General features: G+C 41.7%; 1 protein-coding gene across 1 annotated transcript; it reads left to right on the top strand.

The window, feature by feature from the left end:
* Positions 1–17,989: 17,989 nt before the first annotated feature.
* LOC311131241 (VPS10 domain-containing receptor SorCS3-like) lies at positions 17,990–69,674 on the top strand (the record flags this gene model as incomplete). The annotated part of the gene is made up of 27 exons (XM_084164100.1): positions 17,990–18,700; positions 36,746–36,813; positions 43,918–44,011; positions 44,901–45,059; positions 45,283–45,356; positions 46,659–46,723; positions 47,283–47,401; positions 49,100–49,189; positions 50,271–50,450; positions 50,718–50,864; positions 52,167–52,269; positions 52,592–52,668; positions 52,791–52,885; positions 62,685–62,786; positions 63,127–63,244; positions 63,528–63,661; positions 64,212–64,325; positions 64,553–64,724; positions 65,113–65,296; positions 65,560–65,693; positions 65,904–66,027; positions 66,320–66,432; positions 66,627–66,758; positions 66,984–67,083; positions 68,024–68,129; positions 68,307–68,467; positions 69,610–69,674. 27 exons carry the CDS (start codon positions 17,990–17,992, stop codon positions 69,672–69,674), a joined length of 3,741 nt encoding a protein of 1,246 aa, XP_084020226.1.
* Between the last annotated feature and the right edge of the window lie 2,415 nt (positions 69,675–72,089).

Here is a 72,089-nt window from a genome sequence, read left to right as displayed (position 1 = left end):
GTTAACAAGAAATGTATGGAGTGGTTGAAAAACATGTATGTAAAATTCTGACTTCAACTGTATATAATGAATATGAACTGGGTGGGCTGAGTTTATTAAATATAAAAGCACTAAACCTCTCTCTAAAAGCTTCACTTATACAAAAGTTTTACTTGAACCCAAAATGGTTCTCAAGTAGACTACTAAGAAAAGCTCATCCCTTGCTTAAAAATAGCCTTTTTGTCTTTGTGCAGATTGCCATTTTTCATTTTAAAATTAATTGAATAGTAAACCTTGTTCAATGTATCTCTCTTTTTCAAACAAGCTATGCAGAGCTGGTTGCAATTTCAATTTCATCCCCCAACAAATATTATGGTTGAACTCAAATGTGCTGGTTGATAAAATACCTGTATTCATGGAAAATATGTTTGACATGGGTGTTTTGTTTTTAAATGATATTGTAAATTGGAATGGTAGAGTTATGTCTTTCATGGAGCTATAGGAATTGCATGGGAAGGTCTGCTCAATCCAAGATTACAACCAGTTGATTACAGAACTACCCCAAAAATGGAGGATGCAGGTGGTAGCGGGAGGTCTGTCTGCCCAATATAAAGGATCAAAACTGGTGGAGGAACAAAAACAGCATTAATAGGAAAATATACCAGTTTAATTTGAGGACCAAGATGTTGAAATATGTGCCATACAGATTGCAAAATAGCTGGGAAGAGATTTATGAGGTATTGATTCCATGGCACCGGTGTATGAGTTGATATACTGTATAACACAACGCAAGACTCAAGACTTCGTGCTTTTCAGCTAAATTTATTGTACAGAATTGGATGGGGAGGTTTTTTCGTGGGGGACTGTGGGGAGGTCTTGGATGGTTGAGGGGCAGCTCTTGAGGGGAATTGTGGGGGGGATCTTTGATTGTTGGTGGCCTGGCGGTGGCTGGAGCCTTCGACCATTTTTACGGCCTTCCTCTGACACCGCCTGGTATAGAGGTCCTGGATGGCAGGGAGCTCGGCCCCAGTGATGTACTGGGCCGTACGCAGTACCCTCTGTAGCGCCATGCAGTCGGATGCCAAGCTGTTGCCATACCAAGCGGTGATGCAGCCAGTCAAGATACTCTCAATGGTGCCGCTGTAGAACTTTTAGAGGATCTGAGGGCCCATGCCGTGCCCTCTTCACAACTGTGCCGGTGTGTGTGGATCATGTTAAGTCCTTAGTGAAATGGACGCCAAGAAACTTGAAGCTCTCGACCTGCTCCACAATACCCCTGTTGATGTGGATGGGAGCGTGCTCTCCTCTCTTTCTCCCATAGTCCATGATCAGCTCCTTATTCTTACTGATGTTGAGGGAGAGGTTGTTGTTCTGGCACCACACTGCTAAGTCTCTGACCTCCTCCCTGTAAGCTAACTCATCGCCATCGGTGATCAGGCCTACCACCGTTGTGTCATCAGCAAACTTCATGATGGTGTTGGAGTCGTGCGTGGCCACACAGTCATGGGTGAACAGGGAGTACAGGAGGGGACTGAGCACACACCCCTAAGGGGCCCCAGTGTTGAGGGTCGGTGTGGCGGAGGTGTTGTTGCCTACCCTCACCACCTGCGGCCGGCCCGTCTGGAAGTCCAGGATCTAGTTACAGAGGAATTGGGTTTGTTACTACTCAATTTCACCAGGAATCCACCTCATCTCCCGCATCTACGCCTGCAGCCTTTTGGTAGCCCATGGAACAAAGGAATAAGGTCCGGTATGAACAGTGGAACAGCTGAGTCGGAGTTGAAGTCGTATTTGAAGTCAAAATCGAGGTTAGTAACTGTCTATCTGATGTCCAGAAGTGTGATAAACACGATAAAAGTCACTATATAGCAAAGTTGGGTTGGAACTCGTAAGATGTCGCCCTTCTCCGTCAGTGTTGGAGTCGTGCGCGGCCACACAGTCGTGGTTGAACAGGGAGTACAAGAGCAGATTAAGCAGGCACCCCTGAGGGCCCCCCGTGTTGAGGGTCAGTGTGGCGGATGTGTTGTTGCCAACCCTCACCACCTGGGGGCGGCCCGTCAGGAAGTCCAGGATCCAGTTGCAGAGGGAGGTGTTCAGTCCCAGCGACCTGAGCTTAGTGGGCACTATGGTGTTCAGCTCATAGTGGGTGAGCGATGGACAGATATTGGGCCGATACCACGGTCATTAAATCCAGGTACTGTTATGTTGTGCAGGCAGTCTGGTAGAGATTATGGGCTCCGTACTATTAACATAGGAGGACACCTTTGGTCTGTTGCACTCCTATCTTGTGGATGGGGAGAGTGATGCTATTATGGAACATAGGATAGCTTTCCATTCTCATTATCCTCCCGGCTAATGATTAAATACCCCAACACTATTTATTTCATAATGTGCCACTGCTAGATCTACTGTTCACCCAGAAGGATGTAGTTTACATGACATTACTGTGGGACCTGTCTCATCAACGATTTCATAATCGGTGATCTTTATTGAAGGTTTGAGCACCAATGGTGTGAAATATTTGATCATGTGTAGCCAAAGATTATAATTAATTTGTTTACACGTGTAGCCCCAAATTGGCAATCTCATGGTTTGAAATTAATAGTGAACCTAGCTGCAGCGCAGAATCTTAAACACACAACAAAGTGTTTCTAATGCTGTGATAGATGATGAATAAAGGCCCTGATGTGTTCTGGACACACAATCTGAATAGGACTCGTCAAAAGGAACATAATCTCCCTCTCCATGACGCCCAATATATGTCAATGTCTTGGCTTGTTTGTGTTGTGTTGTGATTGGGTGGACTGCTTTGAAAGGGAAATGATAGTGATATTTTCCTGTCAGGCGTGATGACTTCCCATTAAGCCATCTCCAAAGTGTATAATAGAGAGCCACTGTACATGTAGATTAGCATCCAAGCCAGACAAAAACATACCCATTACTTATATACTGGTTCTTGTAATGACTTAGTAATGACACCTGGCCAGTTCTATGTCAATCTTTCTGTTTAAACGTGTATGGGTCAGAGATATTGAAATCAATGTATATACTGTCAAAATATTCAGGCACACAATAATGACACTTATGAACCCACATAGATCGCGATTTCAATGAAAAACAAAATACAGAACCAAAACTCAACCATAGATTTAACTAACCACCTGTTACAGATAGCTTTGGAAGAAGTTAAAGTTGAACTAAACACATACTTTTTTTTACATCAAGCGATGTCAATCATGACACATAGCCTTTTGTAATATCAAATGTGTAAAATGTTTTCATTTTATCATTTCCTGAACACGTAAGATCCAGACCACTGATAACTTTCTCTACTTGCTCTCTTTACAACATTGTATGCTTACAAGCCAACATTTGATCTTGCACAATGTTGAGACAATGAATGAAGTCTTTGCTGTATCCATTACTCTTCATTACTGTGAGTCGGAGATCAGTGAAAAATCACTAAGCACCTCACCTCTTTGGATTCATGAAAAATAGCAGTTTCTCCTTGTTTGCATAACCATATTGTCCTGTAGATGTCAATGATAAGATGACAGTGTGTAGTGACTTTGGGTTAAAGCAAATAATGAATTGGGAAAAGCAATTATAAAATGGATGTGGTACAAATTACACATTTTAGAGTAAGTGTCAAGTCTTCTCTTTTTTTCTAAATCACCAAAAGTACTAGCAGCACAGAGGGTTTCTGAAATTGTTCTGAAATTTTTTAACTCTTCAGCTTTAGAAGCACGCACACACGCAACCACTCACACTAACACTATGCAGAGTCATTGAAATTGAGTAGTCTGACAGAGCTGGCCTTGTGTGGGGGCTCAGTGGCAAAGTTGATGAAACTTTAAGGCAGGGATATAAAACCATTTCACGAATGTGACTCTTTGTGCTTCTGTTTCATCTTTGCTACTGAATTTAAATACTTTGTTCCATGACAGGATAGAAGGAATATAGGAAAGGAATGATAATGAAATATGCACACATGAGAACTTGCCAAGTGATATTTGTCATTAGATCGAAAGGTAGTGCATTGGGTGTAGCCAATTTGCCTGATCTTTGTCTGTGGGCTTAATACTCACTCCCAGAGTTGTACTTCCATGACTTTGCCATCAGAGAGGCCCTGTGTCTTACAAGAGCCCCTAATGCAGCGTAAACCAGGGCCTGCATTGTCTGGCAAGTCTCTCTCTGTGGCATATAGCTACAGTGATTACCCCATACGTAAGCGTCCCATAGACGGTGTGGATTGCCATGCTGGTCAGACACAGCAGTATAGTGAGTCACTGATTGCTGTTGTTTTTTAAAGGCATTTTGGATCATTGTATTCACACCACATTTGGAAAATAAAATCTGCTGCTTACTTGCATTCAAAGATGTTCATATCAATAATGCATAGAGACTATAGTTGAGATCTACCTGAACAATTGTGAAATTGCAACCTAACATGCTGATATACTCATAGCTTTATTTCCACATAGGTTACATAGATAACATTTTCACCATGATATTGCTGTTCAGTTATATGCAATTTCCTCCTTAGGGCTTGAATTTCCTTTCTATCATGTCATCTTGAGGTCCTTCAGCAGTATGAACCTTGAGCCAAGTGGGAAGGATCTACTGTCACTTACACTCATCTTAATTCTACTGAGTTCTGAACAACGTACGATCAAACTAACATTAAGCAGATGAAATGGGCTTCCCAGGGTTTATCATACTCTTTGAGGGTATTACTTACATTTCCACAAAATGTAGACACAAATTCAAGCAGCATATGGCATTTCCACATTTAATATAAATAAAAGGTTTGGTGGATCATCAATCAATCAAGATGTGATTACTTTGCTTTACTTTAGGCATACTGTAGATACAGTATGTTGTTGCTATTAGATTGAAAGTTAGATGCATCATGCATGAAAGAATGGTGCTTGTCCCGCTGACAATCAGGTTAAAACTTTATATACAGGCCACAAACAAACTGACTGCTAGAGTTCAGGCTAGTTCAGGCTTCTTCACTGCTTACAAGGTGTAATCATATGCATACCCCAGGCATGGCTAGACCAGGTTTACTTTAAAAAACTCCCAAATGATACAAAGAACATTAACTACGCAAAGTAGGTTGAGAAACAGAGTAGGTGGAGAAACAGAGTAGGTTGAGAAACAGTGTAGGTTACAAATTGGAACAGCAGAAAATGCATGATTTATTGTCTCATCATTGTAAGGCGAATAAAGTGTTATTAGCATGTTCCTTCTATTAATTTGTACTTATCCCATTGTAGTATAAGGTGATGAAGGTTTGTAGGCTTTGTATGATGATTACTACCCTGAACGCCCTGTGGGTTTCTGACATCAATAAATCCAGAATTAATTAGTTTGAAAACATTTAATAGAAAAGTAAACAGTTTGCCCCTTTGTAACCTTGGGTGTAATTATTCATATAAGAATAAAACTGCAGTGCATGACAACTCTGCATGCACAGTTAGTTTAATTTAGTGTTGCAAAGGGAGGTCCTCCTGAGAATGCCTCTGTTTGATGAAGGTGCTATCACCCTCAATGAGTGGAATCATTATCATAACAGCACATTCATAAGCTTTCTATTAGATTAAGGCCTATTTTAATAGACTCCCAGCAAGTGGGGGAGTGGTAGCTTAATGTAATTGGTTACAGGGCACCTTGCAGTGAGGCGTCAAGAAAAAATAACAACATTTATAGAGCTTTGTTTTGCTTGCTTTATTTTCCCATGCAGCAAGAAGCTTTATTTGAACATTTTAATCTCTCTGTGATCCTACAGTGTTTCATATAAATGGTTTGTGCCTTCCATTTATTTTTCCCATTGATAATACATGGGAGTATCTAAATCCTGCTGGTGCATGCAGGGAGAGAGAGGCGGGCTCGCTAGTGCTGTGAGGCATGGAGGCACAGAACAAAGTGGTGGAAAACTATAAGCGAGAAAAGAAAGAGAGGAAGCCACTCAGGGCCAACTGTTATTTTGGTGGTTGACAGTTTTTTTTTTTTTTTTCTCACTCATCTGCAATCATATATATGCAACAGCGTATGAATATTTCAACTGAGTTACCCAGAGCTAGACAGTATCAGTGCAACATGAAAGTAATCTGTTTCAAAGAGATAAAAAAAGAATGCAGCTCATCTAATACATTTCTAACAGGAAACACAGAGGGGATTCTTTGCAATTGTTTTCCAGTTTATTAATTTCTAGCAGAATTGGTTAAATGCTGTTATATGAAGATTGTCTCCGAATATAGTCCACTGTGGGGGTTGGAAAACATGTGTCCATTTAAAGAATGAGTCAACCATGACACTCTGAGTTGAAGTTACCCTGATTCTTCCTGAGTTCAGGTAAAGTACTAAAGCTATTTTTCCCCTTTGCTTTTGAAATTAACTAGAGTACTCTGACTAAAGAAAGCAGGAAAACACAGGTCGATAACACTGTCTGCAGCAGTCCTACGTACAGTACATTTTGCTTACATTTTGTTTTTATATGTCTCTATCTGATCCCAGATGTTTCAAGGCACTGCCTTGAATGCTGTCAAAGTTACATGAAAAGACAGTTAAAGATTATGACAGATCAAAGAGCATTTCTCACATATCTAGGTGAAGCTAGTAAGAACGTTCAGGGGCCATGGTTTACGATACCAGTTCTTGAAACATAGTCAACCAAGTGAAAAGCTTTAAAAATAGAAGAAGTAGAAGAAAAATGAAATAGAAGTAGAAAGTTGTAGAAGGAATCCTCTTCCTCTTTGTGGAGAGCTTTCAGGACAGTCAGTCCTCAGCATCTGCTCTGGGAACAGCTAGTAGTCGCTGTGAAATGTGTCAAACCTCCTTCACTCTGTTCAGGGCACAGTCAAGAGTCTGTGCATGTGTGTCACACTGCCGTGGCGTTGTGGTAAGCCACCCTGCAGGGAGGAAGAGGAGTTAAGCCGGGTGCAGAGAAGAGCAGCCTTTAATTTAGTCTCCCAGGAAAGGCCTCCATCTTACAAGTGAAGAATAACAACATGAACCAGTAACCATGTCTCCACCCGTCGCCTGTAAACCATCCACTCAAATCACATCTGTCTATCCTATGACGGGACTGACTGTTGATGGGTGCAAATAAGTCTTCTTTGCTGTTGATATTGTTACACTAGCTGTATAGTGCCGCTTGTTTATTTCCCTCCCTATCTGACAAAGAGGAGTATCTTCACTGCATGAGAGTAACAGACAGTGGTTTAGGGATTCAGAGAGTATAACTCATGTCATTCCGGATAAGACTCAGCCTCACATTCTACCGGAGGCAGTTTAAGTTTTGGTAACTGTAAATTCCAAGACCCTTAAGGCCATGTACATTCCAACTTCCTAAAAGCCCTTTGCTATAAAGTATTCCGTGCTCTGATATCTACTACAGTTATGCTTTTACTTTGTGGGTACTGATTGTGGTAAACAAGTGTTTATTTTTTTTAGATTTTTTTTTAGGAGGTAGATCAGTTTTAATATTGCATATAGATCAATGTAATTGTCTTCATCACTTCCAATCCCCCATATGTTTTTTTTCTTATTTTTCTCGCATATATATACACATATATATATACATATATATATATACACATACATACATACATATATATATACATATCCTTTAAAAATATATATATTTCCCTTTATTTCCAACCCCACCATCCCCTCCCTAATTAGAGTAAACTAGTGAAGAACAATGCTTAGGCCTCTACTTCATGCTTATACATACTATATACAGTGGGGAAAAAAAGTATTTAGTCAGCCACCAATTATGCAAGTTCTCCCACTTAAAAAGATGAGAGAGGCCTGTAATTTTCATCATAGGTACACGTCAACTATGACAGACAAAATGAGAAGAAAAAAAATCCAGAAAATCACATTGTAGGATTTTTAATAAATGTATTTGCAAATTATGGTGGAAAATAAGTATTTGGTCAATAACAAAAGTTTCTCAATACTTTGTTATATACCCTTTGTTGGCAATGACACAGGTCAAACGTTTTCTGTAAGTCTTCACAAGGTTTTCATACACTGTTGCTGGTATTTTGGCCCATTCCTCCATGCAGATGTCCTCTAGAGCAGTGATGTTTTGGGGCTTTCGCTGGGCAACACGGACCTTCAACTCCCTCCAAAGATTTTCTATGGGGTTGAGATCTGGAGACTGGCTAGGCCACTCCAGGACCTTGAAATGCTTCTTACGAAGCCACTCCTTCGTTGCCCGGGCGGTGTGTTTGGGATCATTGTCATGCTGAAAGACCCAGCCACGTTTCATCTTCAATGCCCTTGCTGATGGAAGGAGGTTTTCACTCAAAATCTCACGATACATGGCCCCATTCATTCTTTCCTTTACATGGATCAGTCGTCCTGGTCCCTTCGCAGAAAAACAGCCCCAAAGCATGATGTTTCCACCCCCATGCTTCACAGTAGGTATGGTGTTCTTTGGATGCAACTCAGCATTCTTTGTCCTCCAAACACGACGAGTTTAGTTTTTACCAAAAAGTTCTATTTTGGTTTCATCTGACCATATGACATTCTCCCAATCCTCTTCTGGATCATCCAAATGCACTCTAGCATTCTTCAGACGGGCCTGGACATGTACTGGCTTAAGCAGGGGGACACGTCTCGCACTGCAGGATTTGAGTCCCTAGCGGCGTAGTGTGTTACTGATGGTAGGCTTTGTTACTTTGGTCCCAGCTCTCTGCAGGTCATTCACTAGGTCCCCCCGTGTGGTTCTGGGATTTTTGCTCACCGCTCCATTGATCATTTTGACCCCATGGGGTGAGATCTTGCGTGGAGCCCCAGATCGAGGGAGATTATCAGTGGTCTTGTATGTCTTCCATTTCCTAATAATTGCTCCCACAGTTGATTTCTTCAAACCAAGCTGCTTACCTATTGCAGATTCAGTCTTCCCAGCCTGGTGCAGGTCTACAATTTTGTTTCTGGTGTCCTTTGACATCTCTTTGGTCTTGGCCATAGTGGAGTTTGGAGTGTGACTGTTTGAGGTTGTGGACAGGTGTCTTTTATAGTAATAACAAGTTCAAACAGGTGCCATTAATACAGGTAACGAGTGGAGGACAGAGGAGCCTCTTAAAGAAGAAGTTACAGGTCTGTGAGAGCCAGAAATCTTGCTTGTTTGTAGGAGACCAAATACTTATTTTCCACCATAATTTGCAAATAAATTCATAAAAAATCCTACAATGTGATTTTCTGGAGAAAAACAATCCTTAATTTGTCTGTCATAGTTGACGTGTACCTATGATGAAAATAACAGTCCTCTCTCATCTTTTTAAGTGGGAGAACTTGCACAATTGGTGGCTGACTAAATACTTTTCTTCCCCACTGTACATTTTATGGACACAGTCAATAATTACATTTTGTTTGTTTTTACTCCTGAACATTTTCATGATGTCCATCTGGTATGCTTCTATATGCCATATCTTTCTAACTGTGCTCTTTCACAAAAGCTCACAATGTATAACCTATATACTTATTATGGACAGAGCATGTCTTAAACTAGTTATCTTGTTGTTATTAGTTGTAGTTATTAGTCCCATCCTTCAGCTCCATTCAACACCTCCCATCTATCTCTTAAAACCATCCATATTGGATTTCTATTTGCCAATTTTTTTTATGGACTGGAACTTTATATTTTCCACTTGTAATCTGTTTCAGTAATAATGAAATCAGACCTTCTTCTTGAGTGTCTGATAATCTACCATTTACATAGGAGTGGTTAAAACATGCTAATAACGGTCCTCTGAGTATATCAAAAAAGGTTTGGTATACCCCGACTGGTATGCCATCCAACCCTGGAGTTTTCCCGGACTTAAAGTCTTTAATTGCTTCCAGAAGATCCTCCTAAATAATTTCACCTTCACATGAGTCTTTCTGTATGGCTGTTAATTTTACATTATCAATAGAAAAAAATCTCTACAATTTGCTTCAGTTAGAGGAGATGGAGGCGACTGAAACTAAAACATATGCTTAAAGTACTTTGTTTCCTCCTTCAAAATATAATTTGGTGAATCATGGGTGACTCCGTCATTTGTAACCAGTTTCAATAAATTATTTTTGGTAGCATTCCTATGTGGAAGATTAATAAAGAATTTGGTGCATTTCCCCCCATATTCCATCCAGTTTGCTTTATTTGTATAATATATTACACTTGATCTTTCTTGAATAAATTTCTCAATTTCTTTTAGTTTTTCCTCTAATTTATTCTGAGCCTCTATGTTACAGTTTTTATTGCTATCTATCTGTTCTGTTAGACCTTCTATCTCCTTTGTTAGTGTGGACTCTTTTGACCTAAATTGCTTTTGTTTTCTAAATGAATTGCATGGCCTCTAAAGGCACATTTAAAGGTGTCCCATACAATAAGGGGATTTGCTGTACCTATGTTATGTCGTAAGAAATCAGTTATAAATTCCTCTGTCCTAGTTAAAAACAAGTTATCATCAATAGGCTTTGATTACATTTCCAATATCCTCGCCCATGTGGAAATTCAGTAATAGTAATGTATATGACAATTATATGGTGGTCCGACCGCATTGTGTCCCCTATCAACACTTTTTAAACTTTTGATGCCAACGAGAATGACATAAGAAAGAAGTCAAGATGACTAGCTTGATTGAGTCTCCGCCATGTATATCTCACTAGATCAGGATATATATATATATACAGTGGGGAGAACAAGTATTTGATACACTGCCGATTTTGCAGGTTTTCCTACTTACAAAGCAGGTAGAGGTCTGTAATTTTTATCATAGGTACACTTCAACTGTGAGAGACGGAATCCACAACAAAAATCCAGAAAATCACATTGTATGATTTTTAAGTAATTAATTTGCATTTTATTGCATGACATATGTATTTGATCACCTACCAACCAGTAAGAATTCCGGCTCTCACAGACCTGTTAGTTTTTCTTTAAGAAGCCCTTCTGTTCTCCACTCATTACCTGTATTAACTGCACCTGTTTGAACTCGTTACCTGTCCACACACTCAATCAAACAGACTCCAACCTCTCCACAATGGCCAAGACCAGAGAGCTGTGTAAGGACATCAGGGATAAAATTGTAGACCTGCACAAGGCTGGGATGGGCTACAGGACAATAGGCAAGCAGCTTGGTGAGAAGGCAACAACTGTTGGCGCAATTATTAGAAAATGGAAGAAGTTCAAGATGACGGTCAATCACCCTCGGTCTGGGGCTCCATGCAAGATCTCACCTCGTGGGGCATCAATAATCATGAGGAAGGTGAGGGATCAGCCCAGAACTACACGGCAGGACCTGGTCAATGACCAATAGATTTGAAACTTGTATGTTTGTAAATTTACCAATAGAAAATACCATAGTGATTGAGATATTTGCAATGTTACTAAATAACCCTCCAATTGTTCTCCACTAATTTCCCCGCTAAAACCCCTCCCCAGCCCAAGTTTGGCCGTCATCCCAGTGATCAGCATACTACCCCTGTCCCCCCGGATCCCTATGCCCCTGAGGGGCCAGGACCCATCCATCGAAAACATCACATAGTTCCACCCACAAAACAGAAGCAGGTCAACTGCCAAAAGCATTTCCAATGCTCTCACCTCAATAGAGGTGCTGGACACAAACTCCCACACACACACACATTTTTGAGAGATGCAATTAGTAATAGGCCTACTACGTGTTGATGGTATAAACGTGCCTTTTCAATCAGGTGCCTTTTCAGTCAGTGTTGTTACTATCACTAACTTTACCACACTTGGTACTAATGTGAAATGACATATGGGCTGAGCTGTTTGAAACTCCCACACAATTATCCTTTGTTTCTATTTTAATCATCAATTACATTCAGCATCACACCATTAAAGGAAATATACTATTTTTTCTAACAAAGATATCTACATATATTTCAGGATGTTGTGTATCCCTTGAAATAATCAGAATTCATGTAAACATTACAGTTTTGAAAATAAAAAACATAGCTTGTCCAAAAAAAGTGGTCTCTTGGCACAACTTAACCTGGGTATGGGGTAAGCTGAGCCACAGGACAGGGTAAGTTCAGCCGCCTACATATTTCTGTACTGAATGAAATATTACCACAATTCAACACAATCACAATCACTTTTTTGTCTTTTAATAATTTTAAGCATCTTTTAACACAGGCTTAACACCTAACAAACACGTTGTACTTTTTGAAACACTTTTATCATAGGAAAGGCCCTGTTGTTACCTCAGAGAACCAGCGATAATACCTTGCATTATGCCTGGGAAGAAAACACTTCAATTTGTTGAATTTGACATTAGCTCAACCATTGGCTCAATTTACCCAAAGGCCATTGGCTCAACTTATCCCAAGGCAAACAATTTGACTATATTAGCCCACACAGCTACAAGAATGCACTTTCATGCTAGGTTTAGGACTCATATTGAGCTTATAGACCGCAAATGATTGTAGAACAATCTTACAATTATTTACTTTGGTTTAGATACAAGCAATTCATTAAACTTTTTTTACCTACCTTGCTTACCACTTTTTCCATGTGGTTACTTCCTACACAGACTCCATGAAATGATGACCTCTTCCTAAATATTTGGTCAAATGATTAACTTTGTGTATGGTATCCTAGAAACAAGGGTGGCTCAACTTACCCCTTTGGTTCAACTTATTCACTCTCCCTTACAGTATTTACATTTCTAATCTAGGTATGGAAACCCAACTGAAAAGGTCAACTTCCAGCCTCATGGTGGTACTCTGGATGTTTTTGCATATCCAATTTTGATGCGTCTTTCTCCCACTCGCCATCTCTAATTTATTCATCCAGTCTCTCATACCCTCCTTCACTTTCTCTTGCCACTACCGTGTCCTGCGTTGACCCCAGTTACAGAACTAGCTGCCTGGAGCAAGGTCCATCAGTGGGAAATGCTGTGTCCATTTCGGGAGAGCTGCATTCCAGTCATCAGGGTACCACTAGGCACTATATTATGTTTTATGAACCATATAGAAGAAACATGTAGTGATGAGAGCCATGTCCAGCCCATATTTCTGAGACTGTAGCAAGGAATTGCCCTCTCTTACCTTGAACAAAGTGTGAACAAGACTGAAAAATATTTTTCTCAAAGGAATTGGGTTCGTTACTACAAATAAATTAGCCTGCCCATAAATGTGAAGATATGGGCCTTCTTGCATTGATAACAAGTTTCTCTGATTCCCTGATCAAATTGTTCTGATTCCATGACCAACAATTGATTAGTATAAACATACAATTTTCCCTAAATGCATTTATCAGTTCTGCATAATGCTACTGTTTTACATAACATAATATACAGTAATATGACTAGATGTCTACCCATTTCTATAGTGGCTTCGGTTTTAGGTCAACTAATGCAAAGCTAGTGTTTCCGTGAACTGGGGTTACATTATTGTTTGTTATGCAATCTGTATGTCCTTTGGTGTTTGTTTCCAATTGCCCCTACTGCATATATTCATAGAGAAATGTGGACAGTATATCTTCATATAGAAGTGTGCATATATAACACAGTAGTGACAGATTAATGCAAAGCCATTTTTTACAACATGTCACGCTATGTTGCTTTAGCACAAGATATTTGATTAACAACTAGAATTCAATTCTATGCCATTTCCACTTTGTGCACCCATGGTTGATCAAAAGATGTGATTCTATTTTTAAGTTATGTTTGACTGCAGGGAGAGAAAGGGAGATCGAAAGAAAAGGCACAGCATTTGGCAATTGCTTGCATTCTATTAGACCCGAGAACCAAGAGAGCAGAGAGAACACATCACCTTTTGCCCAGAACTAAAGAACCTGTTAAAAAAATCCACAAAACGTTGCCAGGGGTTTAAAATATATAGATTTTACCTTTCAGTTTGTGTGGCAAGGAAAGTTATATGGAAATGCACTGTATAACTGAGCTACTGTACAGTACAATGGGTAAGTATTCTCAAGCATTACAGGGAATATATATATATATTTTTTAATTGTCAATCCAATATCTAGTTTATGGTTGCTTTGCTTTGCACAGTATACATAAATGTATTGTCTGTGTGTTTAGTCTCATCTTGGAAACTCCCAGCCACAACATTTTTTTGGTTCTGTTTTTTAATCAATAGATACAGACATACTGTATCTAATACATTAAAGAAGAATAAAGCTGAAGTTCTGAGTTGAAGTGTATTTTTCTAAGTGGGTCAAAGAGATTTCCTTTGATAACAGATGGTGTTTGCTTTCCAGTGGCAATAAACACGTGTTCAGTAGAGACACATACTCCTGACTTACAATAGTGTTATTATGCATGGGTGGTCCCCTGCTAATCATGATAATCCTCCCTGATTAGAAATGATAAAACTAATAGAGAAATACTTTGACTTTATTCCAGGGAAATATATACTAATAGATTGAAATTAAGGATGAATCTTCTACTTTTATCTGTCTCAAGTACAGGTATGTTGATCAATCACATGAAGGATTTTGTTGAATGCTGTAACAAATGGGCCTTGTCTGTCTAACATTTTATGATGTATGATAGAACTAAAAACTACACACAATTTTCTAAGAACAAGAAGAAACTACTTGAGTACTCCACATGGAGAGAGGAGTTACATTATAGTGCCCACCCATATAAACTGTGAGGATGACAATAATGATATAGACCAAGGGTAGGCAACCCTGGTCCTGGAGTGCTGCAGGCACTTCATATTTTTGATTTAACCAACCTGGAAAACCAGGTGTGTTAAATTCAGTCAATCACTAAACTGATCAATTAGCTCAGTTGGTCTGGTGTGGTGCCTAGTTGGGACAATATCCTGCAGTAGCTGTGGCACTCCGGGAACAGGATTGCCTACCCCTGATATAGACAGTTAGACTTCAATGACCTTACGGAGGAACTTCTTGTCAATACAGCCGGGTAAAAGTTACACAAACAGAGATTGAAACCGTGTTTTTGATTGCTTAATTGTTTGCCATTCGCAGTAGAAGTGCATTTTTTGTCTTTAATGGGATGGGGAGAGTGCACCTTGCTGTTCATCTTCAGCGCTGGACTGTGAGCTGTCTGTATGATGGCCATTACAGTTCCTTTTATGTTGAGTGCGTCCGCTCCGTCGGGATCACTGAAGTGTTGGATCTAACAAGCTTGGGATGCAGACAGCAGATGCACAAATGGGATTTTGTCCTGATAGCTTCTGGGCTGCTCCTCCTCGTTTAGGCTAGGCTGGCTGGAGGCTGGGAGGCTGGATGCTGGGGACGAGCTGCTGTTTTCAGGGCTCGACTACAAACCTTCTTAAAGTTCTGCCCCCCGTTCGAATGAGAGGATTAGATCTGCTAATCTAATTAATCATCTACTCAGGGGAGCGGAGTGCAAAGCATAGATACACACACACACAGTTGGAGTCTGGGAGACTGCCTTTTTATCCATCTCTCTCTTTGTCATGCACACAGATGCATGCACATGTGCACACACACACACGTGTGGGTCTGCCTTCTGCTCTCCCTCGTTCTTTCTTTCTCTTTAAATCTCTGTAAGATCCCCCCCCACACACACACACACATAGACACAACCACACACGCTTGGAACTGGCTACTTCATTTAAGGTGCATAATAGGTAAACAGAGTCTCATCAGTCCAATTAGCCTTCCATGGCAGAGGGGTTGTGGTGGCAGGATTTGCCCACAGAGAGAGTGTGTGTGTGTGTGTGTGTGTTTGTTTGTGTGTGCAGCGTCTGCGGCATCTGCATTGGGCTGCGTTTGAGAGCCGCAACAGTAGCACCTGCTGCCCCGAGCCTCCAGTTGCATGAATCTCAATTTCTTTGGACAGCCGTGCAGAAAGCAGTGGCCAAATGCGAAACTCCTGAGACATGGTGTCACTGGATTCTCTTTTGTTTTTTGTACATTGCACTTGATAGGGATTTTCTGCGGTAGGTTGCATCAGCCACGAAGTGATTTGCTGTCACTCTTATCCATCATGTCAACAACCCATGTGTCTTGTGATTTTATCACTGAGTAAGTGTTACATGTGAATTAAAACATGCCTTGGGTTGCTTAAACAGACAATATTTCATAACAAGTTGGTCATAAAGAGTAACTACAGAACAATTGTGATATACATGTAAGTGGCAAGAATGTGTTCTTACATGAGTTTCATAACTAGTGTATTACAGTTTATATTACAGGGTTTGCTACATTATTGTAATTCAATAGCTAGAATAGGAAAGAAACATAATTGTAGAAAAAGGTAATGTGATGACTTGAAAATGCAGGAGTAGAGTTTTAAAAGCTATGAAGAGATCCAAATGTGATCAATTAGGGAGTAATTGCATAGCCAAATTATTCTATGTAACGATTGCCCTCTCTTATGACGCAGAAAAATGCTTTATGTCTCTTTCCTTTGATGCAAATACACTATGGCCTTGAAGGAAATGGAAATCTTTGTTAAATATTTTTTTCCATAAGAGCTCGATTCACAGGTGATGTAAATATAACATACATTTAGTTTCTTATCTCCTGCATAATGATATGTTCTTCATAGTCCTACTCCCCACTTTGTTCTCTTGTTTCTCAAATCAACTCTGCCTTCTCCTCAAAGATTGAGATACAATTATAGGGAACTCTGACTGAGACTGACAAATAAAGGAAATAACTGTTGCCTCTGTATAGATGGACACAGAAAGTCTTGAACATTACAGCAACCTACAGACTCAACATGGTTTCAAAGCACATTGTGTTTGGACAATTTTTTATTCATTCTTGTCATCCAAATATGCTCAACTTTGTTGGATAAAGATAAACTGCTGCATTTTCAGTTAGACATCAACTGTTTCCAGCTTTTCTGAAGCACATTGACATACACAGCAATGAGGGTTTTCTGTGGTTCTGACTAGGTGGAATACAGCTATGACCGGACGTGACTTTTTCGTAGCAGGTTAGGAGAATTTACACAGCAGGTTAGGAGAATTAACATAGCAGATTAGGTGAATGAGGTTAAGGTTAGCAAAAGGGTTAGGGTAAGCTATGCTCTCCTAAGCCAAAAAGCTCTCCTAACCTGTGATGGCTGTACATCTAGTCACAACTGTTTTCTGTGACTCCACTCCACCTCTGCAAAAGAGACTGCCATGTTCTGAGCTGGTTTGAACTGATTACAACTCTGTCTTTCTTGAGTCATTCATATTGTTTTATTGGGATAGTTCACCCAAAATACAAATGTACATGATTTTCTACTTACCTTGGCTGTTGTCTATTTATGTTGCAGAGGTTTGGAATTATCCTTTTGAAGGTACTTCCATACTAGGATATATGCCCTGTTGAGTGCCATTCATTAGAGGTCCGAGGAAGTTAATGCCATGCAGCCAGAGGCACATACAATATGTTTTTATTTTGGGTGAACACTTCCAAATGTAGGGCTAAATACACATACAGTATGTCAGAACATTGGCTACATAAACTAGCTTTAAATGTTCCTCCAAATGTCCAAAACATATCCAAAATTATAGCTGTACACACTCACCTGTTCTGCAGAAGAAGGAATTGCAATTGCGAAGAATTACCTATAGGCTACTGAGATTCATTTTTTTGTCAGATGAACCATTTAACGCACTGGAGGAGTCTATTTCGAAACTCTCCAGTTGGCTGGGTAACTAATCCATATGGATTTGTCAAATAATGATACTGCTACTAATTCAAATAGACATTATGTCGATGCAAAATACATCAACAAGTTTAGATATTGCATGCGTTTTTAACGTAATTCCTCTCCTACACACCCTTCAACAAATTCCACAATCACTTTTTGTCGGGTGCATTTGTCCGCTGCGCAGCGCCTGCCCAACTTGTTACTTTGACAAATTCCTGGACCTGAGCAGTTCAGATGAAGCGACTCTTGATCTTTGATTGTCGGACTAACGGTAACACAGCGAGTATTTCACAAGTTGATAGAATCTACTACTGGCGTCGAAACGTATTTTTCTTTTTCAAATATTTGGCCACAGTGAGGTGAAAACCATGGTCGTCTCGGGTTCAGTTTGGTTTTGGGTTATTTTGACTTGCATTTTAAGCTCTTTTCACAATATGTTGACAGCATACGCTGAAATAAGTTGGCCAGCGAGTTCCACAACGAGGAGCGTTTGGCTTAACCGTATGGATAAATTGACTTTGGAGCTGCGCGCAAACCCAAAATCCACAAGGGTCAAAATCCCTAAATATATCGTCAAGGAATCTGCCTTTTCCAGAGCTTTTAAAATGGAACCAATTGATGGAAAAGCAGCGGTTCCAAAAGGTGGAAGGAGAATGGCAAAGGACTTGGACCGAGTTATTGAGAAAGTGCCACCTGATGCTATATCTTCTGGCAGAGATAAAACGGCGCCACACCGTTCCAGATATTTTACTGCTGACAGCAAAACGTCTGACAGTGTTTTTGAAGATAATGACGGCACATTTGCTTTAAGTAACCGTACAAAAACAAAGCGAAGTACAGCATTTGGCGAATATTCGGACAGGAGTCAAATTGGAGGTCCTGGTGACGCATTTTCAGCCGATAAGCTTTTGGAGCCTTTTGGCGTTTATAGTCCGAGGAGAGAATACAGAAGAACTGGGGAAGATGCAAGAACTGGTCCGAGCCAAAGTGAGCCGCTTCTGGTCACCTCCACTTTTCCTCTATTCGGAGACTCTGGGCACAACCAGGCGATGGGGCACTGGGTTGGACACAACAGCAGCGTGAGTTCAAATTTACGTTTATATTATACAAAAACACTGTATTTCAAATGGTGTGCATTTCTAAAGTCAATTTTAAACACAACCTTTTAGTATTTTACTCGATGGATCAGCCGCGGTATATTTCCAAAGTCTATCATTCAGTTGCGCATCATTACAGATAGCGTTCTCATGGTGCGCAACAAAATGCATGGGTTTCTTGTCACTTCAACTCTGAGGGAGCGTGTCTCTGAATGATTTACAGACAATATATTATTAATTTAAAAAATGTCTGTTACAGAATTTAGGTTACTTTGCTTCATGGCTATTTCATTATTAATGCATAATTATAGGAGCGGGATTAGAATCAACAAATGTGAGCGCGCCTGCTCGAGTGGACTGCATGGTTAGGCTATTTGTAGGCGTTGTCTATGAAATATTGGTATTTCCATGAAAATGCAATTAAGAAAAGGTGTTGCAATCATACAGTGAAATATTACTCCATCTGTGTTTGACTACTTCCACAACTACAGCTCCGAATGTGCACTGTGCCTCCTCCATACAATAGACTAGAAATCTGTTTTTGGCGCTGACATGACTATTTTATCTACACTCATTCCATTATAGCCCAGGAAAATATATTTTCATAATAGATTAAATAATCACATTCTTAATCACAACAATCTGCACAGACAAAAACAAACAAAGGAGAGCTCACCCAGGCTGGAGGCTACCCAGCGTTTACTCTGAAGAGGAGCATTTTCACCTTATTACAACGAAGACTTCCTTTGTCCATGGCATTTGCCCCACTGTTTCAGGTAAATAATCTGTCCAACTGCCAACATCAATAAGGTATGTTGGTCTAATCTAAAATAGGTTACCGCAGTTTAAGTGTAGTAGTCATTGATACTGTGGTTCAAACTGATCAGGGGTCTATTGGAAACAAGTTGTTGCTGAATGTTTCGCTTTCTGTATGGTCATGCTCCTACGAGATCCACTGATGCTGATGCGAACTATGTGTAGCACAGATAGCTCAGAGAACAACACCTTGCCTGAGTAACTTTGCCAGAGAGCTGAAGACTCATTTTAGCTCTCAGGGATATTGCCTAGGCTTTAGCTCAGTGGGCTAACGTGGTCTTGAGGCACAAAGACAACCCAGATTGGATACCTGATCGATTACATTATACACCACTGTGGAAGGCTATAATGAAGATCATGTTACTGTGTGAATGTACCCCAAAAATGGATATAGTCTTATATGTGGGTTTGGCAACATAATACTTTGTGGTAATTGAAATCATATACTTATTATTGTGTAATTATTCCTGTAAGTACAGTGCAACAAATATTGTAATTACTAATTGTTATGCTGTACTTGCTCTGTGGTTAGGGTTAGAGGTTGGGTAAGCGTAAAGGTTAGGACTAAGGTTAGGGTTACTGTTGTAAGTAAAATGTAAGTACAGTGTAACAACTAGTAATTACAATACTTGTTATGCTGTACTTACAGGAATACTTGTACTCATACAGTATTAAGGGAACTGTAAAGTGTTAGCCTACCATTCCTATACCTATATTTTTACTACTCCAAACTACACTCGTATCTGCCTTTATCGTGAATGATTTGTGTGAAGGGACCTTTATGCAGCACATCACCATGGGGTCTCAGCACTTCCTCAGCACTGAGATTCATTTGGCTTCACAAAGTGCATTTTAAATTAACTGTCCAGTGAAAATCGCACTTTGAACTCATACCCAAATAATGTTGTTGACTTCTCCTATAATCGTATTTGTGGCCAAAACATAAATTGGAGAAAAAACACTTAAAAAACCCCACCTCAAACTTGTATCACAAACAGACCATTCATCCATGTTTCTCAAACGTCAAATTTCTAAGTTGTTCCAAAATTCAAATGTCTAAGTGTTTAAGGTTAAGTTTAGACATTAACGCCACATTTTTAAGGTTAGGGTTAAGATCAGGCATTAACTCCAGATTCTTAAGGTTAGGCATTAACTCTGAATGGTTAAGGTAAGGGTTAAGGTTTGGGATAGGATGAAACAAAAATATAAAAAACATATTTATTTTGCTTGATTTGAACTTGCAACCTTTGAAATCAGAGGCAAATGCTTACGTCCATATGCCATCCCTGTCCACAATGCCTTAGCAAAACTGAAACCTACTTGAAGGTAATAGCGCTCACTGTTGCCCCTAGTGGCCAGTTTCCATGTCATCTCCCGACGTCCTCAGACATGGACGGACGTCAAATACTGACTTGTATCATGGGTGACCTGGCTGATTTCCTCATAGAGATAGAGTATGATGTCATACTCCTGAGGAGAATGAGCTGGCCAATCAGCGGTCTAGAGGAGGAAGAGCTGGCTAATCAGATGTCTATTTACGTTAATATCTTTAATAACCAGTAAACGCCCACACCATTCTGTTGTTGGGGTACATCCATACCATTCCAACACAGAAAATATGATTTTTAACATGCTTAACTAAGAAATGTTGGAAGGAAAACTATTTCACTCATATTGTATGTAATTATAGGCAATATTTAATAGAAATCTGGAAATACTGGACAGTTACTTTAAGTCAATGCTGCACTTATTCTGTTGCCTTGATACTTGATTCCCCTACTTACACCTGCACACACATGCATGCATGCACAGACACACACACGCACATATGTACATAAGCAGACACACACAGTCACACACACACACACACACACACACACACACACACACACGCACACACACAAACACACACACACACACACACACACACACACACACACACACACACACACACACACACACACACACACACACACACACACACACACACACACACACACACTACTCAGCACATGCAGTGGTTTGACATCTTGTAGTGCCATTCATACATTCATTATTTATCAGGTGCTTGGAATGCAGAGGACTTATCATGGAGTAAGGAATCCCCATACACTATGGTGTTTTAAACATAGCAAGCATGGCTGTGAGGATTTGTGATAATGGAGTGTTGGCATACAGCAAGCATTAAAAGACTAATGCTGTTGCCAAGCTTAATTGAGACATGTTCAGAGGTCATTAGAGTTGGAATTGATTGTTGAAACCTCTCAAACTGGACATTCAAGGTTTATTTGCTCAATGTGGATAGGTAAACAAATAGTTGAGGAGACTAATGCACAAGGGCTTTCACCAGATTTCTGTTTGGATGAAATAGGGGACTTCACAGAATAACTTTTCCTTACTCATAAAGACATAAACAATCAATTAAATCCATATGTGATTAGGAAAGACCAAGGTCTTTCTATAGCTAAGCCATAACTTTTTTGTTTGTTGTTTGCTACTAAGTGTTTATAAAAATAAATAAAAATGTCCTCTCAGAATTACAATCAAGACATTGGGCGCAGGAGGGTAAATCACAGAATACAGAGTTTATTCCGTCGTACACAAATGGGCTGGATAGCGACACACGAAAACAGGCACAGGGGAAACTATCTACCCTGGCAATACAAAGGGAGAGTAGCTCCACCGAGCTACACTACTCTCACAAATAACAATCACCCACAAGGACATGGGGGGCAGAGGGAACACTTACAGTGAGGGAAAAATGTATTTGATCCCCTGCTGATTTTGTATGTTTGCCCACTGACAAAGACATGATCAGTCTATAATTTTAATGGTAGGTTTATTTGAACAGTGAGATACAGAATAACAACAACAAAATCCTGAAAAACGCATGTCAAAAATGTTATAAATTGATTTGCATTTTAATGAGGGAAATAAGTATTTGACCCCTCTGCAAAATATGACTTAGTACTTGGTGGCAAAACACTTGTTGGCAATCACAGAGGTCAGACGTTTCTTGTAGTTGGCCACCAGGTTTGCACACATCTCAGGAGGGATTTTGTCCGACTCCTCTTTGCAGATCTTCTCCAAGTCATTAAGGTTTCGAGGCTGACGTTTGGCAACTCGAACATTCAGCTCCCTCCACAGATTTTCTATGGGATTAAGGTCTGGAGACTGGCTAGGCCACTCCAGGACCTTAATGTGCTTCTTCTTGAGCCACCCCTTTGTTGCCTTGGCCGTGTGTTTTGGGTCATTGTCATGCTGGAACACCCATCCATGACCCAATTTCAATGCCCTGGCTGAGGGAAGGAGGTTCTCACCCAAGATTTGACAGTACATGGCCCAGTCCATCGTCTCTTTGATGCGGTGAAGTTGTCCTGTCCCCTTAGCAGAAAAACACCCCCAAAGCATAATGTTTCCACCTCCATGTTTGACGGTGGGGATGGTGTTCTTGGGGTCATAGGCAGCATTCCTCCTCCTCCGATTTTGCAGGTTTTCCTACTTACAAAGCATGTAGAGGTCTGTAATTTTTATCATAGGTACAATTCAACTGTGAGAGACGGAATCTAAAACAAAAATCCATAAAATCACGTTGTATGATTTTTAAGTAATTAATTTGCATTTTATTGCATGACATAAGTATTTGATCACCTACCAACCAGTAAGAATTCCGGCTCTCACAGACCTGTTAGTTTTTCTTTAAGAAGCCCTCCTGTTCTCCACTCATTACCTGTATTAACTGCACCTGTTTGAACTCGTTACCTGTATAAAAGACACCTGTCCACGCACTCAATCAAACAGACTCCAACCTCTCCACAATGGCCAAGACCAGAGAGCTGTGTAAGGACATCAGGGATAAAATTGTAGACCTGCACAAGGCTGGGATGGGCTACAGGACAATAGGCAAGCAGCTTGGTGAGAAGGCAACAACTGTTGGCACAATCATTAGAAAATGGAAGAAGTTCAAGATGACGGTCAATCCCCCTCGGTCTGGGGCTCCATTCAAGATCTCACCTCGTGGGGCATCAATGATCATGAGGAAGGTGAGGGATCAGCCCAGAACTACATGGAGGACCTGGTCAATGACCTGAAGAGAGATGGGACCACAGTCTCAAAGAAAACCATTAGTAACACACTACGCCGTCATGGATTAAAATCCTGCAGCGCACCGCAAGGTCCCCCTGCTCAAGCCAGCGCATGTCCAGGCCGTCTGAAGTTTGCCAATGACGATCTGGATGATCCAGAGGAGGAATGGGAGAAGGTCATGTGGTCTGATGAGACAAAAATAGAGCTTTTTGGACTAAACTCCACTCGACGTGTTTGGAGGAAGAAGAAGGATGAGTACAACCCCAAGAACACCATCCCAACCATGAAGCATGGAGGTGGAAACATCATTCTTTGGGGATGCTTTTCTGCAAAGGGGACAGGACGACTGCTCCGTATTGAGGGGAGGATGGATGGGGCCATGTATCGCGAGATCTTGGCCAAAAATCTCCTTCCCTCAGTAAGAGCATTGAAGATGGGTCGTGGCTGGGTCTTCCAGCATGACAACGACCCGAAACACACAGCCAGGGCAACTAAGGAGTGGCTCCGTAAGAAGCATCTCAAGGTCCTGGAGTGGCCTAGCCAGTCTCCAGACCTGAACCCAATAGAACATCTTTGGAGAGAGCTGAAAGTCTGTATTGCCCAGCGACAGCCCCGAAACCTGAAGGATCTGGAGAAGGTCTGTATGGAGGAGTGGGCCAAAATCCCTCCTGCAGTGTGTGCAAACCTGGTCAAGACCTACAGGAAACGTATGATCTCTGTAATTGCAAACAAAGGTTTCTGTACCAAATATTAAGTTCTGCTTTTCTGATGTATCAAATACTTATGTCATGCAATAAAATGCAAATTAATTACTTAAAAATCATTCAATGTGATTTTATGGATTTTTGTGATTCTCTACATGCTTTGTAAGTAGGAAAACCTGCAAAATCGGCAGTGTATCAAATACTTGTACTCCCCACTGTATATAGCTATAGATAGGCTAGTAGGATACTAGGCTAGACTGTATTATCTGCATAATGAAACAATCCCTAGTAAGCTATTGTTTTGACGGTGGACTGATTGTTTTATTTGACATGAATAGACTGGTTTTACGCAGCACAAACTTTCTATCCTAGCTGCGAGAGAGCGTGCTTGCGGCTAAGGTAGGCTATGGGCCTAGGCCTACAGGACAGTTGTATATACTTTATATAAAAATATACATTGGTTACTGATTAGTATGCTGTTTCATCGAAAATTCATTTTACAATCTGCAATGTTTGAATTTCCCACTTTAATTACTAAACAAGAAAATACATTATTGCTTCCAGCCAGCATTCTAAATAGCAGCATTGTGACACCATAGGCCTATAGCTTCGTGAAACATAAATGTTAGGCTCAACATGAGAAAATGACGACCAAATAAAATAAACATGTATCCATTTAATTAAAGTTATAGGCTACAATAAGCAGTAGCGCCACATAATCTGATAGCCTATCGATAGGCAGCCACGTAGATGTTGCTATTTCAGAACCATGGACAGCGATTGGTAGTCTGGGGGGGGGGGGGTTTCCAAGTTTTCTGTTCTCGGCTGGAAACCTAGTGAACTGGTAGCACGGAGAAGTGATTTTGTCAGAAGTGCGTGAGAGAGAGAAAGAGAGAGAGAGTTGTCCAGCTGGTATCAAAATGTATTTCAAAATGAAATTATATGGCTAGAACACTGTTGCCTTGGAGTCTGTCCATTCAAGCATCTCCAAAGAATCAAAATATCTGCTTTGGCAAACAACGCTTTTGTGTAATATAACTTTAATGAATCTATCTGCTCTGTGTGCCATGGTGTTTTTCAAAAGATACAGGATTGGAATTCATGGTTCCATAACAAAATCAGGCACTCAGAGAGTCAATTAAAACAAAAAAACATGAATAAAATGTTAAGATAAAGGGATGACTGATCTCCACAGAGAGTGGGAGCGATTCTGAAAATGATTGGTTGACTTTCCTGGGGCAAGGCTCTCCCCACATCAATAAAACATAAACAGGAATAAATTCACCCTTCCAGGGTCCTTACTTAATTTCATGTATGCAAGTGAGTGATGATATGCATTGAACATTGTATTTACCTAGAAGGCGCAAAATAATTTTTGCTGCGGTTCTTGTTTGTTTGTTTTGGGAATTTACATAAATGCAATACTGCATCATAGAAATGATTGAATTTGCAATGTGCCGTCTGCAACATCAATAGCCAAGCATTGCAGATACACTATGTAAGAGAGGTTAATTGCTGCTTGGTCCCCGGTGGCTGCAGTATTTACATGTATAGAAGTATTGAAGTGGCGCCGGAGAAGATGGCTGCCGTTTTACAGCCCTCTAACCAATTGTACTATTATGTGTGTTTTTTCACGTTATTTGTAATTTATTCTGTACATATTGTTTCTGCCATAGTCTCTTAAAACCAAAAAGAGCTTCTGGATATCAGGACAGCGATTACTCAACTCGTATTGGATGAATATTTTTTCTTCAAAGTGTCGGACGCGTAGGATATCCTACAGACACCCGACAAGGCCCAAATCCCTGTCATTCGCATGAGAAAGAGACTGAGATATCGTGAGCGTAGGTCGGGGTGCCTTGTAAGGATCCGATGGCGAGCGAGTAAACTGCCTCTTCCATCAATCCTATTAGCCAATGTTCAATCATTTGAAAATAAATTAGATGACCTAAGATTACGGTTATCCTACCAACGGGACATTAAAAACTGTAATATCTTATGTTTCACCGAGTCGTGGCTGAACGACGACATGGACAACATACAGCTGACGGGATATACACAACCTCTCCCTCAACGTGACCAAGACAAAGGAGAAGATTGTGGACTACAAGGAAAAAAAAGAGGACTTAGCACGCCCCCATTCTCATCAACGGGGCTGTAGTGGAACAGGTTGAGAGCTTCAAGTTCCTTGGTGTCCACATCACCAACAAACTATCATGGTCCAAACACACCAAGACAGTCGTGAAGAGGGCACGACAAAGCCTATTCCCCCTCAGGAGACTGAAAAGATTTGGCATGGGTCCTCAGATCCTCAAAAAGTTATACAGCTGCACCATCGAGAGCATCCTGACTGGTTGCATCATCGCCTGGTATGGCAACTGCTCGGCCTTGGACCGCAAGGCACTACAGAGGGTAGTGCGTATTGCCCAGTATATCACTAGGGCCAAGCTTCCTGCCATCCAGGACCTCTATACCAGGCGGTGTCAGAGAAAGGCCCTCAAAATTGTCAAAGACTCCAGCCACCCTAGTCATAGACTGTTCTCTCTGCTACCGCACGGCAAGCGGTACCGGAGCTCCAAGTCTAGGTCCAAAAGGCTTCTCAAAAGCCTCTATCCCCAAGCCATAAGACTCCTGAACAGCTAATCATGGCTACCCGGACTATTTGCATTGCCCGTGCATTGTCGGTTAAGGGCTGTAAGTAAGCATTTCACGGTAATGTTGTATTCGACGCATGTGGCAAATAAAATTTGATTTGATTTGATTTGGTATAGTAGTTGTTCTCGATTGACATGAGCTGCAGTTGCTCTGCCTAACAATAATGAGAGAGATGTTTGAACATTTTGTGTCCAATTATGTACCCGTGATAAATCCAATTATGTACCCGTGGATTGCCGTTGACCTAATTCAATGGGTCAATATTTGTTAATAGTCATGAAGCCAATGGGGAGAAACAACAGATGTGGGAGATGCTCTCACAATTTAGACAACATTGTCTTGGTTGTCTACGCTTAGCCTAAACCCAAATATTAGCCTGACACTTGTGTTAGGGTCAATTACAGTCAAGTCAACAGATCATCTATGGAATTGTATGATTTGTTCTTTATAAGGCTAATGATGGGTGAAATCATGAAATTAATGACAATGACATTACAATGCCTTTGGCATCACTTAAGTTGTGTAAATGAAGGACAACCAAGGCCTTTTGGTGTAATATGATATGGCTTCATTATATAGCATTCCCTACAGGAAAGAGGTTTATTACAGACATATGTTATCTAAGTATCAAGCCACTTTGCCATCATAACCAGCAAAACATAAAGAAACTAATACTAGCCTACACTGTTTGGTGGGACTTTTTTCCTCCTCTAATTTTTTCAGAGGCAATTAGTTCAAACATCGGAGCCATTTAACTAAATTTTATTCCAAATTGATTCTGACTCTGGTGTTGGTCCTTGCAGACATGGCACATTTAGTTATGCAAATGTATATCTTTGATTGGTTAATTAACCTGGAATGGAGATAGTCCAAGCCTAGAAGAGCCATCGTTTGATGGGTATATTGGGTTCTGGCATTGTTATCTTACTCCTTTGTGGCTTTTTTGGTTGAATGACTCGTTCTATGGGGCCCACAAGGTTAATGTGTTCAAACTCAATGTAATTGAGCTTTCGACCCGTCTTTCAGTCTTAATGTTTTATTTATGATGTAACAGCACATTGTTGCTCCTCTCTTGATCTTTATCTTCTTCTCTCTCTCCGTCTCTCCCTCCCTCTCTTTCTACAAGCCCCCTCTCTTTCTTTTACTCTTTCTCGTTCATGGGCATAAATATGGAGTTGGTCCCCCCATTGCTGCTATAACAGCTTCCACTCTTCTGGGAAGGCTTTCCACTAGATGTTGGAACATTGCTGCGGGGACTTGCTTCCATTCAGCCACAAGAGCATCAGTGAGGTCGGGCACTGAAGTTGGGCAATTAGGCCTGGCTCGCAGTCTGCATTCCAATTCATCCCAAAGGTGTTCGATGGGGTTGAGGTCAGGGCTCTGTGCAGGCCAGTCAAGTTCTTCCACACAGATCTTGACAAACCATTTCTGTATGGACCTCGCTTTGTGCATTGGGGCATTGTCATGCTGAAACAGGAAAGGGCCTTCCCCAAACTGTTGCCACAAAGTTGGAAGCACAGAATAGTCTAAAATGTATGGTCTAGCGTTTAGATTTTCCTTCACTGGAACTAAGGGGCCTAGCCCGAACCATGAAAAACAGCCCAAGACCATTATTCCTCCCCTACAAAACTTTACAGTTTGCACTATGCATTCGGGCAGGTAGCGTTCTCCTGGCATCCGCCAAACCCAGATTTATCCGTCGGACTGCCAGGTGGCGGCGAGCTTTACACCACTCCAGCAGACGATTGGCATTGTGCATGTTGATCTTAGGCTTGTGTGCGGCTGCTTGGCCATGAAAACCCATTTCATGAAGCTACCGACTAAGAGTTTTTGTGCTACGTTGCTTCCAGAGGAAGTTAGGAACTCGGTAGTGAGTGTTGCAACTCGGTGGTCCCGTTCTGTGAGCTTGTGTGGCATGGATGACTGATGAAGACCTAAGGGTCGAAACATTGTTATAAATAAATATCACCTGGGAGCATGAGCAGCAGTGTGCAGCATTTTCCTTTCTGTTTTTCATGAATTTGCCTACAACTCCAGCACCTGCGGAAAGTACCTGGATGTGCGTATGTTCTTCAGCTTTTGAGCTTGTGTGGCCTACCACTTCACGGCTGAGACGTGGTTGCTCCTAGATGTTTCCACTTCACAATAACAGCACTTACAGTTGACCGGGGCAGATCATAATTATTGGCACCCTTGATAAAGATTAGCAAAATAAACTGTATAAAATAAAAAATACAAATATGTGAGCTATATGGTATGCTGAAAAAAGTTTACAATTATGTTATTTTATACTAATACAATTGCTCAAAGAAAGAGAATTTGGTTAAAACAAGTAATTAAAAAATCAAAAAAAGATAGGGGTAAAAATTGTTGGCACCCCTGTTTTCAATACTCCAGCACCCTCCCCTTGCGAGGATAACGACACTATGCCTTTTTCTAAAATGTTTTATGAGATTGGAGAACACATTGGGAGGGATCTTAGACCATTCCTCCATTCAGAATCTTTCCAGATCCTTGATATCCTTCTTCTGTGCTTATGGACTGCCCTCTTCAATTCAAACCACAGGTTTTCATTGGGATTCAAGTCTGGAGACTGAGATGGCCATTGCAAAATGTTGGCTTTGTGGTCAATTAACAATTTCTTTGTAGAATTTTATGTGTGCTCGGGGTTATTGTCTTGCTGGAAGATCAACTTCTAACAATCCTTCTTTCGAAACCAAACCCACCACTGGTGTGAGTGGCCAAAGAGCTCTATTTTCAAGTCATCCAACAAATGTAAATGCCTTGAGTTTGTTAAACTGCATTGGCCCTTGGATTGGAACTGGTGCTATAGTCAGATGACATGAAAATACAGGTCTTGGCCATGCACACCAGTGGTGGGTTTGGCGTCAGAATAAGGATGAATAAGCAGAAAAGAACCCCATACCTACTGTAAAATATGGTGGTGGATCTTTGATGTTATGGAGCTATTTTGATTCCACTGGTCCTGGAGCCCTTTTTAAGGTCAGCGGCATCATGAACTTTACCCAGTACCAGGACATTTTAGCAAAACACCTGGTTGCCTCTTCCAGGAAGCTGACATTTGGCCGCAAGTGGATCTTCCAGCAAAGAAATGGTTAATTGACCACAAAATCAAGATTTTGCAATGCTATCTCCGTCTCCAGCCCATTATCAGCCTCAAAACATCATCCTGTCACACTTATGTCAACTGGCCATGCTCCCAGTAGGCTTTGCGGTGGCAATGGGAAAAGATGAGCATCAACCAATTGACACTTACGTCAATACATTGCATTCCATGGTAGAAGATGAATGTCACAGGGTTGACTAGTACTACAGCAATGAAATGCTTGTAGAACTGGCAAACCTAAATCAACATATTATTGGTTGAATATTGATTGTTGAAATTTTTATGTTGCATACTGCACTATGAATTTTGATAATCTGGTTTAATCTATTTGAAGGAGAGAGGTAAAAGGAAAATAATATAAATGTTATTTGTCATATGCGTCGTAAACAACAGATTCCCACGGGGGGCCAGTATGAAAAATACAAATAATGTATGCACTAACTGTAAGTCGCTCTGGATAAGAGCGTCTGCTAAAATGACTAAAATGTAAATGTAAAAATGTGTAGACTAACAGTGAAATGGTTACTTACAGGCCCTTCCCAACAATGCAGAGAGAAAGAAAATAGATAAACAATAGAAAAGTTAAACACGTAATAATAAAAGTCATAATAAATACACAAGTAATGATAACATCGCTATATACACGGGGTACCAGTACTGAGTCGATATGCAGGGCTACGAGGTAATTGAGGTACATATGTACATATAACTAGGAATAAAGTGACAGATAATAAACAGTAGCAGCAGCGAATGTGATGAGTAAAAAAAGTTTATTCAAAAAGGGTCAATGTAGATAGTCCGGGTAGCTATATTATTTAAATAACTATTTAGCAGCATTATGGCATGGGAGTAGAAGCTGTTCAGGGTCCTGTTGGATCGAGACTTGGTACTCAGTACTGCTTGCCATGTGGTAGCAGAGAGAAAAGTCTATGATTTGGGTGGTTGGAGTCTTTGACGATTTTTAGGGCCCTCTGACACCGCCTGGTATAGAGGTCCTGGATGGCAGGGAGCTCGGCCCGTGATGTACCCTCTGTAGTGCCTTGCGGTCGTGTGCCAAGCAGTTGCCATACCAAGCAGTAATGCAGCCAGTCAAGATGCTCTCAATGTTGCAGATGCATAACTTCTTGAGGATCTCAGGGCCCATGCCAAATCTTTTCAGCCTCATGAGGGGGAAGAGGCATTGTTGTGCCCTCCTCACGACTGTGTTGATGTGTGTGGACTTTCATAGATCCTTAGTGATGTGGACACCGATAAACTTTGAAGCTCTCGACCCACTCCGCTACAGCCCCGTCGATGTGAATGGGGGCATGCTTGGTCCTCTGTTTCCTGTAGTCCACGATCAGCTCCTTTGTCTTTCTGACATTGAGGGAGAGGTTGTTGTCCTGGCACCACACTGCCAGGCCTCAGACCTCCTCCCTATAGGCTGTCTCATAGTCTTTTGTTATCAGGCCTACCACAGTCGCATCGTCGGCAAACTTAATAATGGTGTTGGAGGCGTGCGCAGCCATGCAGTCATGGGTGAATAGGGAGTAAAAGAGGGGACTAAGCATGCACCCTTGAGGGGCCAACGTGGCAGATGTGTTGTTGCCTACCCTCACCACCTGGAGGCGGCCCATCAGGAATTCCAGGATCCAGTTGCAGAGGGAGGTGTTCAGTCCCAGGGTCCTTAGCTTAGTGATGAGCTTGGAGGGCATATGGTGTTGAACGCTATGCTGTAGTCCATGAACAGTATTCTCACATAGGTGTTCCTCTTGTCCAGGTGGGAAAGGGCAGTGTGGAGTGCAATAGAGATTGCATCATGTGTGGATCTTTTGGAGAGGTTTGTGAATTGGAGTGGGTCCAGGGTGTCTGGGATGATGGTGTTGGCTACAGATGTGAGTGCTACGGGGCGACAGTCATTTAGACCGGTTACCTTGGCGTTATTGGGCACAGGGACTATGGTAGTCTGCTTGAAACATGTAGGTATTACAGACTGGGTCAGGGAGAGGTTTAAATGTCAATGAAGACACTTGCCAGCTGTTTAGCGCATGCTCTGAGTACATGTCCTGGTAATACATCTGGCCTTTCGCCTTGTAAATGTTAAATTGTTTAAAGGTCTTACTCACACCGGCTAGGAAAAGCGTAATCACACAGTCGTGCGGAACAGCTGGTCCTCTCATGCATGGTTCAGTGTTGCTTGCCACAAAGCGAGCATAGAAGGCATTTAGCTTGTCTGGTAGGCTTGCGTCACAAAGCAGCTCGCGGCTGGGTTTCCCTTAGTAATACGTGATAGTTTGCAAGCCCTGCCACATCTGCGCATCAGAGCCGGTGTAGTAAGATTGACGCTTTGCCTGTTTTATGGTTCGTCGGAGGGTGTAGCGGGATTTCTTATAACCGTCCAAATTAGTCTCCCACTCCTTGAAAGCGGCATTATCTCAGTGCGGATGTTACCTGTAATCCATGGCTTCTGGTTGGGATATGTACTGTACAACGTCGATGCACTTATTAATGAAGCCGGTGACTAATGTGGTTAACTCCTCAATGCCATCGGATGAATCCTGGAACATATTCCAGTCTGTGCTAGTAAAACAGTCCTTTAGATTAGCATCCGCTTCACCGGGCCACTTCCATATTGAGCTAGTCTCTGGTGCTTCCTGTTTCTGTTTTTGCTTGTAAGCAGGAATCAGGGGGATAGAGTTATGGTCAGATTTGCCAAATATATGTGTTTCTGTGTGTGGAGTAAAGGTGATCTAGAGTTTTTTGGCCTCTAGTTGCACAGGTGACATGCTGGTATATATTAGGTAAGACGGATTTCAGTTTCTCTGCATTATAATCACCGGCCACTAGGAGCACCGCCTCTGGATGAGCATTTTCTTGTTTGCTTATGGCCCTATACAGCTCGTTGAGTGCAGTCTTAGTGCCAGCATCGGTTTGTGGTGGTAAATAGATAGCTACGAAAAATATAGATGAATTCTCTCTTGGTTAATATTATGGTCTACAGTAGGGTTTAATATTTTCCTGGTATTTTACACATTTTCCATCCCAAGAATAAATCACTTTTCTCGTGGTAAACCCGGTATTTCCCACCAAAAGCAGAAGTGTCATTCTAAAGCATATAAAGCATACTGTCTTGCGAAAGTATTCACCCCCCTTGGCATTTTTCCTATTTTGTTGCCTTACAACCTAGAATTTTTGGGGGGGTTGTATCATTTGATTTACACAACATGCCTACCACTTTGAAGATGTAAACTTGAGCGTGCATAACTATTCACTCCCCCAAAGTCAATACTTTGTAGAGCCACCTTTTGCAGCAATTACAGCTGCAAGTCTCTTTGGGTATGTCTCTGTAAGCTTGGCACATCTAGCCAGTGGGATTGTTGCCCATTCTTCAAGGCAAAACTACTCCAGCTCCTTCAAGTTGGATGGGTTCCACTGGTGTACAGCAATCTTTAAGTCATACCACAGATTCTCAATTGGATTGAGGTCTGAGCTTTGACTAGGCCATTCCAAGACATTTAAATGTTTCCCCTTAAACCACTCGAGTGTTGCTTTAGCAGTATGCTTAGGGTCATTGTCCTGCTGGAAGGTGACCCTCCGTCCCCGCCTCAAATCTCTGGAAGACTGAAACAAGTTTCCCTCAAGAATTTCCCTGTATTTAGCGCCATCCATCATTCCTTCAATTCTGACCAGTTTCCCAGTCCCTGCCGATGAAAAACATCCCCACAGCATGCTGCCACCACCATGCTTTGCAGCTCTTTCAGGGTTATCTTTGGTCTCTTTGTTGCCTCTCTGATTAATGCCCTCCTTGCCTGATCCGTGGGTTTTAGTGGGCGGCCCTCTCTTGGCCGGATTGTTGTGGTGCCATATTCTTTCCATTTTTTTAATAATGGATTTAATGGTGCTCTGTGGGATGTTCAAAGTTTCTGATATTTTTTTATAACCCAACCCTGATCTGCACGTCTCCACAACTTTGTCCCTGACCTGTTTGGAGAGCTCCTTGGTCTTCATGGTGCCGCTTGCTTGGTGGTGCCCCTTGCTTAGTGATGTTGGAGACTCTGGGGCCTTTCAGAACAGGTGTATATATACTGAGATCATATGACAGATCATGTGACACTTAGATTGCACACAGGTGGACTTTATTTAACTAATTATGTTACTTCTGAAGGTAATTGGTTGCACCAGATCTTATTTAGGGGCTTCATAGCAATGGAAGTGAATACATATGCACACACCACTTTTCCATTATTTATTTTTTTGAATTTTTCACTTCACCAATTTTGACTATTTTGTGTATGTCCATTACATGAAATGTAAATAAAAATCAATTTAAATTACAGGTTGTAATGCAACAAAATAGGAAAAACGCCAAGGCACTGTACATTACTTTTGCAAGGCACTGTACATTATGTCTGGATTTGAATAGAGCTTTAATGGGCAGGAGAATTCAATGACGATGCTACCTGATCCTGATGAGCCATACATTAAATACATTCTATGAACCCTACATTAAATACATTTTATGATACCAAGCCCAGAAAAGCCCAAATGATTGTGCCATTATCCAATATATAGCCTATGATATATAGGCTACCACACATTACACACGACAGAAAAATGTAAAAGCCCATAGATGTAGCTATGCTCTCTTGGGTAAATAAATTAAACAAGCTCCAGTAGCCTAATATTTTTGAGTGTGCACTGTAGCCTATTACTTTACTGTATTGTATTATACTGTATTACAGTATATGGACTGGAATTATGGACCTCGTTCAAACCATGAAGCTGGGAGAGAACATGCGATGCTGGTGCAGGACATATGGCCTTCAAAGTTACAATTATAGGCTAGCAAATTTTATTTTAATTTTGAAAAATAATACGGTTTATTTTACATTTTTATAATTAGTAAGCTGACACATTCATATAGGCCACCTTGCACAGTATGTCCCCTAATGCTGTGCGTCGTAAATATTAGTCTACTGTACCTTCTCTTTCTGTCTCTGTTGTTGCTTCATTCCTTCCAAGCTTTCAAAAGTTAAATGAAATGAGTTTCATTGTCCTTATCTGAATCATTGTAATGACATACTTGAATAATATAGGACTAGAATAAGATGCAGACGGCTATCACTTCTCTTCAAGAAGATTGAATGGTTGTGGTTCTGAACAAATAACTGCTAGAGCCTACCGCCGTCCCGCGTTCTCTCTTCTTTCAAACTCTCTGTGAATTCAATTGGCTGCTGTATTTAACATTCAGCAAACAAGAGCTTGCATCCCTCTTCAATTAGTCTATTAGTATAAGAAATGCTTTAAAAAATGTCCAACAAGCTTTTCTAGTCCAGCTTTTCCTGGGACAGCAAGAGCTAAGGGTAGAGAGGCCAACTGAGCTAAGTATTGCGCAAGAGACAGAGGCTATAAGTTAGAAGCTTATGCATAACCCATCATTCATTAGCTAAATATAAGGCTAATACTGCATTGAATGTATTACCTGAGGTAGGCTCAGTATATATACTGTACCAGAGTAGGCTGCAACATGTAGAAAAGCCAGATTTAGACATTGCATATAGACATGCTGTTCAAATAAATAATTGTATATCATTTAACAGTTTCTCGCAGTTATTTATCCAGGGAAAAGAGAGTGGGTTTGGGCAGGAAATCTTGGTAACCCTAGCCTACAGCTTATCATGAGGTATTCTAATTCAGGTGAGCTGAACCTCGAGACTTCCTTAATATTATAGATTGCGCACCAGCTGTTGTTAATAAAGAGACACACATCTCCCCCTTTGAGCTTACCCGACGCTGCCGTTCTGTCCTGCTGATGCATAGTAAAACCAGCTAGATGTATATTATCATGTCCTTGTTCAGGCACGACTCCTAGAAACATAGGATATTACAGTTCTTCTGGTCCTGTTGATAGGATAGTCTCGAACGGAGCTCGTCCAGTTTGTTCTCCAGTGATTGTACGTTCGCCAATAGAAAAGAGGGTAAAGGCGTTTTATGTACTCGCCGACGTAGTTTCGTCATGGTGCCCACGCGTGGGCCTCTCTTACGCCTTTTTCTTTTCAGAGTCTCTGGGATTAGGGGCTGGTCCGGGTGAGCAGTATGTCCTGCGCCTCCGATTTGTTGAAGTAGAAATCTTCATCCAAATCGAAGTTAGTGATCGCTGTTCTGATGTCCAGAAGCTTTTTTCAGTCATAGGAAACGATGGCGGAAACATTATGTATAAAAAAAAGTTAAGTTCAGTGCAAATAAACACACAAAATAAAATGGCTGTTATCCATTGCAGCGCCATTCTTGACAAGAGAGAAGGAGGGGGGAGTGAGCGATAGGGAAGACTGGCCGTACTTCATTACGTTGTTCACTGAACGATTTTCTGAATCCACTGTCATGTAGGTATCATTCCACATGAGCTACTGACAAGACACTTGACAGCTTGCATGGCCTTTCAGATCATTGCAACCAACAGACTGGCTGATCTAGACAACCTGAGGATCAATCATCATTATGCTGTCATACAAAGATTATATTTTATGGTAATGTAGCAATAATAGTGTATATTCCATGCTGTTAGACACAGCTAATGCATGTTGTAAGTGCACTTGATTGTAGATATAGATGTACTTGCAATTGCGTATAATTAAAATGCATTTTGTTTTCTATTTTTAGGTGATCCTGACCTTGACGAAGCAGTATGACTTTAACTTGGGTGCTTTCACTGAGAGTTCTCTCTGGAGGTAAGACTTCATGAACATTTTATGCATTCAAAAGTGCTGAACTAGCAGGGCTCTGTTTTTTAATTAATTATTTTAAACATTAATAAATACTTTTTTGGGGGGGGCGATACAGGTACATTATCCATTTAAATGTACGTTTATAAAACATAAAACGTAGGCTGCCACTCAAAAGAAAACAACATTAAGAAATACATACAGAGTTAAAGTAATAATACATTCAGCATGCTGTGGGGTTAAGGGCCTTGCTCAAGGGCCCAACTGTAGAGGGAATGTTTTGAGGATGTGAACCCAGCAGCCTTCCAGTTGTCAGATCAATTCTGCCAATTTTTTACAGCGCCCGGCCTGAGATTCAAACCAGCCACCTATCTTTCGCCCACAGGTCCAACTCCTAGCCACAAGTCCAACTCCTTAGCCGCTGGGCTACCTTCGCCAGTACTTTATAGGTTGTTGTCTATTAAAAAAAAGGTGCAAAAACATTATTTAGACATAAGCATGAGTTCATCTGCCAAAATGAAGACAAAATGCTATGCAGACATATTATTATTATGATGTAGAAGAACAACTTACATGCAGTTGTTGTCACCAGCAGCCAAAAGAGAGATCCTCTGCCTCTGATAGTTCTGGGTTACTGCCAGACTGAGCAAAACATAGAGATAGTGTATTAAAAGTAATGTAATGATTAACTAAGCTAATGAATCACCAATACTTACTATACATAATTTATTATAAATAATGTATACACTACCAGTCAAAGGTTTTAGAACACCTACTCATTCAAGGGTTTTTCTTTATTTTTACTGTTTTCTACATTGTAGAATAATAGTGAAGCCATCAAAACTATGACATAACTCATATGGAATCATGTAATAACCAAAAAAGTGTTAAACAAATCAAAATATATTTTATATTTGAGATTCTTCAAATAGCCAGCCATCATGTTTTAAAGTAATTACGGGCTGTCGTTTCTCTTTGCTTATTTGAGCTGTTCTTGCCATAATAGGACTGTATACCCCCCCCCCCCTACCTTGTCACAACACAACTGATTTGCTTAAACGCATTAAGATGGAAGGAAATTCCACAAATTCACTTTTACAAAGGCACACCTGTTAATTGAAATGCATTTCAGGTGACTACCTTATGAAGCTGATTGAGAGAATGCCAAGAGTGTGCAAAGCTGTCATCAAGGCAAGGGGTGGCTATTTGAAGAATCTCAAATATAAAATATATTTTGATTTGTTTAACACTTTTTTGGTTATTTCATAGTTTTGATGTCTTCACTATTATTCTACAGTGTAGAAAATAGTAAACATAAAGAAAAATCCTTGAATGAGTAGGTGTTCTAAAACTTTTGACCCGTAGTGTACATACCTCCTCTCAGTCAGCAACAGTCTTCTAACAATTAGCTAATTGCCAAGATAAAATATGGAATTGTTTTAAGATGGTCATACCAAGGATTATTTGGCTATATGATTTTGAATTTTAGTATCACTTTAGGTATAAAAAAATATTGAATTTGGCTTTACTGCTATTAACCCGATGGTGGGGTCATATTAGTTTGTATGTATCCCAATCTGTTCGGACGCTATATACAGAAGTTGGCAGATTGGCTGTACCTTTGGGGGTCGGAGAGCAAAACGGAGAAGACCATCATGTTTGTCAGAGTCTCATCTTTCCATAGAGTGGTCATACCGTTGACCAAACCATTCAGACGCTACAGACGTTTTCGTGAGAAGACCGATTTTCGGGATGTCTCATGGTCTGTAGCTCGGTCACCTTCCACCGCAGATGCGGAAGGTCGCCATACGCAAACAAACATATCTCTAGCTTAATCAGATGAATTGTGATGGGTATTTGTTGTATTTTGCTAATTATATTTCCACGGGTGTGGACATTGACTCCAGAGGGTTAATATGGATATAAATGTCACTGCAAAAAACAGCTGAAACAAATTAAAAGGGAACGTTAGTGTCACACCCTGATCTGATTCACCTGTCTTGTGCTTGTCTCCACCCCCCACCAGGTGTCTCCCGTTTGTTCCCATTATTCCCTGTCTATTTATACCAGTGTTTTCTGTTTGTCTGTTGCCATTTCGTCTTGTCTCGTCAAGCTTACCAGCGTGTTTTTCCGTGCTCCTGTTTTCCCTAGTCTCTGTTTTCTAGCCCTCCCGGTTCCGACCTTTTCTGCCTGCCCTGACACTAAGCCCGCCTGCCATGCTATTCAGCCTGCCCTGACCTCGAGCCTGCTTGCCGCCCTCTACCTTTCAGACTCTGACCTGGTTAATTAACTTCTGCCTGTCCTCAACCTGCCTCTTGCCTGCTCCTTGTATTTTAGCTGTGATTTCAGAGTTTGTAGTGACTGGGGTTATTTTTTTTTTATTTTTTTTATTTTTTTTACACTCTAGGGTAGGGTTATATATATATCCTTTTTTGTAAAGGGTTCTTTAATCTCGTCCAAAGAACCAAAAGTACCTTTTGTCTAAGAGTGAAGCTGCTGGAGTGAAATAGACCCGCTAGTTGTTTCTTGTAATACAGTGAATGTCCCACATCTTAATATAGTGTTATATGTTGACACTTATTTGATAATAGGTAGGGATCTGTTCTAACACAATTGACACCCTTTTAAGAATGCATTTGTGGATCAATTCACTGAATGATGTACAGTATTTAACTACCTTGCTATTGGGTCAATGTTGATTTCCCTCATCCAGGAAACTCTCTGATCTTGGTTTTGATATACAGTGAGGGAAAAAAGTATTTGATCCCCTGCTGATTTTGTACGTTTGCCCACTGACAAAGAAATGATCAGTCTATAATTTTAATGGTAGGTTTATTTGAACAGTGAGAGACAGAATAACAACAACAAAATCCAGAAAAACGCATGTCAAAAATGTTATAAATTGATTTGCATTTTAATGAGGGAAATAAGTATTTGACCTCCTCTCAATCAGAAAGATTTCTGGCTCCCAGATGTCTTTTATACAGGTAACGAGCTGAGATTAGGAGCACACTCTTAAAGGGAGTGCTCCTAATCTCAGCTTGTTACCTGTATAAAAGACACCTGTCCACAGAAGCAATCAATCAATCAGATTCCAAACTCTCCACCATGGCCAAGACCAAAGAGCTCTCCAAGGATGTCAGGGGCAAGATTGTAGACCTACACAAGGCTGGAATGGGCTACAAAACCATCGCCAAGAAGCTTGGTGAGAAGGTGACAACAATTGGTGCGATTATTTGCAAATGGAAGAAACACAAAATAACTGTCCATCTCCCTCAGCCAGGGCATTGAAAATGGGTCGTGGATGGGTATTCCAGCTTGACAATGACCCAAAACACACGGCCAAGGCAACAAAGGAGTGGCTCAAGAAGAAGCACATTAAGGTTCTGGAGTGGCCTAGCCAGTCTCCAGACCTTAATCCCATAGAAAATCTTTGGAGGGAGCTGAAGGTTCGAGTTGCCAAACATCAGCCTCGAAACCTTAATGACTTGGAGAAGATCTGCAAAGAGGAGTGGGACAAAATCCCTCCTGAGATTTGTGCAAACCTGGTGGCCAACTACAAGAAACGTCTGACCTCTGTGATTGCCCACAAGGGTTTTGCCACCAAGTATTGAGTCATGTTTTGCAGAGGGGTCAAATACTTATTTCCCTCATTAAAATGCAAATCAATTTATAACTTTTTTGACATGCGTTTTTCTGGATTTTTTTGTTGTTCTTCGGTCTCTCACTGTTCAAATAAACCTACCATTAAAATTATAGACTGATAATTTCTTTGTCAGTGGGCAAACGTACAAAATCAGCAGGGGATCAAATACTTTTTTTCCCTCACTGTATAGCAGAATGCAATTACATGCAGAGCCAATTGACACAGTACATGCCACAACCGTAGGCCTACCAATCCCATTCATATGGTATGGTGAGTTACTGTACAGTATGCTGTCACATCATAGATAAGAATAGAATTCATTAAGGATTATACAGAGACTGATAAAGTCTCTTGTGTTTTTTCAGCTCACCTTTTCCCAAGCCCACAGGAAACTCATTTAATTTTGAAATACACCTGACAAAAAGACCATCAGTTCACCAAGCAGAGAGACTCAAATTAATTTCTGTTTCACTAGAGGCGCCGCTAAGATTTACACCTGACTTGACACATTTTGAAATCCCATATTGTGTACAGAAGGTCTTCCATCATCAAGGTGTCTGGTTAACAATAGCACCGCCAGTAAATTAGACTGTACCTCAGGGTGTGTGGCAAGGCTCTTAGTATGATATTGAAAAAGGAAAGCAGTTGAATGTTATGAAAAGAAACAGAGTAAATTATCTCTGCAATAATAAGATACATCATTTATTTATATAGCCCCGTGGCACTCTTGATGGCAAAATGCAATAAGAAGATCAATTCACAAAAAGCATCTCCTGTGTGTTACAAAGTAATGACTGCTTCCCTTAGTGAAGGAACGTGTCACTGTAATAACTTCATTTTTTGATGTTGTCTTTCCAGCTACAGTTGAGGGGATTTGTCAACCGAAATGAGGAGCTAAAAAAAGTTGAGGAGGAAACCTTTGCAAACAATGTCAACAGCAAATGAAATGATGCAGCTTAATGCACAAGCAGTGATAGCAGACTCTGGGTATCTATCCAATTATGCAATTTAATTTAATTTGGAAGCGCCCAGGTAGAACTGAGAGAGGCGAGTGGGTTATGTGTTTGGTGAGTAGTAATAGAACCATAAAGAATAGAGAGGGAGGAAGATACTGTATATTCACCCTTGTCATCGAACAACGTTCAGAGAAGCAAATGTCTTTTGTCTTTCATTTGTTTGTTTCTGGAGGGCAATTCAGCATAGCCTACTGTGTGGACATAGAAGCTTAAATAAAGTGCTCCAGGGATTTAGGTCAATTTTACACTTATTCAATTTAATAAATTACCCGACAAAACACAATTCATTCACCAAGTTGAGGTAAAACAGACTTGAACTAAATTCTGAAAGGTACGTCATTATATGAAAGAATGTAATGTAATCAAATGTAAAGAGACTCTCGTTCAGGGGCGGTGTGTTCATTAGGGCGATATGGGCGACGCACTGCCAAACGGGAAAAGGAAGGGATTTTTTTCTAATCAATTATATCACGGCAACAGTAGTTATCAGTGTTCTAATCTAGACGTCTGATCTGCCACTAAATGTCCAATCAGGCTAAAGTCGTGCTTCAAATGCCCCCCCCCCCCCCCCTTTCAAATATCAGAGCTTTCAATACAATCTCTATGGGTTTCTGAGGGCTTGCACTTACGCGCTTTCGTCATACGTAACATAACCATGAACGTAACTAAGAAAAGAGCGGGTAGCAGCGTCAATCAATTCACGTACTACTATCAAGATGGCTAACGTTCAGTGCAACTCGATTGTCTCTTTGAAAGAAGTTCACATCAAAGACCATTCAAAACGAGCTACTGGAGTGTATGCTAGCGGTCATGAGGGAACATATTGTGGAGCAGGTGAAGTCGGCGAACTTCGTAGCTATCCAAGCTGACGAGACCACGGACGTTTCTACACAGACACAGCTGGTGCTTGTGCTGAGGTACATAGATAGCAACCACAAAGTGCAGGAGCGCTTTTTTGAGTTCCTTCCCATCTCGGAATCAACCTCAGTCTCAATCGCCAGTGTGCTTTTGGAGAGACTGAACTGTATTTTTGCCGACGACGAGAAAGTCAAACTGTGGTGCACTGGCACTGTACCGGGTTCTCATGAGCTACAACCTCCAGGAGACGTTCTCTGAGACTGTGACTCTGTTGAACATCCTCATAACTACTCCAATGACAACAGCTGAAGCTGAGAGATGTTTCTCAACTTTGACACGAGTTAAGACATTCCTGCGAAATTCAATGGGCCAGGAGCGTCTGAATGCACTGGCCATGCTTTCCATGGAGAGGGAACTAGTCCTCAGCATGCCTGATTTAAATGAGAAAGTCATTGACCGCTTTTCTGCATTGAAAGAGAGAAGAGAACAGTTTCAGTACAAGTAATGTAGCCTCTCTCTCTCTTTGTCCCTCCCTGTCTGTCTCTTTAACACACACACGCCCAGATCAGTTCACAGTTGATGTTGTTTAAAATAGTTATTTTTCATTATAAAAAAGTAAAAAAATAAAATAATCTGTTCATGTTCATTTTTACAAATCTATACAATTGGCCAGAATATGGTTGTTCATATTTACAAATCTATACAATTGGCCAGAATATGGTTGTTCATTTTTACAAAGCCATACAGATAGCTGTGTTTACCTTTTCTAGAAATTATTTTCAAATTCTGTTTTCAGGCAAAATGTCTATCACTGTTCATTTTCACAAATATATACAAGAGGGCAGAATATGGAAGTCTATAAAAAATTCTTATTACCAATAACTTGCATCAATGTTTTCAGTAGCCTCTATCAAAAGCTCCTGCTTGCTTGTTGTGAATTATGCTCAGGTGCACATATTTCCAATTCAACCATGAGGCAAAAAATGTGGTAAAAGCTCTTGTTGATCCTGCAATCTGAACAAATACCAAGATGCTGTATTTTCAGCTGATATTTCATTTGTTTATGGAAATGCATATTGTTTATGCAGTGTTGAGGAATGTGAAAGAACACCCTTGATTATTTTTACTGTGATAACTTATTTTGCTTTTGTAAGCCAACACTTTTGAGATCAGTCAATAAATGATTCTGGCATTGACTTATATGCTGCCCCTGTCTTCATGTTGTTGCTGGACATATCTTTTTGAAAATGTGTGTAGGTCACCTAAATCATCAGAAAAATTGCCCCCCCTGAGAATTTTTTCAGGAGCCGCCACTGCTCTCGTTACATATTGTTTTGCACTTTATTTAGACAGCAATGAAACAGAGGGAGAGACAGGTAAGTTGGAGAGACAGTCAGAAGGAAGAACAAAGGGATTGAACCCTGGTATCTAATGGGGGGAAGTATATGTGGTTAGAGCAGCCGAGTGTGTTACAGCTAAATGACAGGCTCGGCACGTAAAGAGATGTCTGAGTATTATACCTACTCCGGCCACATCAATAGAGAAAAACTCATAAAGTGGTCCTTTCATGGTCTTCTTTACTGTTCACAGATCAGTGGACTATGGGAGCACTTATATAAAACTGAATAATAAGGTTGGGTCAACCTTGGCTTGCCTCTACGTCTGCCCAACCAACAAGAGAAAGGTGTGTATAACATCTCCATGGTAAATGACTCCAGTGATAAGCAGAGTATTATGTGTTTATCCAGGAAGTGTATTGTTTAGTTTAGTGTGTGTAGTGTATTGTTGAGTTAAGACTAGTTTCTGGAATGATGTTAACTCCAGTTAGAGGGAGCAGGACTCCAAATAATGTTTCAATGTTTATTATCAGCACCAAACCATTCCATCTTGGTTCTGAACATTGTCATTCTTGGTATATTCACATTGATGTATTCAGAACACCCAAGCTATTTCTTACAAAAAGGTGCTATCTAGAACCTAAAAGAGTTATTTGGCTGTCCCCATAGGAGAACACTTTGAATAACCCTTTTTTGTTCCAGGTAGAACCCTTTTGGGTTCCATATACTGTAGAACCCTTTCCACAGAGGGTTCTACCTGGAACTAAAAGGGTTCTCCTATGGGGACAGCTGAAGAGCCCTTTTGGAACCCTTTTTTCTTGGAGTTTAGTGTCATTCGACAATCCTACCCAGACACCAGTTCATAGAGATTTCTGCTATATTTCTGCTACACCTCACTAACTTCCCCACACTCACTGACTACTCCACTATACCCCACACTCACTTACTACAGTACCCCACTCACTTCAACCACACAATGACTAACTACCTCACTATAACTACCGTACTAAAAATCACTAAGATATTTTACCACAAGCTGTTCTGTTGGTCAGTTTATTATTGACTAATGATTTTGGTACATCATGTCGCTTTTGCTTTCATCAACAATGCATTTATACAGCTGTTTATTCCTAATGTTGTACAATGACATGCAATCATATCCTCCATTGAGCACAATGATCCATACTCTCTTTCTCTCCCTCCCCCCCCTAATTTCTCGCCCCTTCTGTACTTTAGATAATGATGCTTAGCGACCCAGAGCTGGAACACAGTGTACTCATCAGCTCGGATGAAGGTGCCAGCTTCGAGAAGCATCCCATTAACTTCTACATGGACGGACTGCTGTTTCATCCAACACAGGAAAACTGGCTGCTGGCTAGCAGTCCTGACAACAAGGTAAGCAGCAGCACTTTTATTTCAATGTTGAATGGAAAATAAATATTTCAAGTTGAAAGAAGTCCAAAGTTGAAAGATACTGCTAAAGTATTGAACAATTCTGTTTTGTATTTTGTTCTTTTATCAACTGTTCTGCATTACAATTTATAAAGGTTGACGTTACAAACTTGATGTGAAATGTTGCATATTCCACTAATGTTTGATCACATTCATGTATTATCAGGTGTACAGCACAATGGACTTTGGTAGAAAATGGCAGTTGGTTAGTGAGAACGTGACTCCTGGACGGTTCTTCTGGTATGATTTCATTCCTGCCCATGTTTGTCATTATTAATTTAGAAAAACTCCTTTCTATAATCTCTTTATCATAAATCTAGGAAATATGAGAGATAAAATTAGCATTTGTGTCTTTTATTGAATTTCATATGCAAATTGGAAATGCTATCTTTCAGCTACCTTGAAACATATTATGTATGTAAAGCCCATTGTCTTATAGTCTTACACATACCAAATGACCAAGTTCAGTGTGAGGTCAAATCTAATTTTTTTATTACTAAAATGAAGGTTATGTATGGATCCCTACCCAACTCTGTCAGACTAGTGTATATCAAAACAGGTCTTGACAGATTATGACAACCAACCATAAAGTGTTGGCCTACAGTACTTGAACCCATATCACGTAGCCAGGAATATTGGGCTACTCTTTCTAAAGCCTAAGTCTGACATGTTGTTTTTGCTCGTTGTCATTCTATAATCTCAAGTGCACGGACACAAGGCAGTGAATATTGATGTGATGCTGTTTATCCCGGTCTGTCATGTTGTGTATCAAACCCAAGTGCCTCTCAAGCTGAGAAAAAAAGGACATTGTTTGGAGGTCACCCCACATGAACAGCAAAACAATTGATGAATAAGGACAGCAGGAGGGGTGTAATGGCACCCCACACAAGACAATAATATGCTTGGACAATTTATGATTTTACACATGAAATGTTTAACTGCTTGAATTTACTGCCTGCATTAAATGCTTTTGCCTCTATATAATGTTTCTAGAATAGTACCATATAACAGAGTTTACCTTGCCTTTATGTCATATTACAAATTATGAATGAGAGAGAGAGAGAGAGAGAGAGAGAAAGAAAGAAAGAAAGAAAGAAAGAAAGAAAGAAAGAAAGAAAGAAAGAAAGAAAGAAAGAAAGAAAGAAAGAAAGAAAGAAAGAAAGAAAGAAGAAAGAAAGAAAGAAAGAAAGAAAGAAAGAAAGAAAAGAAAGAAAGAGAAGACCACAAACCTACAGGAAATGGAGATGTGTTGTCTGTGCTGTCCATCACGGGCTGCCACTGTCCTCTTATGGTGATCCCCCTGCTTCTAAATTGCTCCTCTTCCCCCTCATCTTCCTCTGCATCTTCCCCACTCTCTACTTCCCCCTCCTCCTCTTCCTCCTCTTCACCATATAATTTTTCCCCCTCCTCTTCTTCCTCCTCTAAATTGCTGTTCTCAATCTTCCCCTTTCTCATTCTCCTCCTCTTCCTCCTCTTCCTCCACCTTTCACCTTCCTCCCTTCTTGTCCTATTTTTCCTCCACCTCTGTCTCCTATGTTGCAGGGCACAAACGGGGCTGGACAGAGAGGCAGATGTGGTCCACATGGAGACCCACATCGCCAAAGGACGTGAGTGCTGTTCTGTAACTTGCCTCACTCCCCTGCAGTAGCAGGACCCCATGGATCCCTTGCCTCTTATTTAGAGCGAGGTCACTGAAAAGATAAGGCTCATTCCTGGCTGTGGGATAGGTCCCAGAAGCACGTAAAGCAGAATACGAGTATCTTGACAAATATAGAGCTTTATATAATAGATTGATAGATGTATTTCCCCTTCAATCAGTCCCTTGTACCTCATATCAGAACCTAAATTCTCCAAAAATGCTAACAATATAGACCTTATTCAATCAAACCAATTACCAGGATTCCTTGGCGGGTCAAAATAGTATTACTTGTGTGATGTGAGAGAGAATGATTGAATTGTCAACACGTTTTTTGTTTTTGTTTCATTGATTCTTACAGTGCAAGAGGAATGCTATTTTTATCTTGTCCCTGGAAAATGGAGAATAGGTTTGGAAAGTTTTAGTGCCCACTAAAGATAGACAGAAGTCCATTAGCTTGTGATTTTTCTTCATTGGTTGGTTGTTCTAGGATTGTTACTGACAACTAATCTTGTTATCTTCTGTGTTAGGTGCTCAGTATGTTACATGCAGAGCTCAACGATGCACAGAATCTAACAGACAATACCTGTTCCCGGGACACATAGACCAAAATTCTCTGGTTGTTCAGGACGACTATGTGTTCGTTCAGGTGTGTACTGTATCTATTTATTACGCCAGTGCATTTTAAGTGTTCACAAAAGGCTTCCGTGTTTCTGTGAACTCTGTTCTTCTGCTGCATCCAATCTGTGTTGTACCATTGAAGTCTACAAAATGGCATTCCTTCCAAACACCTGCTGCACTTAATGTCTGAATTTTCTATTGTCTAAGCTGCCTATGATGTTGAAGGATTTTCTGACTACTGAAACATTTTCTCACGTCTGCTGAATGCTTTTCTTATAATCGGGCAGGGAATCTGTATGGAGTTTGCCGTCATTATTGCCAACCAGGTTTACATGAAATCGGCTGGCGTTAGGCAATGGCATTGTGTGTCATTCTCTCCTGTTGCCATGGATTTCCATTTACAGCTGAAGATGTCTGACTTTCTTTGTCAGCTTTGCTGTTCCTCAATTTATACAGTTTTGCAGTGCTAACGAGGGTTCAGGTTCACTCATGGTGTAACATTATTTAATAATATGATGTAGAAATTGTTTGCTGAGACTTAAAATACATACAGTAAGTGTTATTTAAGTTTAGAATGAGACAGCTATGTAATGTGGTGTTTATGATGAATGCGGCATCTTGACGATAAAAATCATCTTTGTGAGTATGTAGATAAATGGTAGGATTGCACAGTGGTGAGTTGATTTGTTTCAACTCTGTCAATTCAGCGATTTAATTGAAAATATGATTAATGAACAAAATATTCTCATTCTAAATAATTAGTAACTGTCTGGGTCATAAATAATGATCCAATACAATGCCTGAATCGAATTGGAGTTTAGATGGAATTGACCCCAGCATCATAGATTTAGGTGAAAATAGCCCAGTTAGACACATATGACTCGTGGCAGGGAGCTGTAGCGGTACAGAGGACTTTCTTGTGACTTTCATTGCTTGGGGCAGTTGGATTTAACTTGACAAAGAGTAATGAGGTTATTGATTGGGCTACAACAAAATAAGCAGTCTTCAACAACTCCCGAATGTCTCTTGGGGGAGAAGGAACAGCCAAGTGCAACATCCTCAGAAATCTGGCCTGGGAGAATGCAGTTCATTGATAGAATATTCCATTAGAGCTCTAATGTTCTAATGTAGTGTGTTTAGAGACAATCGTCATCCATCTAGTTGAGTAGAAACTAAGAAATCAAGTGGTTTGGGCCAGAGAGTGGAGTGGTGCTAGTAGTACATCTAAGACACATGTAGAGAAGGACACAACTATTTGTAGAGTAATTGTAAATACAGTAGTATGTCATTTGGATGTTGGTGTATGATCTTATTTTGACTATTCTGTGTTGTAGCATCAAGTCCCTAAATTATGAAAAAATGTATGATTTGAAATTGATTTCCTTATTATAATTGTTTTAATTATTGTATTGAAGTGGCTAAACTCGACTTACCTGAACTGGATTTAAGTTTGACCTAGATTTGAATTTCCAGAATGTAGTTTCATTCCAATGGAGTTCTTCTGTGGGGTGAGTCAGTGCTTCGACAATCTTAAGTCGAGGTGGAGTAAAATAAAATGGGTTTGTTAAAGTCAGTGACATTTCAAATGGATTCATTCTAATGAAGGCCAGCATGCCTGAAACATCGATGAGTTTAACATACTCAATAAAATATGAACTTCACAAGCGAGAATTGTGCTTACTCGCCCACAAGAGCTATTGACGTAAGACCTTTTTTTCTTCTACAGGTTACCAAGTCAGGGCAGGCGAGTTACTTTGTGTCCTATATGAGGGAATCATTTAAACAAATTCAACTACCCAAATACTGTCTTCCCAAGGTAAGCATCAAACTACCCAAATACACCTTGCAATAAATATAGCAGCAGTTTGAGGACATGAGACAATTTTTATTTCTGAAGCCTCCCTTTACTCACTCTGAGGTACACTGCTGTCTCATGTTGTGGAGATGGAAAGCTGCTCATCTTGAAGCACACTGATGATAGATACTCTCTCACTTGTTATTTCTCTATATCGCTCTATAGTAGATTGTCAATTTGAAGAGTTTATTTCCAAAACGCTATATCCACCAATTTTTCACATTTGTAGGGGGGGGTCATCAGAAATTATAGCTTATGGGTATCTTCATGTCTGTGTATAAAATACTGCTCTCAGATTTTTAATTAATAGATTTTAGATTTGTATTATTATTTTTATTTTTTAATCACTCTATATATCCATTGTTTAGCTGGAATGAAATGTTAGTATCCTGCATATTTCACTGTGATATGTGATTGTTTCACCTTACTGTAAGTCACTCTGGATAAGAGCATCTGCTAAATGACTAAAATGTCAAATGTAAATGTTTTACATACAGATCTCACATGACTATATTATATTGATAAATATTATTAAATATTGATGTCACAAATGTATCATTTGTACAGTTCTTTATATAAAAAAAGTGTTTTTTGTTACATTTGACTGTGTAAAGCCTAGCAGTACAACTTATTTATCTGAGGGTGAGATGGATATATAGAATTTAGCAAAGAAACATGATTATTTGTCTCTCTGAAATGAAACCATCAAGTGTTAGATTTTAAACAAATGCATGTTTGTCATTGAACAACCCCATGCCATGATTAGATAGTGAAAAGACACACTAATCACTTTTGTATTTTCTTTAAACAATAAAAGCTAATTTACCAACATTTCTGAAAATGGATATATAGTGTTTTGGAATGAAACTCTTCATTTGTCTCTACCTACCTGCCTGTCTGTTCATCCTTCCACTCTCTCTCTCTCTCTCTCTCTCTCTCTCTCTCTCTCTCTCTCTCTCTCTCTCTCTCTCTCTCTCTCTCTCTCTCTCTCTCTCTCTCTCTCTCTCTCTCTCTCTCTCTCTCTCTCTCTCTCATCTAACAGGACATGCACATCATCAGTACAGATAAGAAGCAGGTGTTTGCAGCTGTACAGGAGTGGAACCAGAATGACACCTACAGCCTGTATATCTCAGACTCTCCAGGGGTCTTCTTCACTCTGTCTCTAGAAAACCTCAGAACCAGAAGAGAGGCAGGCGGAAATTTACTGGTCGACATGTATAAGGTACATCTACTGTGTGTTTATTTAAGACACTCTCCCTGTGGAAGGACCTCCATAAGGTGCTCTTAGGTATACCATATTTCTATGTTCAGTACCGTTTGTTTGGTCCCTCTGAAAGGCACACTTCCTATGTATAATTTAATCACTACTGTAGTTTTGCGTAGTGCAAGGACTTTTCATAACCATTAAGTTATTGTTTAAAATAATTACATACACTCTCTCTCAATGTGATCTCTTTTATTTTATCTGTTTGGCTTATTGTCATTCTAGGTAGAAGGAATAAATGGCATATTTCTCGCCAACAAATTGGTGGACCATGAAGTGAAGACATTCATTACCTATAACAAGGGTCAGACCTGGGCCTTTCTTCAAGCCCCTAACACCGATGTGGCTGGAAACAGTCTGCACTGCATCCTGGTGAGCTGAAGTCATTTGGGTGGATGATATTGCTTCTTGAAGAATTCATTAATCAAATGTTTCAACCCACCGGAAGCTCGTTGATTTAAGTTAGAGTTGTTCATGGCAGTTGCCTGGTCTCAAATCAGTTTTATCTTTTACTTCTCTACATTGTCAAGCAAAGGGTTGTTAGGAGAATCTCATCCTAGACGTATAGTCCAATACATTCCAGTCCATCAAGCGGTTCAAAATCTACATTAACCTCAACTATTTCAATTTGCCACCTTAATCACTGTAAATACATCATCCTAATGAAAGTTACATTACAAGAAATGGCAGTTAGAAAGTGCCCCATGGTGATCTGTGTTAGATTTGTTTGATATATACATTTAAATAATCCATTATTTTTTATATGAAAAGCGAGTTAACATAATATGCACATATTATGCATTTCTAAATGAATGAGAGGAAAAATTGATATAATACTGTTTTTGTCTGTCATACAAATGTCCGTTGTACTCTGGCCTCCCCTCTGGGGGAGTTACATCAGAGAGATGAGTAATTTAGATGTATCAGTAAATTAAATAATTTTGTCAGATTAATCTTTGCATCTTGGGGAATTTTTTATTACATGTTTGCTTCAGAATGGAACAGCCAGCTCCAATGTCCTCTGTAGGCAGTTTCAATCTGTTGGTGGAAAAGATTTTAAAAGTTTATCTGTTCCATAAATGGTCTTTGCAAACTTCCTTTTCAAAGAGAGATTAGTTTGCACAGTTTGAACACAGAGTCAAATATAAATGAGTCAGAAATACACTGAGTATAAAAAACATTAAGGATACCTGCTCTTTCCCTGAAATAGACTGACCAGGTGAATCCAGGTAAAAGCTATGATCCCTTATTGATGTCACTTGTTAAATACACTTAAATCAGTGTAGATGAAGATGAGGAGACAGGTTAAAGAAGGACTTTTAAGCCTTGAGACAATTGAGACGTGGATTGTGTATGTGTGCCTTTCAGAGGGTGAATGGGCAAGACAAAATATTTAAGTTCCTGTGAACTGGGTATGGTAGAAGGTGCCAGGCGCATCGGTTTGTGTCAAGAACTGCAACACTGCTGGGGTTTTTACGCTCAACAGTTTTCAGTGTGTATCAAGAATGGTCCACCACGCAAAGGACATCCAGCCAACTTGACACAACTGTGGGAAGCATTGGAGTCAACATGGGCCAGCATCCCTGTGGAACACTTTCGGGTTGTTCTTAATGTTTGGTATACTCAGTGTAGATCCGTATAAGATGTGTTTGATTTAGTATCTTGATTTGGCAGCCATTTTGTTCTCTGCATCTGCACCTGGATATGCCTGTGAACCCTTACCTGCCTGGACGCATCTTCAGTAAGGACTCAGCACCAGGGATCATCGTAGCCACAGGTAGGACAGAAGCCGAAAAGGTTGATACTGCATGGTATTTCTGTTCTAGCAACAAAATAGTAAAGGCAGGCACAGCTGTTAACTGTTTGCAAACTTTTTTCTGTGGTAGAAATGTGAAAAATCTTCAAATAGAAAACAGATCAATAAAAGTGTTCATAATGGGATAAAGTCATCCAATGACTAGGGGCAGTCTAAAATAAAATTAAATAAAAGGAGCTGCATAGCTATGATAATGTTATGCACGTTTATTTTCTTTGCAAGTATGTGTCTTTACTATGCAAATATACGGGTATATGAATTCATATTCATTATTTATTTTCAGGCAACATTGGTACAGAGCTGTCCTCCACTAACCTTGGGATGTTTATAACATCTGATGCTGGCAATAGCTGGAGAAAGGTGAGACCCATCTTTGCCTCAAAATGGTCTCCAACTTCAGTTAGTTTTTCCTAAATGTACATTATGAATGTGAACAACTATTGATGCAAATCATATGTTTATTGTCTTCTACTTTTTATTAGATTTTTGAAGAAGAACTCGGTGTTTGGTTTCTTGACAATGGAGGTGCTTTAGTTGCAGTGTCTTTAGTTGCAACAGTACCCATCCGGCACGTATGGTATGTTCATTGTAATTATACTGTAGTGTACTGTACAGTGCCTTCAGAAAGTATTCACACCCCTTGACTTTTTCCACATTTTGTTGTGTTCCAAAGTGGGATTAAAATTGATTTAATACTCTGTAATGTCAAAGTAGAAGAAATATTCTAACATTTATTAAACATTTATGAAAAATAAAACACTAATAGATCTTGATTAGATAACTATTCTCCCCCTGATACAATGCATGTTAGAAACATCTTTGGCAGCGATTACAGCTGTGAGTCTTTTTGGGTAAGTCTCTAAGAGCTTTGCACACCTGGACTGTACAATATTTGCCCATTTGTCACACCCTGGCTCTGGGACTCTATATGTTGAGCCAGGGTGTGTTCATTCTATGTGTTGTATTTCTATGTCGGGAGTTCTAGTTGTGCTGTTTCTATGTTGGCCAGAGTGACTCCCAATCAGAGGCAACGAGTGTCAGCTGTGGCTGGTTGTCTCTGATTGGGAGCCATATTTAAAACTGTCTGTTTGCCCTTTGTGTTTTGTGGGATCTTGTTCGAGTTGGTTTGTGTTTGACCGTTGACTGTCACGTTATCGTTTTCTTGTTTTGTTCGTGCTTTCACTTAATAAAGAAGTATGTTCGCAACTAACGCTGCGCATTGGTCTACTCCATATGACGATCGTGACAGAAGATCCCACCACTCCAGGACAAAGCAGCGTGTCCAGGAACAGGCGGCCTGGACATGGGAGGAAGCGCCAGGAAAGGAGCTGGAGAGGTTGGCGATGGCCCAGGTGGGCAAAGTGTGGTCCTGGGAGGACATGCTCGGGGGGAAAAGGGCCATGGGCTAGGATTAAGGCCCTGGCGAGAGAGGAGCAGCGGCGTCAGCAGTGTCGTCGTCGGACGGACGAGAGGCAACCCCAAAAATGTTTTAGGGGGGGGCACACGGCATGGGCGACTGGGCAGCAGGAGGCTGCCACAGGGCGATTTGGAGAGGAGGCCACCGGGTTTGGGGGGCCAGAAGGCAGGTTGGCGGAGCCTGGATGGAGAGCGGAACCAACTTCCCGTACTCAGGCATGGCAGCATGGGACTGGGCAGGTGCCGCGGTATGCGGAGCGGCGTACGGTGCCATGAGTGGTCCGGCATAGTCCGGTACGTCCTGTGCGAGCACCCCGCACGTGTCGTGCGAAGGTGGGTATGCAGCCAGGACGGAGTGTGCCGGCTCAGCGCTCGTGGTCTCCAATGCCTCTCCTCGGTCCCGGATATCCTGCTCCATTGTCACGTGCTGTTATGCCAGTACGGGTACACAGCCCGGCCCGGCCTGTTCCTGCCACTCGCACCAAGCCTACGGTGCGCGTCGCCAGCCCGGCCCGGCCTGTTCCTGACCCTCACACCAAGCCTACGGTGCGCGTCGCCAGCCCGGCCCGGCCTGTTCCTGCCACTCGCACCAAGCCTACGGTGCGCGTCGCCATCCCGGCCCGGCCTGTTCCTGCCACTCGCACCAAGCCTACGGTGCGCGTCGCCAGCCTGGCCCGGCCTGTTCCTGCCACTCGCACCAAGCCTACGGTGGGCGTCGCCAGCCCGGCCCGGCCAGTTCCTGCTACTGACACCAAGCCAGGGGTGCGAGACGTCAGCCTGGTAAGGCCCATTGCTGCTCCACGCACCAAGCCTACGGTGCGCGTCGCCAGCCCGGCCCGGCCTGTTCCTGCTACTCGCACCAAGCCAGGGGTGCGAGACGTCAGCCTGGTAAGGCCCGTTCCTCCTCCACGCACCAAGCCAGGGGTACGAGTCGTCAGCCTGGTAAGGCCCGTTCCTCCTCCACGCACCAAGCCAGGGGTGCGTATCGTCAGCCCGGTCCGGCCCGTTGCTGCTCCTCGCACCAAGCCAGGGGTGCGCATCGTCAGCCCGGTCCGGTCCGTTCCTGCTCCACGCACCAAGCCAGGGGTGCGCGTCGTCAGTCCGGCACAACCCGTGCCTGGGTCACCGGTGCCTGATCAGGTACTGGTCGGCTGCTCCACACCGGAGCTGAAGCTATCCGCTCCTACTATGTCCAGTTCAGCTCCAGCCAGCGGGGCCAGATCGGACCAGGGGCGCTATGGGGGGATTATTGGAGGGTGGTGGGCAAGCCCGGAGCCAGAACCGCCGCCGAGGAGGAATGCCCACCCAGCCCTCCCCTGTTTGGTTCTAGTTGAGGCGCGGTCGCAGTCCGCGCCTTTAGGGGGGGGTACTGTCACACCCTGGCTCTGGGACTCTATATGTTGAGCCAGGGTGTGTTCATTCTATGTGTTGTATTTCTATGTCGGGAGTTCTAGTTGTGCTGTTTCTATGTTGGCCAGAGTGACTCCCAATCAGAGGCAACGAGTGTCAGCTGTGGCTGGTTGTCTCTGATTGGGAGCCATATTTAAAACTGTCTGTTTGCCCTTTGTCTTTTGTGGGATCTTGTTCGAGTTGGTTTGTGTTTGACTGTTGACTGTCACGTTATCGTTTTCTTGTTTTGTTCGTGCTTTCACTTAATAAAGAAGCATGTTCGCAACTAACGCTGCGCATTGGTCTACTCCATACGACGATCGTGACACCATTATTCTTTTAAAAATTCTTCAAGCTCCTCAACCATTTTCATGTCTTGCCATAGACTTTCAAGCCAATTTAAGTCAAAACTGTAACTAGGCCACTCAGGAACATTCAATGTTGTCTTGGTAAGCAACTCCAGTATAGATTTGGCCTTGTGTTTTAGGTTATTGTCCTGCTGAAAGGTGAAGTTGTCTCCCAGTGTCTGTTGGATGTCACGGTTTCGGCCGAGGCTGCTCCTCCTCCTGGTTCGGGCAGGCTTCGGCGTTCGCCGTCCCCGGAATACTAGCTGCCACCGTTGTATGTTTCGTGTGTTGATTGCTTTGGTCTGTCTGGTACACCTGTGTCTGTTTGTGTCCTAATTACGTGTCCTATAAGTTCCCTGTTTTGTGTTAGTTATATTGTGTGTTGTTGTCCGCGTGTCGTTTGAGCTGCGTGTTTTGCGCTCTACATGTTTTGTTTTACGCATGTTGCGTACTGTTCTCGCCTCTGTATTTCGAGGTCGTGTAGTGATTATTGTTCACTTTACTATAGTAAAGTTTGTTGGACTAAACCTCTGTGTCCTGCGCCTGACTCCTCATCACATCCACATCGGTGTCAAACTGACAGAACAACACACCATCTATGGAGTCAGCAGGATCAGCGACGACAACCTGGTCGCTAGAAGAACGGCTCAGTCAGCAGGACTCCATGATCCGGCAACTGGAGGCCGTTCTGGGCGAGGTGTCCAACACTCTGCACCGGTTGGCTAATGGAGAGGTGCCCACGTCCTCATACACCATCCCATCACCACCGGTCAGTCCTCCTCTCTCAGCGCCGGAACCCAGTGGTATTCGGCTCTCGCTCCCGAGGGCATATGACGGTTCTGCAGCCGGGTGTCAGGGGTTCCTCCTGCAGGTAGAACTATACCTGGCTACTATACACCCAGCGCCCTCGGGATACGAGAGCGTCTCCGCCCTCATCTCCTGTCTATCCGGAAAGGCGTTGGAGTGGGCCAACGCCGAATGGAGGAGAATAGACGCAGCTACCATCACCTACGCTGAGTTCTCCCGCCGCTTCCGGGCAGTCTTCGATCACCCACCTGAAGGGAAGGCGGCGGGGGAGCGTCTGTTCTACCTCCGACAGGAGAAGAGGAGCGCACAGGAGTTCGCACTGGAGTTCCGGACGTTAGCTGCGGATGCAGGATGGAATGAGAGGGCCCTCATCGACCAGTACCGGTGTAGCCTGCGAGAGGACGTTCGTCGTGAGCTGGCCTGCAGGGACACCAACCTATGCTTCGACCAGCTGGTGGACATCTCCATCCGGCTTGACACCCTGCTGGCCACCCGCGGACGTCCCGAGTGGGGGTCGTCCATTCCATCCTCCAGCACCTCCGAGCCAATTCCTATGGAGCTCGGGGGTGCTGGCGCTAGAGAGAGGAGGAGGGAGAACCCGAGGGGGGCCATCCCCTGCACCAACTGTGGCCGTGGAGGACACACCGCGGCCAGGTGCTGGGGAGGGTCTTCTGAGAGAGGGGACAACAGGTCACGCACTGGGGAGTCATTTCAGGTGAGTAGGCGCCCCACTTACCCAGAGCTCTCTGTTGGTCACATGAGTATTCCTGTGCGTTTTCCACAGGTGGCACCTCATTCCCAGCATAAGGCGCTAGTAGATTCAGGCGCAGCTGGGAACTTTATTGATCGGGCATTTTGTGCTAGGTTAGGAATTCCCCTTCGGCCGGTAGAAGTTCCATTCCCTGTCCACGCATTAGACAGCCGGCCGTTGGGGTCGGGTCTGATCAGGGATGTCACAGCACCGCTGACGATGACGACGCAGGGGGGTCATGAGGAAATCATTCAGTTCTATCTGATTGACTCTCCTGCGTACCCAGTGGTGTTGGGGCTTCCCTGGTTAAGCACCCACGATCCTACCATAGCGTGGCAACAGAGGGCTCTTATGGAGTGGTCTGCCCAGTGTGTAGGGAGATGTCTAGGTGTTTCCATAGGGGCGACCTCGGTAGAGAGTCCGAACCAAGTGCCCGCACTGCGCATTCCCCCTGAGTATGAGGAGTTAGCACTAGCGTTTAGCAAATCGAGGGCAGCACGGCTACCTCCTCATAGACAGGGGGACTGTGCGATAAATCTCCAGACCGGAGCAGCTCTTCCCAGGAGTCATGTGTATCCCCTGTCTCAAGAGGAAACTGCGGCTATGGAGACTTACATAGCCGAGTCCTTGGCACAGGGATACATACGGTCCTCTACTTCTCCGGTCTCCTCGAGTTTCTTCTTTGTGAAGAAGAAGGACGGGGGATTGCACCCGTGTATTGATTACCGTAGTCTCAATCAGATCACAGTAAAATACAGTTACCCACTTCCACTGATTGCGACGATGACGGAGTCATTACGCGGAGCGCGGTTCTTCACAAAGTTGGATCTCAGGAGCGCGTACAATTTGGTGCGCATTAGGGAGGGGGATGAATGGAAAACAGCATTTAGCACCACCTCGGGTCATTACGAGTATCTCGTCATGCCATACGGGTTAATGAATGCTCCTTCAGTCTTCCAATCCTTTGTTGACGAGATTTTCCGGGACATGCATGGGCAGGGTGTAGTGGTGTACATTGACGACATTCTAGTGTATTCTTCTACACGAGCCGAGCATGTAGCCCAGGTGCGCCGAGTATTGAGACGACTGTTGGAGCATGACTTGTATGTCAAGGCAGAGAAATGCCTGTTCTTCCAGGAGTCCGTCTCCTTTTTGGGTTATCGGTTGTCCGCGTCTGGCGTGGAGATAGAGGTAGATCGGGTAGCGGCTGTGCGTAATTGGCAAACTCCAACCACCGTAAAAGAGGTGCAGCGGTTCTTGGGTTTTGCTAATTACTACCGGAGGTTTATCCGGGGCTTTGGACAGGTTGCAGCTCCCATTACGTCCCTGCTAAAGGGGGGTCCGGTGCGCTTGCGGTGGTCAGCTGAGGCGGACAGGGCATTTGTCAAGCTGAAGAACCTGTTCGTCTCGGCCCCGGTGCTGGCGCATCCGGATCCCTCTTTGCCTTTCCAAGTAGAGGTGGACGCGTCCGAGACCGGTATTGGGGCAGTCCTGTCACAAAGGTCCGGCACGCCACCTAAGCTCCGCCCCTGTGCGTTCTACTCTAAGAAGCTCAGCTCGGCGGAGCGCAATTATGACGTTGGGGACAGGGAGCTGTTAGCTGTAGTCCAGGCCCTAAAGGTGTGGAGGCATTGGCTTGAGGGGGCTCAACACCCTTTCCTCATTCTGACTGATCACCGTAACCTGGAGTACATCCGGGCAGCTAGGAGATTGAACCCTCGTCAGGCTAGGTGGAACATGTTCCTGACCCGGTTTGTTTTTAAGATCACATACATCCCTGGGTCCCAGAACGGTAAGGCAGACGCCCTGTCCCGGCAGTATGACACAGAGGAGAGGTCCATTGAGCCTACTTCCATACTGCCGGAGTCTTGTCTGGTGGCTCCGGTAGTATGGGAGGTCGATACGGAAATCGAGCGGGCGCTGCGTACCGACCCTACTCCCCCCGAGTGTCCTGTGGGGCGGACGTACGTTCCGCTCGAGGTTCGTGATCGGCTTATTTCTTGGGCTCATACATCACCCTCCTCTGGACATCCTGGTTTTGGTCGGACGGTGCACTGCCTTAATGTGAAATACTGGTGGCCAACGTTAGCCAGGGATGTGAGGGTTTATGTCTCTTCCTGCTCGGTGTGTGCCCAGTGTAAGGCTCCTAGACATTTGCCCAGGGGTAAGTTACATCCTCTGCCCGTTCCACAACGACCATGGTCCCACCTCTCGGTGGATTTTGTGACCGATCTACCCGCTTCCCAGGGTAATACCACCATTTTGGTCGTTGTGGATCGGTTTTCTAAGGCCTGTCGTCTCCTCCCACTGCCGGGTCTCCCTACTGCCCTACAGACTGCCGAGGCCCTCTTTACCCACGTGTTCCGGCACTATGGGGTCCCCGAGGATATTGTGTCCGACCGAGGTCCCCAGTTCACCTCCAGAGTCTGGGGGGCGTTCATGGAACGCCTGGGGGTCTCGGTTAGCCTTACCTCAGGGTACCACCCAGAGAGCAATGGGCAGGTTGAACGTGTGAACCAGGATGTGGGTAGGTTTTTGAGGTCCTATTGCCGGGACCGGCCGGAGGAGTGGTCGAGGTATATCCCCTGGGCAGAGATGGCCCAGAACTCTCTCCGCCACTCCTCCACCGGATTAACACCTTTCCAGTGTATTTTAGGGTATCAGCCGGTCCTGGCACCGTGGCACGAGAGCCAGACCGAGGCCCCTGCGGTGGACGAGTGGATTCGGCGCTCGGAGGAGACGTGGGACGCTGCCCATGTCCATCTGCAGCGTGCCATCCGTCAACACAAGGCGAGCGCCGATCGCCACCGCAGTGAGGGGCCGGTGTACGCACCGGGAGATCGAGTCTGGCTCTCGACTCGAAACCTGCCCCTCCGCCTGCCCTGCCGGAAGCTAGGTCGGCGGTTTGTGGGGCCCTTCAAAGTCCTGAGAAGATTGAACGAGGTGTGTTACAGATTACAACTGCCTATTGAGTACAAAAATATTAACCCCTCGTTCCATGTGTCTCTTCTCAGGCCGGTGGTAGCTGGTCCACTCCAAGAGGAGGAGATAGGAGAGACCCCTCCACCCCCTTTGGACATCGAGGGGGCACCGGCGTACAGGGTCCGGACTATATTGGACTCGAGGCGCCGGAGGAGTGGTCTCCAGTATCTCGTGGAGTGGGAGGGGTACGGTCCGGAGGAACGGTGCTGGGTGCCTAGGAGGGACATCCTCGACCCATCCCTCCTGACAGAGTTCCACCGTGGGCATCCCACGCGCCCGGGTCCGCGTCCTCCTGGCCGTCCCCGAGACCGGGGTCGGCGCACGGCTGGAGCCGCGCGTCAAGGGGGGGGTACTGTCACGGTTTCGGCCGAGGCTGCTCCTCCTCCTGGTTCGGGCAGGCTTCGGCGTTCGCCGTCCCCGGAATACTAGCTGCCACCGTTGTATGTTTCGTGTGTTGATTGCTTTGGTCTGTCTGGTACACCTGTGTCTGTTTGTGTCCTAATTACGTGTCCTATAAGTTCCCTGTTTTGTGTTAGTTATATTGTGTGTTGTTGTCCGCGTGTCGTTTGAGCTGCGTGTGTTGCGCTCTACATGTTTTGTTTTACGCATGTTGCGTACTGTTCTCGCCTCTGTATTTCGAGGTCGTGTAGTGATTATTGTTCACTTTACTATAGTAAAGTTTGTTGGACTAAACCTCTGTGTCCTGCGCCTGACTCCTCATCACATCCACATCGGTGCCAAACTGACATTGGAAAGAAGACTGAACCAAGTTTTCCTCTATGATTTTGGTTGTGCTTAGCTTTATTTTGGTTCTTTTTATCCACAAAAACTCCCTTGTCCATGCCGATGACAAGCATACCCATTACATGGTGCAGCCCCACCATGCTTGAAATATGAAGAGTGGTATTCAGTGATGTGTTGTGTTGGATTTGTCCCAAACATAACGCTTTTTATTCAGGACAAAAAGTTAATTTCTTTGCCACATTTTCTACAGTATTACTTAAGTGCCTTGTTGCAAGCAGGATGCATGTTTTGGAATATTTGTATTCTGTACAGGCTTCCTTATTTTCACTCTGTCATTTAGGTAAGTATTGTGGAGTAACTACAATGTTGTTGATCCATCCTCAGTTTTCTCATATCACAACCATAAAACTCTGTAACTGTTTTAAAATCACCATTGGCCTCATGGTGAAATCCCTGAGCAGTTTCCTTCCTCTCCATCATCTGAGTTAAGAAGGACGCCTGTATCTTTGTAGTGACTGGGTGTATTGATACGCCATCCAAAGCCTAATTAATAACTTCACCATGCTCAAAGGGATATTCAGCATCTGCTTTTTTTCATATTTACCCATCTACCAATCCGTGCCCTTGTTTGCGTGGCATTGAAAAACCTCCCAGATCTTTGTGGTTGAATCTGTGCTTAAAATTCACTACTCGGTTGAGGGACCTTACAGATAATTGTATGTGTGGGGTACAGAGATGGGGATTCATTCAAAAATCATGTTAACCACTTTTGAACACAGAATGAGTCCATGTAAATTATTATATGACTTGTTAAGCACATTTTTACTCCTGAACTTATTTAGGCTTCCCATAACAAAGTGGTTGAATACTTATTGACTCAACACATTTCAGCTTTCCATTTTTTATAAATTTTGAACATTGACATTATGGTAAATCAGTGACACAAAATCTACATTTAATCAATTTTAAATTCTGTCTGTAGCACAACAAAATGTGGAAAAAGTAAAGGGGTGTGAATAGTTTCTGAATACACTGCATATGGTAGTATAATAATTATATTCACTGTATGTAACAATGCATTATACTGTACCTTATCAGTTCATTTCAGAAACGGGTGTGCAAAATGTAAAGACTAATGTTGATGTTCCCATTTCAGGACACAATTAATTTAATTCTGATTTCAGTTTTGTTGTTGATGTTGCATACAATTACATTTAGCCTATGAAATTATGATTGGCAAGGTATGTTTGCATGGAATGTCTATCTCCAGCAACTGCAACTGTTTCTCTCACTACATCAAAACTGTTAGAATCCTTTCAACAATAAATGTCTGTCACTGCTTTGCACTGTTCGTGGGTATTTTTGCAAATTACTTTAATGCAAATGTAGCCAAGTGCAGGTTTGAAGTATCAAGGGACTTTGTGGGCATAGGTCCTTGTGTTGTTGGAACCTTGTCACACCAGATACTTTGATGTCCACCGAACTGCAACAGTGTCACGATCAATTAAGATCTGTCAAGGGTGATTTAAGTCCTTCAATTGTTAGAGCGTGAGTCATATCTCTTTTTATGTTTTGTCGCTGTCGACATTTACCTAGACCTGTGAAACATTTGTTCTATTATTGAGTGCATAGTTGGGATAATTTCCAACATAGAGAACAGGCTGATATGGGTACTTCATTTTTCATCCATAGTGAGAATGTATCTTACTGTCATAAGAACGGTATCAATAGGAATTTGGATTCTGTTTGTAGAAACGGTTAGAAATATCTTCTGTTAAACTCTTTTCATTGTCATACCTTGCAAAGATTACAAAGATGCCAGAGAGTTACATCCTTTGAAATTGTGGTGTACAGGTAATTACACCATTACTAGCATAATAATTAACTACGTGATATATTTAATCAGATGTTAATAGTTGTTGTCCTGTGTTGTGAAATAGGATAAGTCTGGACGAGGGTAAGAAATGGGATCGTCACAGTTTCTCTCTGGCTCCTTTGTTTCTGGATGGAGCTCTCATGCAGCCAGAGAATCACATCATCATGTAAGTGGAGTCAGGGTTGGGTCAACATTAAGTAAACACATAACTCATATTCTAGGTTACAGGTCATCTGGTTATGAAAGTAAAATAGTGTTGTTATTATGCATGAACGGGTAAATAGCACCTAAACTTAATTTCTCAATTTACAATGTTTTGTTTGCCCAGAGGTGCTATACACATAGCTGTGTTTGCAAAGTTATTTACTTTTGTTAATGTGTTTACGTTGAACGTCTGGGCCACAGTAGCAATATACTAGTCTGGGAAGACCCAGCATCTTAATTTTACAAGAGACAAAGACAATAAGGCTTATAACTTACCTATTGTTTTGTTTTGTTGATTCAAGTTTCACTGGACACTTAAGTCGTGTTTCAGAATGGCAGCTTATAAAGATTGACTACAAAGCCATCTTTAGCAGGAGATGCATGGACGGAGATTATCAGACTTGGCACCTACATAACAAGGTAACGTACATATTGAAAGTTATTGATTTGATGCCAACATCAAGATGGGCATGTTTGTTTATTGTCACTGTAAACACAGCACATGGATGCATGTGCATGTTCACACGCGCACACACGCACACGCGCACACACACACACATACATACATACACATACATACATACACACACATAGCTGAATCACATTGTATATTCATATCATTTCAGACTATTCAGCAGTAAAAAACATTGAATCAATGTAATGAAATTCACAGCAGGGAATTAAATGTAATGCTGTTTGATAGGGAGAGCCATGTGTGATGGGAGAGAAGCAGACCTTTATGAAACGGAGGCCAGGGAACCGCTGTATGCTGGCCCAGGACTACTCCCGAGTCATATCCTCAGAACCATGCATCTGCAGGGCATATGATTTTGAATGGTTAGTAATGTTATGGTAGACTTCCTCAGTTGTTACATCAGTGAATAGGCAAGGGGATTGTAAATGTAACCCATCCCCCAACACTCTGCTGGACATTAAATGGAATTGTTTCTTAATTACTGGAGCCTCACAGGACTTAACAGCCCTCCTAATCACATATCTAATCACCACAACTATTAGTTTGCTCAACTTTATACTTCTTCAATTTCCCAAATGTTCTCCAGTTTATTGCATGTAGCCACTGTGTATGCATCCACACAATCCAATTATAGTTTGCAAATTGTGAATGTGACTAAGCTTTACATAATGACAAAGGATTTATTATCATCCAATTAATAAGTAATTAATTGCTAAATTCATTCTAAATGTATTGTATCTTTCTGTCTGAAATTCTCTTTGATCCAACATCTGACAACAATCATGTCTTTATTTATGCTCTTAAAACTTGTAGTCATACTAGAAATGTGACCTATTGCTCAACTACAAAAGCTTTTTAGTGTCAGCGAGGGGAAAGTAAATAGCGTTTTCTGAACAGTCTCATGTTTTACAGTGATTATGGGTATGAACGTCAAGCTGATGGAAAGTGTTCCCCTGCATTTTGGTTTGACCCAATCACGGTAACAAGAAGCTGTAGCACTAGCCAGAATTACCTCAATAGCACAGGGTAAGTAACTTGTACTATCCCTCATTCCTTCCTCCCTTGAGCAAAATAACACTCTTTCTGTGCTGTGATTTGATAGTCAGAGTTTTCCCACTCAGTAAGTATTGTTTTTGATTGAATAAGGCCCTTTGTTCAGCAAATTACTCTCTCTGCATTGTGAGACTACAGTAAATCCAGTCTCACTCTCAATTATAAAATTACATCTATGCTGTGAATGTTGTCACTGGTAGGTACAGGAAGGTTTTGTCTAATAACTGCAAAGAGGGAGGAAAGGATGTGTACTCCCCCAGGAAACAGCATTGTTCCCCCAGGCCTCCCAGAGGCCTCAGACTGACCACCAGCCATGGAGACCTCACCGCCAACCTGGGCAGTAACGTCACCTTCCTGGTGCATCTGGACGATGTGAGTCTCCTCTCCCACCACTAACCAATACTGTGTCATTAGTAGGCATATTATTATTATTTCATCATGGAGCTGTGGAAGTTTGTCCTGGATTATCTTGTGCTTTTGAAGTGTTGGATGACGTGACATCCCCAGAGCCTGAACCACCCTTGTCTGGTTTTGGAATGAAAGAGCACTATGACTCACTACATTGTCTCTGTTTCTTTATCTCTCACTTTCTCCTTCTGATTTCTCTCTTGTTCTTTCTCATTTCCAGAGTGCTTCTCCTATGTCTAATCTCAAATCTCATCCCAAGTATTTCCCTAGACAACTCTTCCCTGTGAAGGATAATGCAGTGTCATTACAATCTGTTCTGACTAATGATGCCTGTCTTACTTCCTGTCTCCAGGGAAACCCGTTGTGGACTTATATCCAGCTAGACTTTGGGGATGGCATCACGGTCATGTACAACCTGAGCCGGAGAGGCGATGGGATCAAACACAGCTATAGAGCACCTGGGATCTTCAGAGTGACAGCACATGCTGAGAACAGCCAGGGATATGACAGCAGCTCCATGTTCTTACACATCACCAGTATGTCAACGAGAAACACTGGCTCTCTTATGTCTCATGTGGTTTCATGATTTTTCCTGCCCAAGCATGTTAAGCCACTGACACCAGCATAGATTATAGATGATCATACGTCAACAACTATAGATTGACCTACAACAACATTGAATTTTAAGTGCTTATGAAGCTGTTGGATTTGTAAACTAACAAACTTACTGTTACCAAAATGACTGCATTTGGTTTGTATTGGCCAATGTGGTTACCTTGTGTGCTTTGGTGTGTCTCAGGCCCAGTGGAGCGTGTGTATCTCTCAGCTCCTATTGTGGCCATCAGGAAGAAGGAAGCCAACCTAACTGCTGTGGTCTGGCCTGTCCACCACAGAACACTCACCTTCTTCTGGTGGTTTGAAAACAGCTCCGAGGTGAGATTCCTTCACCCAATTACACTGACCAGTCTTGCTGTATCTGTGTGGGTGCTACACCTTGCCTAGTTCAGGTCCCTCGTTATATTGTAGATTGGAATTGTGTTTATTCGCAGCAAGTTGTTTTGGTCCTTTTTGTATTTCATGTGTGCTGCAAAAGACAAGGTTGTGAGGTTTTCTATGACATTCTCTTTGTCTTGCGAAACCCAGTCCTTAATAACCTTGGGTGGAAGCATTGCGTACACGTTTCAGAAGGAGGGTATGAACAGGGTCATTGTCCAGGTGTCTTCTGGGTGCAACATACTGCAGGATACCAAGGTCATCATTGTTAAAGGTGAGTGGGAAGGACTCCTTCAAAGGCTTTTAAATGAATGTAACATAAGTACGCAACTTGTTTTTAATCACACATCTTCTATGTCCATGTAAATACTGCCTTGTTAGTGAAAATGTGGATGTCACCTCTACTCCTGTCTACTCACCTCTATGTCATGAGAAACAAGAGTAAATTGTCAATTCATGTTAGGTTATAAACAATTCCAGAAAACTGAAGGATTCTTAATGGTATGTTGCCACACGGCAAAGCTTTGTGGTAGAGGGTTCATGGAATCATCCTCCATGTTTCGCAGAGTTCTTCAAATCCTTGCTGTTATCATTCTCTCCAACTTTGGATGAGCACAACCCTGACATCCCCAAGTGGAGAGAGGATATTGGCCGCGTGGTGAGGACAGCTGTGTCACAGGTACAGGAAAAAGTTCCCTCTGGAACGACAGTCGTCATGAGGTTGTCACTATTTCAAAACATGAGATATGATGAGGATAACCCTCCTTAATTCAATGTGACATTTTTAAGAAGTAAAGTTAACATAGATGTGTAGTATCATGTGTTTTCCAACAATAGCAGTGTGTATGTTTGACTGGAAGACTGCTGTTACAGGTGTCTGGGTTTCCAGAGGAGCAGCTGTTGGTATCGTTGTTTCCAGGTGTTCCAACAACAGCAGAACTATTTATCCTGCCTGAGACTCAGTTGCCTGAACATGGGAAAGGGGACAAAGAGGGCTTAGTGAATGTAAACATATTTTGCTTCACTTCTTGCAAGAGTTTTTACTTTCGGAAATCTTCTAGAACATCTAATCTTGTAATTAATCTCCTCAAAATTCACATTTGCATCACCAATGGGGTTAAACTGACTTAATTTGTTTTCCAAGATAATGTTATCATCAACTTCAAATTTGAAAGAATAATCTTTGCAAATGCACATTTTGGGGTGCCATTTTTCAATTCTGTCAAACAGATATCAGACATTCTTATAAATGCCCTGAACCAAGGATTGATCCAGTTTGAGTTGAAACCTGACACTCAAATAATTGTTTACATCACACAGCTAACTTCGGGTAAGTTGCAGTTTTTCTTTGACTCTTTCACAGTATAAAGTGCTAAATAACAATGCATAAACAATTCAGAATACTATAATAAGCACTGTACTGACACTCAATTCACCACCTGATGTCAACAGCAGATATTGATGGACATTTTTAAATGAATCTCTTTTGTAACTAGCTTATTACAGTAGATTGTCTTATAGTCATGCAATCAATGAAACGTTTAACAATATGTACCTTTAGTATGCACCTTGGAAGTCAACGGGGTCATTTGGATATTAGCATATCACCAAAACGTGTCGATCAAGCACACATGACTTTACCCTTTTCATCAAGTTACTGATCTGTCTTAATTTGTGTCTGCATGGAAAGGTCTGAGATGCCTTTAAAATGCTGTGGAAAGGTCACCGACTTCACTGGTCTCCTCTTGGAAGAGAGAAAGATGGGTTGGGAGGGGTGGGCTAATACATACTCTGAATAATACGCCTCAGCACTTAAAGCCATGACTAAGCGCAAACCTTTCAGAGGCTTAGGGAGAAAGAGCGGGAGCTCATGGATGGAGGCCCTTTTTATGCCGTCTTAAAATGAAACATGACAGATGCCGCTCCTTTTGAACCGCTCACTCAGACTTATTGGACACATGCTAAGTGAATAAAAGTGAATAATTGCTAGTGTCTGCCCTTGTTTTCTCCCATAGAAATTGTTTCTGCTTTTACCAACTATTTTTTGCATGTTTGGCATGATTTGTTTACTTTAGTTTATTAGGATCCCCATTAGCTGTAGCTCTTCTTGGGGTCCCCACAAAACATAAAGTACATGACAAAATACAGAACAGTTATAGACAAGAGTAACACAAAGACATAACTACATTAAATTAATGATTTTAACAAAATAATTGGCTAAAGCAGAAATCTGTAGGCTAAAGACTTGGTCTGTCTCTGTATTTCTCCAGCACCTCTGGTTGATTCCAACCCAATTCACAGTAGCTCGGTCATGCTGATGTTGCTATCTGTGGCGTTTGTTGGTTTAGCTGCATTCTTCATCTTCAAGTTCAAAAGGTATGTTCTCGTAATAATATTGATTGGTTAGTTATAGTCAACCAATTCTTTCTTATTTTGTCTTAGTGGCATTCAAAAGGTACATTATACTCTTAACTATTAACAAAGAAGTGAAGTTGTGACAGTACTGCAGGTTAAGTTCACATGACGTCAGTAGAGTGGTGTCTGGCTTGTTAGGAAAATCCCTTGGATCCATGTCCAGGCTGAGGAGAACCAGGAAAAGGAGCCGGAGATGATCGGCACCGTCGGGCAGAACAACCCCATGTCCAAGATGAAGCACAGTGAGTTCCCCTCAGAGAAGGAACTTATGGTGAAAGAACTGGAGGCCAGGAGCAGTGGTAAGTTAGACTTTACCGTATAGCAAAGTGGCAGACCTGCCTAATGGTCCTAGGCCTTCAGAGCCAAGCTCCCATGAAAATCATCACATGCCGTAGCCTATGTAAATCAGCTGTCCACACACAGCAGAAGACACATCTCTGTTGTGTGCTGTAACATATGGACAATAAAGTTGTATTGTAAAATGTCGTAATATACATCAAGTTCATTCGGATCCAGTCAAGCACGCAATTACAATAATTAATCACGCTAAATGCATTGGTTAAAACAAAAAGTATAATTGAAACATTGTAATACATTTTCATCATTGCTAGGACAGCAAGTATAAAAGCCACAAACTGCTAGCTAGTCAGTTAACTCACACATTTTCAAAGAGATAGCTAATCCGTCAAGCGAGCTGCAATAAAAACCACACTGAAGAACCTTATCTTCTATCAGAATAGGTTTGTGTCAGATATTGAATTCTGACAGAATTATGGATTGCAATGGCAAGCATGGTGTCAATCTCAATGTCATGAAGGCATTATGATTAGCCATTTCAAGATACAGAAAGTTTCACGGTGTAGGCCTACTGTATTGTACTTGACAAACCCTTAAGTGCCTTTGTAGCTAAATTAATTTAATTTGCACCATAAACTCCTGTAAGCATAAAGCATAAAGGTCAACATAGGGAAACCATTTTGGGTTGTTAAAGCAGACTGTTTTTGACAATAGTGCCACTGCAGTGGTCCTGATAGACATGTGGGTGGGAGGCTTTTTGAGAGGTCAGCACTTTGGCCAATCTTTATCTCACAGCAGGTCTCTCCTCCAGCAGACCTTAGTGATCTGAGACAGATTGATTTCTCTTCTGTTGCCTTCCAACTATTTATTCCCAATGGGCAGAGCAATACGGGAGCTTCCATTTGTACCATTAGATTCAATGAATTCGCTGTTGTCTGTCTGTTATCATTACTCTGATGCCTGCAGTGGTTCCTATGCTAGTTTAGTTGGTAGGCGACACAAAGGTCCACAAAGCACTGCCAACATCAAAACATTCAATTGATACCAACTGGGGTAATTTGTTTTATTGGGGGGTTGGGTACAATAGTGTCTTTGGGGCACTATTCATAATAATTATACCTTTGTTTATATATTCTATCTCCAGGAGAAAATGGAAGAAATGGGGAGAGAGTGATCACAAGAGAGTTTCCTACTTGTACTAATGTCTAAGAAATTAGATTCTGAGTACTGTAAGTACAGATTGTGGTGTTTCAATGTGCCAACTTAAAAAGCTTTGTTTTCACCATACACTTTGGTCACTGAGAATTGCTACTTAATATGTATTTCACAATACTTTAGAAATCTATATAGCAGGAGAATACATTATTTGGTGTATATACATTATTTGAGTATTGAGGAAGCGTAATTTGACATCTGTTAAAGTCAGAAATAGGCATAAGAAAATGCCATTGTTGAAAGAGTAATTGTTTTCTTAAGTGCTAGATAGCATTGTGCAACATGATTATCTTACAGATGTGCACTTGATAATGTCAACTGTATCGACTGTACTATTACACAAGGGAGGTGGAATGTAAATAATAACACGTAAAGGCATACTACAAATTAGCGTGGCTCCTTGGGAAACAATCTTTAGACTATAATTGAGGCTGTTAAAAGGTGTACAGGTGGATAAAAAGTATGTAGGCCAAACATTTTTATTAGACTGGTCATTCTAGAAGCTTGGCACACTGAACAGAGTTTGTGTTATCGATTAGCCTACTGCTCGTTTTACAATAAGTACAATAATATCGCTCACTTTTTCTAGCATGTCATAATTCACTTTTTAACAGTAATATGATGAGGTAAGCAAGTGTTGATCATGGTGATTTTAATATTAGTAAAAGTATTGAACCATGTATCGGATGGTCATGTTGAAGATTTCGCAAAAGTTGCTTAACATTGTAGTGCATGAGCTATACTGTATTGTTAATTTTGTTAGCTAAGCTAATATTTTAGTTTTTACCTCATATTCCTGACTGTAAACAAAATAAAATGTTCAAATTGTTCAAAATAAATGTATTTTTCTATGAAAGTAGGCCTTTGTTGTTTTTTTTTTACATGTACACATTGTATTGATGGAGATGTAAACAAGTATTTCAAGGAAACTAGCCTTGAGTTCCAAGCTTTATGTTCTCCATAAGCACGAATTCTGAGAATTGAGTATCTGGGTTTGCAAGACTGCTATGAAGCCAGCATAATTATCATGACCACACTGTAAAAATAGAAAGTCTTAAAACACCATGATTGTGTAATGAAACCATGAAAAGTAATGCACCTAAGCTGATATCTGGTGTTTGGAGGGTGTTTGAATGTAAACCCAATGTAAGTGTTTTAATACACAGAATGTGTTTTAAAACAGAAATGTAGTACTCTGAATAACCCAAAGTGGTTCTTCAACCTGAATATTGGTGTTTTTAGGGGTTTCAGTGCATGCAAAAGGCTGCATCAAAATACACACAAAAAAAGACATACAATCATTTAATTAGAAATTAAAATGGTTTATAGCCTTCATATTGATTGATGATACTTTAAGAATATATTTTGTGGAATTCCATGATTTTTTTAATGCTTTGTTTTGACGTTGACATTTTACCCACTCAACCACACATCCACACTGTAAGAAATTAATCTGGGGTGAATTGAAATTGACCAAAAAAAGAACAATGAATATACTTAATAAAAATTTATGCAAGTCGTGCAGAGCCCGTCATCTAGTAATGCACCCGGTTTAGACAGGTCACCCCTCTCCCCACAGAAGACTGGGGTTAAATTCCCCCGCTCCAACCCTGCAATCTGTTTCCCCCACCTATCATCCACTCTGCCATTTCATAACTGTCTCAATAAAGTCTCAAAATACCCCAACAATATCTGTAAAACAAAATTATGCAAGTCGTTTCAATGATTTGTTAATTTCATTTTAACAAAATAATGTAAATCCAACTTAATGTTGCTCAAAATGTAAATATCTTTCATGATAATAACCAAAGAGAGAGACAATAGAGTGATTTAACTAATTTCCTTTCTGTTTTTATAGGATTGTCGGTAATTTAAAATGTTTAGACTTTATGATTCTTTCGATTATTTTCTACAATGTTGTATAGATGTTTGAAGAAAGTACACTGCTCAAAAAAATAAAGGGAACACTTAAACAACACATCCTAGATCTGAATGAATGAAATAATCTTATTAAATAGTTTTTTCTTTACATAGTTGAATGTGCTGACAACACAATCACACAAAAATGATCAATGGAAATAATATAATAATAATAATAATATAATATAATATGCCATTTAGCAGACGCTTTTATCCAAAGCGACTTACAGTCATGTGTGCATACATTTTTGTGTATGGGTGGTCTCGGGGATCGAACCCACTACCCTGGTGTTACAAGCGCCGTGCTCTACCAGCTGAGCTACAGAGGACCAGAAATCAAATGTATCAACCCATGGAGGTCTGGATTTGGAGTCACCCTCAAAATTAAAGTGGAAAACCACACTACAGGCTGATCCAACTTTGATGTAATGCCCTTAAAACAAGTCAAAATGAGGCTCAGTAGTGTGTGTGGCCTCCACGTGCCTGTAT

Source organism: Coregonus lavaretus (assembly GCF_964263955.1).
Source record: "Coregonus lavaretus genome assembly, chromosome: 1".
NCBI lineage: Eukaryota > Metazoa > Chordata > Actinopteri > Salmoniformes > Salmonidae > Coregonus > Coregonus lavaretus.
This window is presented reverse-complemented; position numbering and strand designations above follow the sequence as displayed.